The sequence below is a fragment of the Schistocerca piceifrons genome, chromosome 3 (genome assembly GCF_021461385.2).
Source record: "Schistocerca piceifrons isolate TAMUIC-IGC-003096 chromosome 3, iqSchPice1.1, whole genome shotgun sequence".
In the NCBI taxonomy this organism is placed as follows: Eukaryota; Metazoa; Arthropoda; class Insecta; order Orthoptera; family Acrididae; genus Schistocerca; species Schistocerca piceifrons.
The window spans coordinates 591,915,998-591,988,086 of NC_060140.1; positions in this window are offsets into that span (position 1 = coordinate 591,915,998).

Sequence of the window (72,089 nt, forward strand, 5' to 3'; positions counted from 1 at the left end):
AAGGCTGCAATAACCGTAGGGTGCAGCAAAATTCAGGAACCCTGCTGAGGATCGTTGATTGTTGTAGGAACGGAACATAAGTGATTTTCACATGTTGTACGTAAATATGCAAAGAGATCCATTACTGTTCATTTATTCTGTCGTCGATAAATCAATGGTAACAACGAGAACCGTAAGGTACCTAGGAGTAACCATCTGGAACAACTTAAGGCGAAGTGATCACAGAAAACAAGCAGTAAGAAAAACAAATGACAGGCTGTCATTCATTGGAAAATTCATAAGGAAGCGTGGTTCCTCCACGAAAGAAGTCGCTTCCTGAGTACCGCTCATCAGGCTGGATATATATATATATATATATATATATATATATATATATATATATATATATATATATATATATATCACAAGATGGTTATGGAAGCGCTCAACAAAATCAACAGTGGCAGACGGTACAACGTGGAAGTTGTTTGTCACTAGAGGTCTGCAGTTGAATTTCCGAGAGCGTAGTTATTACTAATCCTTCGGGCAGCACATTACTTCGTCCCTCGTATGTCCCGAGGGATGACCTCGACGGAGCGCTGATACGGAGGTTTTTGAACAGTCCATTTCATTCAACATTCTTGATTGAAACAAGAAACGAGGAAAGCGTTGTCATATTGTGAGACTAAATCCATTTTATTAGAGAATTAGGCTATAAATTAAAATAAATAAACCTTTCTTCAGATATTCTGTGTGTTCAAAAGATGAGAGTAGGACGGAAATAACTTACAAGAGAACAACGTACTCATCACCGATTTCATCCAAATGCAAAGTATACCCAGGACTTCGACAGACATGAAAGTGACAGAAGCCAAGCGCGTGGAAGAAATGGAATTTTTCGCGCGTCGTTCGAGGCACGATATATTTGCGTTGTCGTCCTGTGCAGACGGCGGTCGGCGCAGCAACAACAGTAGTGGGTGGTTATCGGAGGTTGGGGGGGGGGGGGGGGGGGACATTCTCTATGCGAAATATTTCTTTATTTAGAATTTTTTCGTAACTTACGCAGCTAATAAAGTGAAATAATTCTGGAAATAATACATCTATTAATATTTTCATAAAAGGCATGAAAAAGAAATATCAGCCAAAATTTGGGTTTGGAAATAAATTTCCAGGAAGACATTGTAAGGCGTGTAAGAGGGATCCGTATATAAACTTAGATACTTCTATTGTTATTATTACGGTTGATGATTTACACGTACTGGGATGATATTCATTGTAAAAGTAGGGGATGCAGTATTTCTTTTTCTTTCCTCTTTTTGACATCTTTCCCACGATATAACGCCGAATTTTTGCAATTACGTAGTGGCCTTAAAGTTTCTGTAGTAGAAGAAACTTAGTTTACATCCACAAAAGTTTGTTTCATCCCACAGTGCACTGGAATTTTTTTCCGTGCAATCTTCACGGGATGTGATTTGTTTTACTCGCTCGATGAGATAAGAGCAGTTTCGGTTTGTACATTTGCGTCTACAGCCAGTTGTGTGCTCTGTGACCCACAGTGAAGGTCATGCCAGAGTACGTCCACCGGTACCATTTCTTAGGGGTTCTTCACGTTCCACTCACGTATGGAGCGCGAGAAAAATGATTTTTACATGTCTCTGTGCGTGCTGTAATTAATCAAATCTTCTCCTCACGGCAGGTATGGCAATGTTTTAGTCACATTCTTTACCTGGCGGTAAAAACAGACATATTAAGACCGTACTAATGGGAGCATTAGGGTGGGCTACATTAAGGCAATACTTCCTCATCTTGATAAATGTCTTCGTGTAGTTGTAATTCGTTTGTCCTCCCCACGAGTCAATCAACAAAAGAAATTAGATCTTCTTCCTTTGCCCACATCAGTCGAAACAAAATTTGTGCGAGGTTGCTCTAAATTTTCCAGATTTTGTTGAATTATTGACGACGTTCCTATACTTTGTCATGTACTCATGCATCACATCTTTCTTCGGCTTCTTTTCCATACCTTTTATGAAAATAATTATAAACACAACAAACGGAGCATTATTCAAATATGTTCGCGATGTGTGAACGTAAAAATTGAAAATAAAAATATGTGCCTGATGGAGACTACTCCACGACCCTCGGATTACCATTTGGTACTCTTTCCGCTGCGTCAATCACTGCCTAGCAACTACGCTAACATAAATGGCCCATGTCTAGTCCGTTCCGCTCGAAAACCGCTATTTTTTTTCTAAACGCTTAGCCATCTGGAGCTCCACTTCTGTCACAATAGTTTGTGGACTAGACCTGTATAAACCATAAAATTTCACCGAAATCAGTGATGACGAGCAGGCGCAGTCACATTTTGAGACCTATTCCCTTTTTACAGCAATTCTGGGAGAGGTTAATTTTAAGACAACGCCTTCCAAGCTGTAATTAAGTGGTCGTCACTAAGATGGCGGTGACCGTCAGGGAAGATCCTAGGTCTGAAGAAGGATGCCAAGAGCGCAAGGATATATTCCTGGGAGGTAGATGGCGGTTAGGAAGTGCCAGGTAATGACAGTCTAATAGATCTGCAAAGTCCCCTCAGAACTCGCTCGTAAGAGAGACATAGCTTTTTGTTGGAGCGACTGTTTAGTGAGAACAGAAATGGTGCCTATCCTTTTACTCTGCTGTTTTATTGCTGGGATTGAGTTTTCAATGCGATACAGCAGGGTCACTCAGCCTCACTGCCCTATAGCTGTCAACGCGTAGCTTCCGTGTCGATCACAGAGGAACTCGTGGGCGACCACCAGCAGCCGTCAGCACAGCACGGCGAGACACTACGGTCTATAGGCTAGGTAACACACATATGAAATAGAATCACAGTTGTGGATACGAAAGACCGCCAGCTGTACAAGAGAATGACCACAATGAAACTTTGTGCCTGACCGGGTCTGGGAGCTGGATTTCCGCTTTACTCGAGCGGTCACCTTAACAATTTTCGCTATCCGTGTACGACTCACGGCCAGTTCCAAACTTCTCATATGTCCCCGTTCCTGCGTCAGAGACTGCACTCGTACAGGGGAGGACATTTAACTGAAAGTCGCTGCCTGGTATCGGCGAATGAACACAATATTACAGTGCCTGTGTTGTTAAGAAGAACGATGCATTGTACCTTTGGACACGCACTGCAATATCGTACCGTGCTCCACTGCTGCTCTTCATAGCATTTCTCTTCCTCGCTCGCCTCAACCTTAAAGGGCTTCATTAACTAAATCCTTGTAACTCTTAATTTAATTGATAACGATGCTAAACGTTACTGTACTTTTTCTTCCCCGATTTCGGATTAGGTTTTCATTCAAAACGATCGAAAATTCGATTTTTTAAATTGCATTTTGTGTCCAGAATGTTGGGACGGAAAGGTTTTTTAATCAGTGCGTTACAAAAGTTTCTACAGCTCATTGTTCGAAGCAATGTGACAGCCGCCGTAGGACACTCAGAGACGCACGGCTCAGGTAGAAAACCTGTAGCGCCGTGACTCACGTTCACAAAATGATCTACAGGGTGATTCAAAAAGAATACCACAACTTTAAAAATGTGTATTTAATGAAAGAAACATAATATAACCTTCTGTTATACATCATTACAAAGAGTATTTAAAAAGGTTTTTTTCACTCAAAAACAAGTTCAGAGATGTTCAATATGGCCCCCTCCAGACACACGAGCAATATCAACCCGATACTCCAACTCGTTCCACACTCTCTGTAGCATATCAGGTGTAACAGTTTGGATAGCTGCTGTTGTTTCTCGTTTCAAATCATCAATGGTGGCTGGGAGAGGTGGCCGAAACACCATATCCTTAACATACCCCCATAGGAAAAAATCGCAGGGGGTAAGATCAGGGCTTCTTGGAGGCCAGTGATGAAGTGCTCTGTCACGGGCTGCCTGGCGGCCGATCCATCGCCTTGGGTAGTTGACGATAAGGTTTCATAACTAACCTTTTTCGTAGGACTCTCCATACAGTTGATTGTGGAATTTGCAGCTCTCTGCTAGCTCTGCGAGTCGATTTTCCTGGGCTGCGAACAAATGCTTGCTGGATGCGTGCTACATTTTCATCACTCGTTCTCGGCCGTCCAGAACTTTTCCCTTTGCACAAACACCCATTCTCTGTAAACTGTTTATACCATCATTTAATACACCACCTATCAGGAGCTTTAACACCATACTTCGTTCGAAATGCACGCTGAACAACTGTCGTCGATTCACTTCTGCCGTACTCAATAACACAAAAAGCTTTGTGTTGAGCGGTCGCCATCTTAGCATCAACTGACGCTGACGCCTAGTCAACAGCGCCTCAAGCGAACAAATGTACAACTAAATGAAACTTCATAGCTCCCTTAATTCGCCGACAGATAGTGCTTAGCTCTGCCTTTTGTCGTTACAAAGTTTTAAATTCCTAAAGTTGTGGTATTCTTTTTGAATCACCCTGTATATTGCAGCACGCATGCAAACATATTAGAGGAAAATGCTGACGAGCAACGTGTTCGTGGTAGCGGACGCTGCACATCCAGCTTAGCCATGTTGGCTTTTCTCGCAAAGATAAACGAGGGAATTGCTCCCCAGCAATAGTTCGAGTTAGAGGAAGTATTGATATAACGGCCCTGGAAATGCAGACTAAACGTAAGTAACAAAAATACATTTTTTGGTCACTTTTGGTCATAATTGGTCAGATAATAATTTTTGATCTGTCATATTGGATTAGTCATTTTGAATTTTGAAAATCCGTCTTTAGATTTGTGTTCAGTGACATGAAAAATATATAAGAGCATGTAGTTCTTACGCAAATTGAAATAATAATACACATAAAACTTTTTCTTCATCTTTAAACAGGTTTTTATCGAGAAACGATTTTTCAAAACTGTGTGCACCACAAGATAAAAACAGTTCAACCAGTTAACTTCAACGTTCGACGCCCGAGAAGTAAACACTTTCTTGGCAGCTTACCCCTATAATATGTGAAATATGGTTATATTAATTATTTTTTGGTGAAGCCATAAGTAGTGAAACAAACCCCCAGAAATCGAACTGAAATTTCTAGTTAGCGCCATATAGTTTAATTTAAGATTATTTTATTGTGGTCAGATGTAAACTCCCAGAAATTTAATATACACTGCTGGCCACTGTAAATGCAACACCCTGAAGGAAGCATCCGAATCAAGTGAAAATTACACCATGGGTTTGCAGCGATGAGATATGCAACTGATTAGAATTTTAGTGCAGACGCACATCACGCGCGCCTTTGGCGCCACCTCATAGCACCATTTAAGGCTTGGCGATTTCGACGACTGTACGTTCGGCACGTGTGTTTACCTTGTGGTTGTTTCACAAGACGATCAGTTATGCCTCGTAGACAACAGCGAACATCTTTTGATCAAGTATCCGAGTTCGACAGAGGAAGGATAGTGGCTTACCGAGATTGTGGATTATCATACAGAGAAATCGCTAGTCGTGTTGGACGAAACCAAACAACTGTAATGCGGATATGTGACCGTTGGATGCAGGAGGGTACGACGGACAGACGTGGTCGATCGCATTCACCTCGGTGCACCACTGCACGTACTGATAGGCAAATTGTGCGCATGGCAGTGACGGATCGCTCAATGACATCCCGAACCATAGCACAGCACATTGCGTCCGTAACGCATCATCCAGTGTCTGCGCGTACCATTCGACGCCGTTTACAGCAGAGTGGTCTGTCCGCAAGACGTCCATTGCTTCGTCTACCATTGACGCAGAACCACAGACGTCTCCGTCGCCAATGGTGTGATGACAGACGGATGTGGACGGCAGAATGGAATGACGTTGCCTTTAGTGACGAGGCACGCTTCTGTCTGCAGCACCACGATGGTCGGATTCGAGTGTGGAGACACCGTGGAGAGAGGATGCTGGACAGCTGCATTATGCACCGCCACACTGGTCTAGCACCGGGTATTATGGTATGGGGTGGTATTCGATATTACTCTCGCGCGCCTCTAGTACGCATTGCCGGTACTTTAAACAGCCGGCGCTACATATCCGAGGTGCTGGAGCCAGTTGTCCTTCGTTACCTTCAGGGCTCGGCCACAGCCATATTTCAACAGGATAATGCGCGACCACACGTGGCACGCATTGTCCAAAGGTTCTTCGTCAATAACCAGATTGAATGGCTTCCCTGGCCGGCTCGCTCTCCGGATCTTTCGCCGATAGAAAACATGTGGTCCATGGTTGCTCAACGAGTGACCCAGATTACATCCTCAGCTGCCACACCAGATGATCTTTGGCAACGTGTGGAAGCTGCTTGGGCTGCTGTACCCCAGGAACACATCCAACGTCTCTTTGACTCAATGCCGAGACGTGTGGCAGCGGTGATCTCCAACAATGGCGGCTACTCTGGCTACTGATTCTGGCAGGAACCACATGTCACAGACGTCTGTAACCGTAATCGATTGATACTTGGTCAACATGTTATCTACAAAATAAATTTTGTTGTGCTACCTCTTGTCTTTCTTGGTGTTGCATTTACGGTGGCCAGCAGTGTAGTATAGACTGATGTTGAGCGGTGTTACCGCTGAAGTTACGTGCTAGAGAAACCAAAATTGCAATTTAACCACAGCTACTCAAATGAGATAAGAAGCTAGGGATCTTTGCTGATGGACAAACTTGTGGTTGGTACATAGCTTTAATGGCAATTAAAGAACAAATTTCGTTATGGCAGAATTACAGAATCAGAATAACAATATAAAAATTTAATTCGAACCTTTGTCCTCTTAAGAAAATAAACTGACTTTATCCGTCTGCCCCTTCTTCTCTTTTTCTTAAAAGAGATACAAATGGAATTAGCAAAGATCAAGTCTTTAAATTTCGGACACTTAGAAAAACTATGTGATTAGATCATGAATTAATATAACAAACAGTATTTCAATGATAATAATTAGATCTGATTGCAAAAGGATCACAGACAGTCACCACCATAAGCACAGTATGAAGTTCATTGCTTACGTAACCAAATTTTCTCAACACTAATGATTCACCTTGAGTTACGTACGAAAAGGTCTCTTCCGTCCCGGCGGACAGGCCGGATATTTAACTAAAGGATGGAAGCGAGGCTTATACACGGTGGTACTCGGAACAAACGAGTAGAAAGCAACCGCCAAGCAATTTCGAAGATGATCAGGCTGCAAGCCAGGGCAGAAAACAAGCGGAACGCACACACGATCTCAGCCTTCCCGCCAAGGAGACAAAGTCCGTCTGCCCCACATACCAGACCATTTCTGCAACAGCAAATAATTCAGGCGACAGACAAATTCAACTCATGATTCAGTTTTTCCAAGAACATGCAAGGCGTACTAACTGCTTGACTATCTGTAAGGTAACTGAAAACCAAACTGAGACATTTACCGAATACAAGAACAATTAAAATTACACTGACTAAACAAAAGCTCTGCCCTTCATATCAAATGGAAGTCTAAAATCAAAACTCGGCGAAAAGCACACTAATTAACATACTACATCAAATTAACACTGCACGTAACCTTTAAAACAAGCTGTAAAACTGTACTCCCTTTTGCATTTGCCGAAATAATTAGACTTCGAAGCCTTAGACTTCGTAAGTTCCGTATAACACTCTCTTATTCAAACCCATCCTTACTGATCTCCAGTAGATACAACATACCACCGTATGTTTCACAAATCTTCACAGATTAACAGCAGAATATGAATCATACGTAACTTCATGTATCCGGTTACGCGATGAGAAGATGTCCAGCATGAGATGACGGACCCGCCAACGTTTCGCACGCAAACGCGTCGACTAATCACCACCGTACACCCGGCGCGCTGCAAAGCGGCAAGGACGGCGAGGCCCAAGCACAGCGAATCGAGACGAGGGCCTGCCTTCAAAACATGTTGCCTCGTCGAACGCCGACCGGAGAAAGACCCTGGCCACACGTCAAACCGGAAATCCAAAGGCGGAACAGTCAGAGATACAAGACCAGACGAGTGTCGATATCAGCGACGCAAGTGGAGCACAACTAGCGTCAGGCCCAGATGTTATCCATTTTTGAATTCAGATAACTCCTGAGGGGCTACACTGCACGCAGTCTGCATACTTCAGACTCGCAGGTCCTTGATCAAACCTAACTGCAAAGTATGATGAAACATAATTCCCAAACAGATCCTTTTATTTGTCTTACATTGTCTCAGGAAAATTACCAAACTTAGCGTATTTTTTGCTATTGTGAATGACAATCTGTCCTTAATTTTCGTTTCCTGTTGGTTCGCCAATCTTGAATGCAGAATGCATCGCGATCAAAGAGTCGAATTTTGCCGCTTTCCATTGTTCTGACTGTGGTACTGCCCTTTCTGTTCAACTACATTCGATGGATAGATTGGATTAATCAATATTCGCAGTGACTGCTTGATTCACACCTGCAGGTAGGATCGTGTCAGATGCTTCAAGGCCACACTGTATGGCACAATCTTCACTGGGTTTCATTTGCTAATAGATGCGAAGGAAAAGCGAAGCATAGCATCATGGAACCAGAAGTAACCTCCACCGAACACTGTAAGTTGTATTGCGGAGTACAGATACAGATGGGTTCTTGAGTCTATGAGGAACTGCTGTGTAATACTTTGCACCAAACATGAGTGATTTCAAAGTGTGTTACAACTGTGCGTCTCAGGAAAAAAAAAAAAAAAGATGCTACCCCTACACACCAAAAATTTGATATACAGTGAGTAGTGAAAGTTGGTTCACGTGAATACTGACACTGATGTCAATGAGCATGGATTAAGTACAAAATTTCTCTGGACGTGCAACAAAAATATGTTTTTTTTTCTTTTTTTTTGTTGGAGAGAATAACGTGATCAGTGCCATTTTCATGTCGACCACAGCCTCCGGTTGAAATTAATCGCTTGTCGTGGGACGCAGGATTTGTATGGAGGGATTAAAACGCACGAATCAGTTGCCATTCACCGCACTAATGAGTTCTGCGAGCAGTGTGTGAGCTGCCATTGGCGCTCCGGCGCTGGACAAAGCTAAGCCGTCCAGGACGGGCGTGTTCCAGAAATGAATGCACTCATCGGCCGCACAACTGCCGCCGTGTGATAGCCGCACAAAGTGGCGTTTTGTCTTTTAAAAACCAGTTTCTAGTGGAAATCCATACCTAACTGGTATTATTACACGGAAAACGTGTTGCTGCATTTAATCAGAATTAATATCGCAGCTCTGAATTTGTGCAGTGTGTGTATCCAGTTGCGAACGAAGTTTTTATTTTAAGTTCGTCTCTATTCCGCACTCACATCGATGAACTAACGGACTTTTGAACTTTTGCGTTAAAATTATTTTGCCTTCCGCTTTTCAACTAAATAAAAAAGAATTTCCTTGTTCAGAGTAAAGCAATAAATAATGTTTGATCACTGCATGTAACCATGTGCGGTATATATCTTACATAGTTGTAGGTATCGTCTAATAGCCACAACACTGACAAACACTTTCCTGCATACTCAAGATTGGTATACTAACGCCGACATCACTTTCACGGATTTTTGTAGTGGACAGTTTTATACCTGGACGATAGCGTACCTAGGCACACATGATACTTCCCGGTCGATCTTCCAATCTACTTACCGATGTTAGTGTCAGATGAAGGAGTGCTTGCATGTATTGTATTGTACGTTAGCCGGGGTCCTAGAAACGACGGAGATGCTCCGTCCCCGCCGCAGCCGCAGTGGTCCACAACCCCACGACGACTACTGCAGTCCACTTCACCCCTCCGCCACCCCACACCGAACCATTCTTTCACAGCTATTGTGCGGTTCGGCTCCCAGTGAACCCATCAGGGAACGTCTCACACCAGACAAGTGTGACCCCTCTGTTTGCGTGGTAGAGTAATGGTGGTGTACACGCACGTGGAGAAACAGTTTGCGCAGCAATCGCCGACATAGTGTAGCTGAGGCGGAATAAGGGGAACGAGCCCGCATTCGCCGAGGCAGATGGGGAACCGCCTAAAAACCATCCACAGACTGGCCGGCTCACTTGACCTAGACACAGGTCCGCCGGGCGGATTCGTGCCGGGGACCAGGCACTCCTTCCCAATCCGGAAAGCGGTGCGTTAGACTGCACGGGTAACAGGGCGGGCAAGGGTTGCTTACCGGTAGCTTCCGGCATTTTCTGCTGTTTTTGAAGTTGTATGAGACATGAAGTCGTGTTTTGTGCAGTGCTTATAAGTATTATGAGTTCTACGTAATTAAGTGCTTTTTAATGTATTGAGGCTATTTGGAGGATACTGCTAATTCTTCACTTACAGAGTCTCATAGCAAGCAAAATTAGTTACTCAACATGTGGACTGTTAAGCCATACTTCGTCACCACGCTCCATCTTGGACCTTGGAACGGAGTAAGGCCTTATACCACGCAACGACTTAATTTTTTTAATGTCTTAACAATTTTCCTGTCTTGAAAACAGCGTTAGTTGTCAGCAGCTTACATTTGAAAATTGTAACTTATTTCAATACATACACTCGTGATCCCATTTAAGTTGTTGATTTTCTGTTTCAGATGAATGGTTTCGGTCTTACATTCTTGGTGTCATCAAGGAATGCAAGACCTGAAGACTACTTCTTAGAAGATCGACACAGGACATCTTAAAATAAAAATAAACCATTTGAACGTGATCATGACTGTATGTATTGAAATGAGTTATAATATTATAAAGCTCGCTGTTTTTCATATAACAATGTTCCAAAAAATTTTTTGTTTCAAAATGTTTTTAATTTGTAACTATTTTGATAATATTTACACTTAATTTAATTTCTCTTACTGCACATTGATGTGCAGTGGAGTAATAATGTAACACGTAGATTATAAAATACTCTATTGACACTGTTTTCTCGCGTACAGTACTTTTAGGCACGAATGTGTGTTGGTATGTACAAGACCATGTTGTGCCTAGGAACATTTTATCAGATTTGGGAAAAGCTTTCTATTCTAGGGTAATTATTGTATTTTCAGCAAAAGACTGCAGCACATAATGTGAATGCTTTCATTTCAAAATGCAATAAGAAAATATATATTTAATTTCTATAACAGGGCTGGTTAGAGGTGGAACTCCAAAAAAGCGTTCCGTACTACAAAACTCTGTCCCATTATATGATATTTTTTCTCAGTTTGAACTAACACAGTCGTTTCTGTATTTTAGTCCATCTGTCGAACTGGCGTGCTGAACGCGGAAATAGTGCAGTGGCCACTACCAGTAATGTGTAACGTGAAATAAAAAGATGGTTCAAATGGCTCTAAGCACTATGGGACATAACATCTGAGGTCATCAGTGCCCTAGACTTAGAACTACTGAAATCTAACTAACCTAAGGACATCACACACATCCATGCCCGAGGCAGGATTCGAACCTGCAACCGTAGCAGCCGCGTGGTTGCAGACTGAAGCGCCTAGAACCGCTCGGTCACAGCGGCCGGTGTGAAATAAAAAAACGACTCGTTCCTCACCATTGCGATTAACAGTATAAATAATCTCTGAAGCATGAAATTAACCAACCGAAATGTAGGAAATCTTCGTTTAAATATTTAACTGTCTTGCTCTCACAAGTCACTCGCCGTTTTCTAAACTGCTAGACTGTGTGTAGAGATGAACTTACATTGCAGCTGGCGACACATTTGGAAGGAACATGGGCGATTTATTTATTTATTTTATTATTTTAAAATTGAGTTTGCTGCTTATTGAAAGACCGCTCTCCCAGCCCGCTCAGTGCCCAAACATGTGATTTCGGCTAGGCATAATTCTCGGGGCAGGGACTACTAACTGATGGATGCTTTATAGAGTGTCGGCCGCAAACCTTGAAACGCGAAGGAAAGAGTCGCAGGGAAGGTAGCGGATGGAGTCGATGGGAAGACTTAGATGAGGAGAGTCGTATCTGGGACATGGAAAAGAGGAGTCGGTCGAAAGATGCGTAGGCCAGAATGTGGCTGTGCAGTCAAGTTATAAACTCACTGTGCTTCAACTCTGCTCAAAAATTCAGAGAAAATTATGGTAAGTATCGCTTACAGCTCTGGCATATTAGAGAAACCAAGAGTGCTGCACTTCAGTTTCAAAATGGCTCATTCATCAGCATTTACTCACTTCTATAAAATATTTTGGTGATGGTTCCAGAAAAAAAATATCTGTGATCAGCGTAGTCAGGCTACTGCGCCTATCTCACAGAACTGGATCCGATATTTGACGCAATTCTGCCGTTTCCAGTAACTTTGCCAACTCAGAGCGTTGATTAGCAATACGTGTAGCGAAATACGTCTTTGTGACGTTCTTCTCATCATAATTGTTTTCCACAGTATTAATATTCCTATATCTTTGATTATAAACCATAGTGTTTATTAAATCTTGAGTCCATTGTCATAACCAGTTCCTTTAAATATTACTATTATGCAAATTCCCCAACTTCACATCCTTTGCTTGAGAAAATCAGTTAAAGCTCAATAAATCTATTACAAACTTTAAATTTAGTACCTAATTCTCAGTTAATTTCAGATTCTGACAGACGTCACATTTCTCTCTCATATGTGGTGTTTTGCTCTATGATCACTCGAAACTTTAGCCAGAATGCTCCCCTCTAGACACGTGGCGTCTCCCCCGGTGACCCATACGTACCGCTAAAGATACAATAAATGCCACCAGGTTTTTTAACCAGATGTTCTGTTTTTTTTTTTTCGTTATAACTTACTCACCTACCATACCCACAGATCCAACGACTCGCGTTCCTTCTGTAAGTAAATATTTAAACGTCAAACTTATTGCTATTACATTCCTGCAACAATCGCTGAGGTGAATTGCAACTTTCGTTTGTGAACAGGCTAGACATGAACCGCCTCCTATCTTTTCTCACCACTTTTCTCTCTCTCTCTCACTCTCTCTCTCTCTCTCTCTCTCTCTGTCTCTCTCTCTCGCAGCAGCTCAGTATGTAAAAAACAATATAATTGTATTTAAAGAGGCCAATAGAAATGATTGAGAAATATACCTTCGTCTATGTATCATTTAAAGAAACAGTTGCCTTCCTTATCAGCAACGATGCAAAACACTTGCAATTTTCAGTGGAATTAAACTTACAAAGAGACTGGGTTGGTGACGCCACAATTTTTCCACCATCCACCTGCCAATTCGTTCAAATTAGCACGCTTTAGAAAAGTCTAGCCTTTGCAATCTAAATTTACTACACGAAGTCTAATCCACGTTATTCCACGTAATGCATAATTAATAATTGCATCCCATTTAATACAAATACGATCTTCCGTCACCAGACTTACCTGTCCGCTAACAACGGTTCGGTATCTGATTACCGGCACACCAGGTAACAAAATCAATCATAACAGACATTTCGCAGTAGAAATTGTAATGCATCGTTAATATTTGGTTAAATTGATTACTGTAGTTGTCACTGTGACTCATCTCGACGCTAACATAATTCAGATTCGAAAGAATATTACAACAGTTTTCTCACTTTGGCTCTTACTCTCTCTTTTATATTGAGGAGTTCCATTGCCTACACCGAGACAAGGCCTGATCAATAGGACCACTTTTTTTTTGGTCATCAGTCTACTGACTGGTTTGATGCGGCCCGCCACGAATTCCTTTCCTGTGCTAATCTCTTCATCTCAGAGTAGCACTTGCAACCTACGTCCTCAATTATTTGCTTGACGTATTCCAATCTCTGGCTTGCTCTACAGTTTTTGCCCTTTACAGCTCCCTCTAGTACCATGGAAGTCATTCCCCCATGTCTTAGCAGATGTGCTATCATCCCGTCCCTTCTCCTTATCAGTGTTTTCCACATATTCCTTTCCTCTCCGATTCTGCGTAGAACCTCCTCATTCCTTACCTTATCAGTCCACCTAATTTTCAACATTCGTCTATAGCACCACATCTCAAATGCTTCGATTCTCTTCTGTTCCGGTTTTTCCACAGTCCATGTTTCACTACCATACAATGCTGTACTCCAGACGTACATCCTCAGAAATTTCTTCCTCAAATTAAGGCCGGTATTAGTAGACTTCTCTTGGCCAGAAATGCCTTTTTTGCCATAGCGAGTTTGCTTTTGATGTCCTCCTTGCTCCGTCCGTCATTGGTTATTTTACTGCCTAGGTAGCAGAATTCCTTAACTTCATTGACTTCGTGACCATCAATCCTGATGTTAATTTTATCGCTGTTCTCATTTCTACTACTTTTCATTACCTTCGTCTTTCTCCGATTTACTCTCAAACCATACTGTGTACTCATTAGACTGTTCATTCCATCCAGCAGATCATTTAATTCTTAGGACCACTACAAATTGTAAAATATTAATTTTGGATTTCTCATTGTTATAATGATTATTTATTTCTTTTCGTGGGAAAAAAACATGGAATATGAGGAACATTTAATAACAAATTCGTAAAGTAGCAATCAGAAAAGTCCTTGGACCCGAGTTCGAACTCCGTCACCTCTTACACTTTTAATAACAATTATCATCAATGTCGATCGAGGAGTTCCGGCATATGAAATTACACTTGTTCTGCCAACGGCTTTGTCAAAGAGAACGGACATTCAGTGGAGTATGGCCAAACATTAATTTTTGCCTAAGCAACGCTCTTTTGGGACTCCATTATAGAAGAATCCACTGAAATACGTATCGCGGAAAAGCTAATGAATCGGGACAGCGGCTACCAGCTGGACAATCGTGGAATCCCGTTATCTCCGAGATTTGCTAGAGACGAAGACTTCTGAATAGACCGAAGACAGCTGATCCTTGCAGTTTCAACAACGAGAGTGCTGCCGCCTCTAGGCGCGCAGTCCGGAACCGCGTGACTGCTACGGTCGCAGGTTCGAATCCTGCCTCGGGCATGGATGTGTGTGATGTCCTTAGGTTAGCTAGGTTTAAGTAGTTCTAAGGTCTAGGGGACTGATGACCACAGATGTTAAGTCCCATAGTGCTCAGAGCCATTTGAACCATTTTTTGAATCGCTGCCGCCTGACGGTGTGGTCCTTCTGTCACCAGTCACGGTGACATGCACGCACCACAATACTATCAGCGCGCTGTGTAAGGCGGAGCGGAGAACGTCTTCGTCAGTCTTCGAAGGCTCACCTGATGATGGTGACTGGCGGGTGACCCGTTTAACTATCGTCGAATGAAGTTTACGACGACCGTCTGCAGTCCAGAAATCTCTTCGAACACTTAATTCGCCGTGAAAACTTTAAACTTCACATCATCCACACGATTCCGAAGAGTGCAAGAGCCGCAACTGCGAGTATCATCGCACAATCAGCTTAACAGCTCATGCATATAAGTTGCTAACACGAATAATATGTGGAAGAATGGAAAACGAGAATGTGGTAGATGATGAACAGTGTGCCTCCAGGAAAGGGAAAGGTACCAGAGAGTCCATTCTGACGTTACGGTCGTTAATGAAAACAACACTAAAAAAATCAAGACACGTTTATAGAATGTGTCGACCTGGAAAAAGTTTTGGACGTTTCAAATGGTGGAAGGCGTTGGATATTCTGAGAAAAATAGGGATAAGCTACACAGAAAGACGAGTGATATACGGCATGCACAGGAACCGAAAGGAAAGAATAAGAACGGATGAGCAAGAAAGAAATGCCCGGATTAGAATGGGTGTAGGATAGGGAAGTAGTCTTTCATCCCTACTGTTCACTCTATACAGCAATTAAGCAATGAGGGAAACAAAAGACAGGTCCATGAGAGATTAAAATTCAACGTGGTATGATATCAACGATAAGATTCTCTGACGATATTCCTATCCTCAGTGACAGTGAAGAAAAATTACACGATTTGCTGAATGGAATGAACAACCTAATGTGTATAGAATATGGACTGAGAATAAATCGAAGAGAGACGAAAGTAATGAGAAGTAGCAGAGATGGTACAGCGAGAAACTTAACATCAGGATTGGTGATTATGAGGAAGATGAAGTTACGGATTTCTGCTACCTAGACAGCAAAATAACCAATGACGGACGAAGCAAGCAGTTTATAAGAAGCAGAATACCACTGGAAAAAACGTCATTCCTGGCCAAGGAAGTCTACTCGTATCGCCTGCTGCTGTGGTAGAGCGGTTCTAGGCGCTTCAGTCCGGAATCGCGCTGCTGCTCCGTCGCAGGTTCGAATCCTGCCTCTGGCATGGATGTGTGTGCTGTCCTTAGGTTAGTTGGGTTTAAGTAGTTCTAAGTCTTGGGGATTAATGACCTCTGATGTTCCATTTGAACCATTCTACTCGTATCAAACGTAAGCCTTAATGTGACGAGGAGATCTCTGGGAATGTATGTTTGGAGCACAGCTATGCAAGGCAGTAAAACACGGACTGTGGGAAAACGGAAACAGAAGTGAACCGAAGCATTTGAAATGTGGTTCTACAGACGAATGTTGAAAATTAGGTGGACTGATAACTAAGGAATGAGGAGGTTCTGCGCAGAATCGGAAAGGAGTACATGGAACACACTGACAAGAAGAAGGGACAGAATAGTATGACGTCTGTTAAGACATTAGGGAATAATACTCAATGTATCAGAGCAAGCTGACGAGGGTATAAACTGTAGAGGAAGACGGAGTTGGAATATATCGAGAAATAACTGAGATTGTAAGTGCTACTCTGAGATGAAGAGGGTGGCTCAGGAGAGAAATTAGTGGTGGGCCGCATCAAACCAGAGAGAATACTGATGACACAAAAAAAGTCCTAATGCATTAGTTGCATTCACTAAAAAATGTACTGTCGTATTTCCTTGAGCATAAAATGTGTGATATAAGTATCTACTTAATGCAAATTCCTCGTACAAATGTTTTACGTCTGTGACGTCTATACTTTGTAGCACTATCTGACAGCGGAGCAGCAGGTTCGCCAACTGTTGAAGTATAAGTGTAACTATTCTTCTCTCTCCGATGGGTTGCGCTGCAGTGAACCATGTAGCACATAACTTAACGCACCTAAAAAAAAGTCATACTTGACGGAAGGGGCCGTGCGATATCAATGCCGATGGTTGTCAGTGGGCTTGTTGGTATGATGGGGCGTGGTTCTGTACGAGAGCATCTGCTCATGGTTTTTTGCTTTTGACATGAAGGACATGTTTCAACAGCTGTTGAATACGTCTCTTCATGTTTGAACACTAGCAGTACATGTTGATCTTGCTAAAACATTTGGATGCACCATGGTGACCCCACACGTTATGAGTATTCCCGATTATTGCATTCTCGGATGAAGTTTGTTGACAAATGTACCATACATTGTAACTTGGATCATTCGTGTAAAATAGAAAACTTTCCAATGTGTAGTGTCATTTTTCTGTACCTCTTGCAGTTAGCGTCAGAAATGCAGTTTTGTCATATGATGACAGAAATATGTCAGAAATGTTTTACCTTGCACCAAAGTGGGTCAGCATTCTGTAGTTCTGCAATGTTTTTGCACATATGTAGGTAGTATTGTCTGTAATTGTAATCTCTCATATGCAGATTGCACAACAACATCTGTGTATTTCGGTAGTCCCTGCGGAACCATGATAGAGCATCAGACAGATGTTATCCTTACTGGAAATATGGATGATCTGATAACAGTATTCCTGTAGAGATAAGGACCAGCACGCAGATGAAGTAACTTGCAAGACAGCAAAAAGTTTAAAGCTTGGTCATCACAATAAACTTTGATTTTCTTCCCCTAAAAGTAATACTTGAACTTTCAAATGCCCATATTATTGCTAACGTTTCGAGTTCTGTGGCTGAGTATGCATGTTCACATTCTGATAGTGTTCGGTTTGCTAAACTACTAAAACATATGTTCTGATTTCCATCTTCATTCCTCATTTGAAAGGTATAAGTTCCGAAAACAGAAATTGGTGCATCAGTGGACAGACAAAAATCCTAGTTCATGTGAGGGTAGTGCAGCATGTTTGAGTTAACCAAGGCGACCATTATGACATCAAAATATTTTTAAAAATTTGTTGGTTCATCATCCATGGTTCATTTTCCTTCGGCAGATTCGAAAAGATATTACTATTTAAAAGTTGATTTGGTACGACTCTTCGAAAATACGAGCACAAACCAAAATACACTTTAAACCCTCTTTTAGTGTTGGGTTGTGGAAAGTGTTCAATGGCACTGATTTTGTCAGTGTCAGCAACGATCCCTTCAAAAGATATTCTGTGTCCAGGAAAATTCATTTTATCCCTCACGAACAGAGTTTTTTTAACTTTCCAGTTACTCCTGGTTCAGAGTATTTCTGAAGCATCTTCCATATTAACTACACGCATTCCTCCCAGGTATGGCTATCAATATGTCGTTAAAATAAAATGTAACACTATCAAATGGTTCAGGCCCAAGTATTATATGTAGTGCAGTTATGAATACACTTAAACTGACATTGAGACGAAAAGGTAGCAAATAAATCGCTTTCTGGACATGTTCAAACAGTCACAATAATTTCATTAATTGCTCTTGTGTCCAGAACCAAGTGAACAGTTGCATCAAGCTTCACAGCTGCTAACAAGGGGCTACTGTAGGGTGTGAGAAGGGTTCAATGACTCTCCATTACTCTCTTTGTTTAATTTAAGCACCCATGGCTGCTCTTTTGGTCCAAAGGAAAAAACACATGGGGGCAGACCTCCATGTCATATTGGTACATTTTAATGGCACTAAGTTTACTAACATATATGTGAACACAGTTCAACAAAAGGTCTCTCATTTCTGCTTGTTGCACTGTATCAATAAACGTGTTTTCAGCAGTCTCACATTTTACTTAACTTTCTATATCTTTACTAGACTGCAGCGTATAGGTGTGTCTGTAGTGCATCGTGTTTTTGTCCAAAATAACTTACTCTCAAATTCTGGCATATTTACGATGCTCCAACTACATTTTTTATCAATTGTACAACTATTTCTTGATCATCGATGTTCAAAGTGTATTTCCCCACAGAGAAGTCGATAATTTTCCTCGTCTCCTGCGAGAAGTCTTTGCCCCAAATGCATTCGATGACCAACGTACTCGTGAATAGAAACAGACATTTTACTACTCCAGCTCCTAATTTCACATCCACTTCAGCCTGCATCTTGACACATCGTGACTTCATACCAATATCCCTGGTCATCCTACAGTTTTACCCTGAGTGGGATGATACTTTACTGATCTCAAGTATTTTATTATACAAAATATACGATAAAACACTTATTATAGCACCTGTGTCTAATGCGACTGTTGTCGGTATTCGACCCACTAATGCATGAACGTTGGCCTGTACAATACCTTTCTTAAAGTTACGGCAGTTTGAATGATGTGATTCATTCCTCTCAGATGGCCACACCATCATAACGTTGGAAGTTTACTCTATGGTTTTGGTTGCTCCCATCTTATCCCTCGGTTTCCTGATTTTGTTATACTTAATGTTGCGAGAGGTGGTTCCTTCGTAAGTTCACACAGAATTTTGAGTAATTGTCAGTTATTTTCAGGTTGTTATGTCCTTTTCGTATTAAGAGGACTATCGTAATGGAGGATAACAGTAATCGTCTGGATTTCTGTCAAATCTTCTCTTAGTAACGCAATGCGGACTTAACTCATCGTGTCATGTGTAACATAGCCAAGCTGTCATTCGTTGCGCCACCGGATTGACGTTTTCGTCTTTCGACGTACTGCGGCATCAAAACTAAGTGAAGAGATTCGTGCCACAATTGTTGCTGTAATTTTTGTCACTATCACTGTTTTTGTTCGACGTGAACACTCGTAGTTGTTTTAGTCAAACAAGTATTCACGGTTTAAAACTGAATGCAAATAGGGCACTGCCCGCACTCTGTAAAACTTACATTTCGGTGACACGATAGGGTTCTTCAATTTGTTGTCAAATGTTTTACCGTGTAGTGTAGTACCAATGTTTTCACTGTGCGGAGTTGCAGTAGATGATGGCACTTGTTTTATATCGGACTGTTCTGGTTGCACATTACTGTTTTATATTGTGTCATTACGACTGTCAGGAGTTTGTTAATTGCTGAATACACACTCTGACAGGTTCACATTGGGCTCACTGACCTTTCCCAAAGCGTCATTCTAAAGTGTAAGCTGAACAGCTGTGCTATGTTTGTTGGTCTGAACACTGTTTTATTATTACTGTGAATTGATCTTGCATCGTGATTTATCGTTGACACCTCATCAAAACTACTTACGAATAGTTGGCATTACAGCACGGAAAGCTGCTAATCACTTTTAGTACACATTTCATTACGTAAAGTAGACATCATCTTTAGCACACATCTCATTATGTAATTTATGTATTTCATTCCTAGTACGTCGCATTTCAGCTGATATCTGCTTTGTCATTACCGCTATACCGCGTAACACTTCATTGTCTTGTGGCGATAGATTGCTAGTAGCTGTACTAAATATCTTGCTCTGCAGTTCAGTTGCCATTGTAATTGACTACATGATTTTACTACTTCACACGAAATGTCGGAAATCACGTGTGGGAACTTGTACACACAAAATTATATCTACATACAACTGAAGAAGTCTGCGAAACTATGACGTTCTAGAATGTAGCGCCAACAAAATGCAACAGTCAAGCATCAGTGCACCATTATGAAGGTTCGTGTAATGATTTCAGCCATTTTGTTCAGCCAAGCTACAGTTTATTTGTTCGTATAAATTGTAAGTCTAAATACTATTAACAATAAAACAAAAAAAAAATTATGTGTAAATACTCAATGCTGGGAAAAGAAGAGGAGTAAGAACATTGTATGCATAACCAAAATAATGGATAAGGTCTTACTTACATGCTATTTTACAATGACAAACAGACTCGAAAAAATTTCTGATTTTATATTTATTTTTCAGTATCCAGTTCCTCTTTTTTGTTTTTCTATAATCATTTAATAATTACCTTTATATTCTTTCTAAGTATCTGAGGCACCAGTTTCCTGAATGGTTTGAATAGGTCCTCCACGAATTCCTGTCCTATGCCAATCTCTTCATCTCAGAGTAGCACTTGCAACCTATGTCGTCAATTATTTTCTGTATGTATTCCAATCTCTGTTTTCCTCTGAAATTTCAGCCTTTACAGCTCCCTGATGTCCTAACAATTTTAATAACATCTTGTCCTTTCTTCTTACATCTTGTCCATTCTTCTTGTGGTGGGCTGCTCTCATTCCTTTCCTCGTTGGTTCTCTGGAGAACCCCTTCATTCTTTCCTTTATCAGTTCATCTAATTTTCAACTTTTTTAGGGGCCAAAGTCTACCTCCCTGTCCTACACCCTTTTTAATCCGAGCTCTTCGTTCTTTGTTTTCCACTCTTATTATTCTCTCTTGCCTCTTGTCCATGTTGTATCTTATCCAGGTTTCCTATAGCTTACCCCTATTTTCTTCAGAATTTCGAACGAGCTTGCATCATTTTACATTTCCGAACGCTTTTTTCCACGTCGACAAATCCTACGAACGTGCCTTGATTTTTCATTAGTCTTGCTTCCATTATCAACCACAACTTCAGAACTGCCTCTCTGGTGCATTTAACTGTGGAATTCCCTTTCGCTGGTTTAATCTTCGTACCCTTGCCTTTAATGTCACCGAATGTTGTTTTGACCCTTCTACATGCTGACTCAGTCTTTCCGACAGTCACTTCTTTTTCGATATCTTCGCATTTTTCATGCATCCATTTCGCCTTGTCTTCCCTGCACTTTCTATTTGTTTCATTTCTAAGCGAATTGTATTTCTGCAAACCTGAATTCCCCTGAATAGTTTTATAGTTTCTTCCTTCTTCGATCAACTGGAGTATTTCTTCTGTTACCCATGGTTTCTTGGCAATTACCTACTTTGTACCTATGTTTTTCTTTCCAGCTTCTGTGACTGCTCTTTTTGGAGATGTTCACTCTACTTCCACTGAGCTGTTCGTTATAGCAGCATCTATAGCCTTAGATAAATTCAAGGGTACTTCTACATTCTCTGGTATTTGCATATGCCATTGCTTTGCGTACTGGTTCATCCTGACTTTTCTTAAACTCCAGCTTAGCCTTATGGACACAATAATCAAGCTAGGTCAACAGAATATTTTGATCTTTTTCAGCAGGTGTTGAATAATTTGTCACTGTACAATATACGAATTTCGCAAGCAGAACTCATAAGTAACGTGAAGGAAAGCAAGAACAGGGTCAATTCTCCATCTCGTATATGCAGACATGAGTTCCTCGGAAGAAAAGGTAATGAGAGCCTTAGTTTCACTTCGAGAACGTCTAAGGATAATCCTTTACGACAGGTGACCGCGAGGGTACCAGTTAGGAAACGCAAATGGTAATTGTTGTGCACAGGTCTGTAAGATTAAGAGAAATCCGTATGAGGGGAGCTATCTTCTAGTGCACGCTAGAATCAATAAAATTAAGGGGTTGTGTGCCAATCAAGACCTGAAGAAATACTTTCAAAAGTGAAAAACGAGCTTATGCTTACTGCATTAAGGTGTAGTACTTAGTGTAACCGACGCGAGGCCTCACGCTTCTTGTCACGGTCCGCGCAGCTGCCGCCGTCGGAGGTTCGAGTCTTCCCTTGAACATGGGTGTGTGTGTGTCGTCCTTAGCGTAAGTTAAAGTTAGATTAAATAGTGTGTAAGCTTAAGGACCGATGACCTTAGCAGTTTGGTTCCAAATTTTTAGTGTAACCATTAGTTAGGAATTGAATCCGAATTAACGACTACTAATAGTAAAATATTTGGTGAATTTGAGACACAAACTATATTGACTAAGGAAAGACTTTAAATGTTAATATTAGAAGTAGTTAAATACTCCAGAAGGAAGTTTTGGTAGTAAAGGGTAAATGATGCTACTCCACAAATTATATCTTTAGAGTGCACTTTACTGCTAGACATTGCTCGGCCTGGAGTACTACACTTATTAGCTGATGTATATTGTTGTTGTTGTTGTTGTTCTTGTGGTCCACAGTCCGAGGACTGATATGATGCAGCTCTCCACGATACTGTATCCTGTGCAAGTCTCTTCATCTTCGAGTAATTACCGCAATCTACATGTTTCTGAATGCTTACAGAATTCAGTTCTTGGTATCCCTCTACGATTTGCACCCCCCACACTTTCCCTGGGGGGTACTAGATTGCTGACCTGCCAATGTCTCAGAATGTGTCCTACCAACCGACCCCTTCCTCTAGTCAGGTTGTGCCACTGATGTCTTCTCTCCCCAGCTCTATACAGTTCCTCCTCATTAATTACGTGATCCACCCATCTAATGTTCAGCATTCTTCTGTAGAACCACGTTTCGAAACCTTATATTCTCTTCTTGTCCAAACAGCTTATCGTCTATATTTCACTTTCTTGAGTGAGATGATTTAAAGAGGAACACCGTTGTTTAAACTTATGTTTGTTACTTAGTCTGAACACAGTAATTTCAGGCATAAGCGATATAGTGATGGTGAGTAATTTAATTATTTAGATGAAAGAACAAAATGAGATTTATTTCTTCTTGACATTTAGAGGTAATTCTTAAGGAAAATGGAAAGCGCATTTTCTCTATGATGTTGGCGCGTCGACCGAAAGGTAATGCAACCGTGACACACACCTATTCATTCAGGTAATTATTGCGATTGACCACTTTATAAATAAACCCATTGTAATCAGCAGTAAAGCTAGATGACTAATCACTGAGTATTTTCATCCCGTACTTCTTGACTCAGCAAATAAGAGCCTAGGCGCAATGAGAGGATGCTACAGACGCCAGACTTGTTATTACTTATATTACATATAGTTACGTTACCACAAGTAGCTATGAAAATGATTTAGATACTGTACTCTGTAAAACCTTGTAAATATTGGTCTGAAGTAAAACAAGCAAGTTTTCTACGAGTAAAATTTTGTAGCCTCACTCGGTTCTGAATATTGCTCACCTTAGAGCCTTAATTTTCTTTCATGCTTAGTTTCCCTATCTGTACCCCATGAATTGAATTGACCTCACGCTCTATGTGGCCGTTGGACTCGTCATTCTACAGTCAGATAATGTCAACCTAAGCTCGCACTAAGTGGTTCTAATATAAAGATGCGTGCTGGCCAGGCCTTAATCGCAACTGACACCAGAAAATGACTGATGACTCACTCTGTTACCATGTATGGCAATGCGTTAGTTAGGAAAGTGTGATAAAGGCACTTTGATTCTGTGGGAAAGAAAATAGTACATACTATAAAACGTTAAAACATCGGAATGGCTCTGAGCACTATGGGACTTAACATCTGTGGTCATCAGTCCCCTAGAACTTAAAACTACTTAAACCTAACTAACCTAAGGACATCACACACATCCATGCCCGAGGCAGGATTCGAACCTGCGACCGTAGCAGTCGCGCGGCTCCGGACTGAGCGCCTAGAACCGCGAGACCACCGCGGCCGGCTTAAAACATCGGAGTATGACAAGCTGACCAGACGACCCGATTATGCCGGGGCTGTCCCTAATTTCTCATAAATCTCCCCAGATAATCATTCACGACACATAATTGTCTCGGTTTTTTTAACGAGAAACAAAATGCATGCAGTAATACTTCTCGTTTAATTCAATAACACAGTAGTATATACATTTTCACCATATACAGGCTTACAGCATTTGGTTTAACTCGTCTTACGCCTAAAGAAAGAATAAGAGACTGATGGAAAGGAATGCAGATATTACCTACTACCACCTCTAGCTTGTCTAACTTCCACTTTATGGCCCTCGACCAAGTAAAATCAAAACCTAAAGAGCTATAAAGGAGCATCATTATAACCATTTATCTTAACAGTACTGTAGTCATATGGAAATTAAGCGACGCTTATTGAATATTTTGTTTGGCACGTATGCACACTTGCCCTACAGTCTGCAATCAAACGAAATCATGAATTTTGATACGAATTATCTGATCAGATTAGACTGTGATGATGTGATCTCAGTTTCTAGGAAGCATTCTCTTATGACTATGAATTAGTGGCCTGACATAGTGATGAACACTAGAAAGGTTAATAGTGGTGCGGTCCGCGCTGGTACTGTTCGAAGTGTGTTGTGAACAGCAAAACAAGCTGCTGCTGGTGTGGTAAAGCTGTATGACAGAGTTAACCCGCTGTGAAGTGCGATGTCTGCTTGCACGATGCGTAAACACCCGCGCCGAAGGATGCAATTCTGGGACGCCCGGGAACTGGCATTCTGACCCGTAGCTAATGGCCGCTGTGCTGAGCTGTCAGACGAACTGTCACTGTGAATATTCGGCATGCCTGCGTTGGTAAATCAGAATGCATGTTTTGAAAACTAAAAGGACTTGCAGACAGAGACACCATATATGTGCATGTTACAGGCATTAAATGAAGTAGCGACTTTACTTCAAGGACTAGTTCACCACGGACTTTTGCAACTGTATGCTGCGTAAACAAAAAAGATATTTACGGAAATTTGAAGTGTAACAGAATTTTCTTTTCCTTAAATGAAACCGGATCCATTCCATGTGTCAAGACTGATATTATTATTGTGTGTCAAATAAAGAAAAATCTGTTATTTATAGTCTAATGAAAGGTTATTTTAATATACGTTGTGTAAGTTTTCCTCGACGTAGTAGTAATCCAATTGTACAATTGTCTCATGTGATCCGACGATGATATGATTCTGAGTGAGACAAACAAGAAAGACAAGAAACTCTGGGTGGACTATCAAGCCTACAGTTTGATGGTGACTCTCCTCACCAAAATCTGATCGTTCACCTGGGTCCGACCACATCTGACGGCACCACCTGTTACATCTGATCATCCTGCTGTAAGATTCAACTTGCAACCATAGAACAGCCAACCTGAACTGATACATTTAAATTTTGTAGAGCAACAATAAAATTATTTCTACGAAACCTTTGTAATCAACGGCGTTATGATATACACACATCAAAAAAGTTTTGCATTGTAAGGTGTCAGGCAAATCCAACACCTTCCATGAAAACCCTGACATGATAAGCAAATCCTGTAGTATGTCACATAGCTCCGAATAAATCGTGACATTAAATTAACCAAAGTAATACGAGTAACGAGTGAGCAAATGGAATACCACAGACTAACACAAGAATGCCTGAACGCATGTCATACCTTCCCACCGTGACGCAGTTCCGAGGGGTGAAACGATAACAGAAGCTGAGAGCAGAACCGTGTTAAGCTGGAAGGCCCTACGATACAGGACGGACACCCACGTCACCAGCTAACCGCTAGGACCACCCCCCAGCCCATGTTAAAAGCTAGAGCATTCCAGAAGAACAGTATAGATCTTACGATAACACAAAAAGGGCCATCCCAGCCGGCAGTTTTAGCGTGAGACTTTTTCGCGTCTCTGTTACGTCGGGAACACCACCCCAGCCCATATTAAAAGATAGAGCCCTCCATAAGAACAGTATAGGTCTTAAGATAACACTAAAAGGACCACACCAGCAGCAAGTTTTAGCGTGAGACTTTTTCGCGTCTCTGTTACGTTGCAAACTTAAAAAAAAAAAGCCCCACCACGAAAAGAATAACGTTTCTCATTGGATAGACAGAATTTTAACATAGAGACCCCGGTTGGTCACATGAAAACACAGCCAGATAGTTTTTTTTAAACCAACTTCGGTAAATAGTAGTAAGGAGAAGTGCTTCCGAGACGGCGAGGTGAGCGGAGCTGTGCTGCCCGCAGCTCCCTGACGAACACCGACAAGGTAATGAAAGCACGCGATGCCGCATAACAGCGCATAAAGCTTCACTCAGAACTGCTGAAGTCTCATCTGTTACACCCCCTTTTTGCGTAATACTAGTGTCGATCGTCAATTAAAGCTCATGGTGTTCACATTTGCCGGTTAAAGTAAAATTCTGAAACGCGATGATTTTTCTGTTATGTAATTATTGAGAAGCCACATCAGCCACTGTAATTTACGACAAGTTAGATAAGTAATTAAAGATGATTGAGGGTCACTGTGGACCATTTTGACGGTTTTCTATTTTGTGAAACTTAATTTAAACCTAGATTATAGATGTGATATGGCATAGGTCATCCTTCGATATATTGTAGAACTTGGAAACCCATTCAGGGAATATTCGTTCACATTTTTGTTGAACGCAGTTGGTTTTTACCATCCTGTATTAAAATATTTCCTTTTATCAGTAATGCAATTTATAAACAATGTTTTGTGAGTAGAATAAAATATGCAGTGGTAAACTTTACTCCTTTTTCGACGTTATTTTACCAGCTAACTAAAAATAGGAAAGCCTTGAACCTCTTCCACTAAATTTAGTTAGTATTAAGATTCTTTTACAGGGAGTGCAGTGGAGCTGACGCTGAAATCATTAAGTATTTGGTTATATCATCGCTAGTCTCACTGAACTCTTCTGAACTCTACATGTCATGTGTGGTCTGGCGTCTCCTTACCAGCGACAGGTCCCAGGTTCAAACTAGTCAATTCCCTAAAAAACACGCTTAGAACGTCGTTGCGCGAAAGTGGTAGGGAGACACGATATAGAACAAACAGGCACCACGCAGAATCTTAGAGTATCACCCCGGTTCCCAGAACTCTTGAAGATAAATGTTCATTGTGGATATTGTATCACAGACACAGTACCTTTGACTGTTCACAGATGTCACTAAACCCGCCCAAAGATGTAAACAACCACGTATGAGCAGCGCCTATTAGACGGAGGGCGGCCGACAGCCGCTTAGTTGCAGTCATTCCACCAGAAAGGAGGAACACGGCTCGTGTTGTCTGTGGTTCAACCATGCCTAGACGGTCAATACCGCGGTTCGATCGCGTCCACATTGTTAATTTGTGCCAGGAAGGGCTCCCAGCAAGGGAAGTGTCCAGGCGTCTCGGAGTGAACCAAAGTGATGTTATTCGGACATGGGGGAGATACAGAGAGAGAGGAACTGTCGATGACATGCCCCGATCAGGCCGCCCAAGGGCTAGTACTGCAGTAGATGACCGCTACCAACGGATTGTGGCTCGGAGGAACCCTGACATCAACGTCACCATGTTGAATAATGCTTCTCGTGCAGCGACAGGACATAGTGTTACGACTCAAAATGTGCGCAATAGGCTACATGATGCGTAACTTCACTCCCGACGTCTATGGCGATGTCCATCTTTGCAACCAGGACACCATGGAGCGCAGAACAGATAAGCCAACAACATGCCGAATGGACCGCTCAGGACTGGCATCACGTTCTCTTCACCGATGAGTGTCGCATATGCCTTCAACCATACAATCGTCGGAGACGTGTTGGAGGCAACGCGGTCAGGCTGAACGCCTTAGACACACTGTCCAGCGAGTGCAGCAAGGTGGAGGTTTCCTGGTGTTTTGCGATGGCATTATGTGAGGCCGACGTGGTCGTGGAAGGCGACGTAACGGATGTTCGATACGTGAATGCCATCCTCCGACCGATAGTGCAACCATATCGGCAGCATATTGTGGAGGCATTCGTCTTCATGGACGACAGTTCGCGTCCCCATCGTGCATATCTTGTGAATGACTTCGTTCGCGATAACGACATCGATCGACTAGAGGGTCCAGCATTTTCTCCAAACATGAGCCTCTCGAACATGCCTGGTATAGATTGAAAAGGGATGTTATGGACGACGTGTCCACCATCCACTCTGAGGGATCCATGCCGAATCTCCGTTGAGGAGTGGGACAATCTGGAACAACAGTGCCTTGATGAACTTGTGGATAGTATGCCACGAATCCAGACGTGCATCAATGCAGGAGGACTTGATACTGGGTATTAGCGGTGTGTTTAGCAATCTGGACCACCACCCCTAAAGGTATCACAGTGTTTGCAAAAACAGACATAATGACTTATGGGATAACAGCAATCAGTGAATTTATAATGTTACTTAAAATCCGTCTTGATTGTAAATTTTTTTATTATTCATATGACCGGTTTCGGTTCATTCAGAACTATCTTCAGATCTGATATTTCAGTTACAGGAGTAACCCGTCCTAATCCAGCAACTTTCACATGATACGTCACATTAAGAGTGGCAAAAAAAAAGTTGCATGGTGCGAGATTCGACCCGGCGACCTTCGGATTACAAACCAGAGCGCTTACCGCTGCGCCACGACGCTGTGGAAGATTATTAATCGTAGAGAGTATTTCACCGCAACAGTTTCTTTTAACTGTCGATTTTCTCGACAACGGCTGAGAAGTGCATCTTGGTGCTTTGCCACATTACACCTCTGGCCATGAGCTTTTATTATGCGCAGTATGAATCGAATCTGAATTTCACAATTGGCGGCCTCCCCTTGTTAGTGCGGCTACACGTAATGGTTTTCTGCTAAACAGTTGCTCCCTAACCAGCGGTCCATATTAGCAAATCTGTGGCGTCTTTATCTGATGTTGCCCACACCTTAGTTGACTGGGTGGGCTATGCAAGATTCTGCTTAAAAGGAATAGCTCGATAAAATCATAGGGGCCAGCGGCGCACTTCGGGTTTCATGTTAAGCAGCTAACTCGGTGCAAATAATAACCTGAACCTGTGGTTCCCCAGTCAAACAGTGGCAAAAATTCACATTAATTAAGTAAAAATACGTATAAAACGAAAGACAAATGAGTGATTAATAAAGAAGGTTCAAATCTAATGGGTGCAATTGATGTATATGACAGAGAATTACGTTGAACAATGTTTATTCACGAAAGTAAAGCTCAAATAAGCGGAAAGTGGTTCCTTGATAATCAAGTATAATACAGACAGAAGTAATCTAATTAACAATAAAGTTGCAATGAGAGAATTATGAGAATGGTGGCAGAATCCCCATGCTAAACAGTCATCCAAGATATTTTAAAATTAAATCGATTTCGTGAACACAATACACAAAATATTCACCAGCTAAAAATAGTCAAATCGACACGATTATTTACAAATTAACACACATGACCTGAGAAGGAACTCACACACTGTCAATTCACTATTCCAGAAATGTTAGATTACAACTATAACTAAATAAAGGAATGTTATAAACATTTGGTCACACACAAATCATGCACAATACATGTAAATAAATGTTTGTTCATAAATAAATAAGCCAGTATTCTTACGAAAGTCCACATATGTTAAATAACGACAGAATGTGTAAGAAAATCTGAAAAGGGAAATGCAAAGGCTCAATCTAGATATAGTAGGGGTCAGTGAAGTGAAGTGGAAGGAAGACACGGATTTCTGGTCAGATGAGTATCGGGTAATATCAACAGCAGCAGAAAATGGTATAACAGGTGTAGGATTCGTTATGAATAGGAAGGTAGGCCAGAGGTTGTGTTACTGTGAACAGTTCAGTGACCGGGTTGTTCTAATCAGAATCGACAGTAGACCAACACCGACAACGATAGTTCAGGTATACGTGCCGACGTCACAAGCTGAAGATCAACAGATAGAGAAAGTGTATGAGGATATTGAAAGGGTAATGCAGTATGTAAAGGGGGACGAAAATCTAATATTCATGGGCGACTGGAATGCAGTTGTAGGGGAAGGAGTAGAAGAAAAGGTTACAGGAGAATATGGGCTTGGGACAAGGAATGAAAGAGGAGAAAGACTAATTGAGTTCTGTAACAAGTTTCAGCTAGTAATAGGGAATACCCTGTTCAAGAATCACAAGAGGAGGAGGTATACTTGGAAAAGGCCGGGAGGTACGGGAAGATTTCAATTAGATTACATCATGGTCAGACAGAGATTCCGAAATCAGATACTGGATTGTAAGGCGTACCCAGGAGCAGATATAGACTCAGATCACAATATAGTAGTGATGAAGAGTAGGCTGAAGTTCAAGGCATTAGTCAGGAAGAACCAATACGCAAAGAAGTGGGATACGGAAGTACTAAGGAATGATGAGATACGTTTGAAGTTCTCTAACGCTATAGATACAGCAATAAGGAATAGCGCCGTAGGCAGTACAGTTGAAGAGGAATGGACATCTCTAAAAAGGGCCATCACAGAAGTTGGGAAGGAAAACATAGGTACAAAGAAGATAGCTGCGAAGAAACCATGGGTAACAGAAGAAATACTTCAGTTGATTGATGAAAGGGGGAAGTACAAACATGTTGCGGGAAAATTAGGAATACAGAAATACATGTCGCTGAGGAACGACATAAATAGGAACTGCAGGGAAGCTAAGACGAAATGGCTCCAAGAAAAATGTGAAGACATCGAAAAAGATATGATTGTCGGAAGGCCCGACTCAGCATACAGGAAAGTCAAAACAACCTTTGGTGACATTAAAAGCAACGGTGGTAACATTAAGAGTGCAACGGGAATTCCACTGTTAAATGCAGAGGAGAGAGCAGATAAGTGGCAAGAATACATTGAAAGCCTCTATGAGGGTGAAGATTTGTCTGATGTGATAGAAGAAGAAGCAGGAGTCGATTTAGGAGAGATAGGGGATCCAGTATTAGACTCGGAATTTAAAAGAGCTTTGGAGGACTTACGGTCAAATACGGCAGAAGGGATAGATAACATTCCATCAGAATTTCTAAAATCATTGGGGGAAGTGGCAACAAAACGACTATTCACGTTGGTGTGTAGAATATATGAGTCTGGCGATATACCATCTGACTTTCGGAAAAGCGTCATCCACACAATTCCGAAGACGGCAATAGCTGACAAGTGCCAGAATTATCGCACAATCAGCTTAACAGCTCATGTATCGAAACTGCTTACAAGAATAATATACAGAAGCATGGAAAAGAAAATTGAGAATGCGCTAGGTGACGATCAGTTCGGCTTTAGGAAAAGTAAAGGGACGAGAGAGGCAATTCTGACGTTACGGCTAATAATGGAAGCAAGGCTAAAGAAAAATCAAGACTCTTTCATAGGATTTGTCGACCTGGAAAAAGCGTTCGACAATATAAAATGGTGCAAGCTGTTCGAGATTCTGAATAAAGTAGGGGTAAGCTATAGTGAGAGACGGGTCATATACAATATGTACAACAACCAAGAGGGAATAATAAGAGTGGACGATCAAGAACGAAGTGCTCGTATTAAGAAGGGTGTAAGACATGGCTGTAGCCTTTCGCCCCTACTCTTCAATCTGTACATCGAGGGAGCAATGATGGAAATAAAAGAAAGGTTCAGGAGTGGAATTAAAATACAAGGTGAAAGGATATCAATGATTCGATTCGCTGATGACATTGCTATCCTGAGTGAAAGTGAAGAAGAATTAAATGATTTGCTGAACGGAATGAACAGTCTAATGAGTACACAGTATGGTTTGAGAGTAAATCGGAGAAAGACGAAGGTAATGAGAAGTAGTAGAAATGAGAACAGCGAGAAACTTAACATCAGGGTTGATGGTCACGAAATCAATGAAGTTAAGGAATTCTGCTACCTAGGCAGTAAAATAACCAATGACGGACGGAGCAAGGAGGACATCAAAAGCAGACTCACTAGGGCAAAAAAGGCATTTCTGGCCAAGAGAAGTCTACTAATATCAAATGGCTCTGAGCACTATGGGACTTAACATCTGTGGTCATCAGTCCCCTAAAACTTAGAACTACTTAAACCTAACCAACCTAAGGACATCACACACATCCATGCCCGAGGCAGGATTCGAACCTGCGACCGTAGCAGTCGCGCTACTAATATCAAATACCGGCCTTAATTTGATGAAGAAATTTCTGAGGATGTACGTCTGGAGTACACCATTGTATGGTAGTGAAACATGGACTGTGGGAAAACCGGAACAGAAAAGAATCGAAGCATTTGAGATGTGGTGCTATAGACGAATGTCGAAAATTAGGTGGACTGATAAGGTAAGAATGAGGAGGTTCTACGCAGAATCGGAGAGGAAAGGAATATGTGGAAAACACTGATAAGGAGAAGGGACAGGATGATAGGACATCTGCTAAGACATGAGGGAATGACTTCCATGGTACTAGAGGGAGCTGTAGAGGGCAAAATCTGTAGAGGAAGACAGAGATTGGAATACGTCAAGCAAATAATTGAGGACATAGGTTGCAAGTGCTAGTCTGAGATGAAGAGGTTAGCACAGGAAAGGAATTCGTAGCGGGCCGCATCAAACCAGTCAGTAGACTGATGACAAAAAAAAAGTGTAAGTATTGTTTAAACAAATATTTAGGCCAGCTTGAAATAAGCATCGTTTGAATCTGTTTCCAAAGGTGGTGCCAGCTATCACATGCGATTGACCACTTCTTAAATTATCATGATTGTGTACTAGCAATTGTAGTTAATAATTACATAAATATCTGTCAAAAATAGTAAAATATTCATGAATTAACTACAAAATTACATCAAGATATGGCCTATTCATACCGCATTCATTTACTGTGGTACTGTGTAGAATACGAATTTGTGACAGATGTATAATGAAAAGACATAAAAAATATAATAAATCAGGAAATAAATTAGATATAGATATATATGTTTCAGGAATGACGACAACAACAATGCAATGCTATCATCTGAGACATTGTTTGTTGAAATCACATGAAGGCTCAAAAAGTAGTTAATCCAGAGGTTCATTGTGAACATTTTCACAATGAACCTCTGGATTAACTACTTTTTGAGCCTTCATATACTGAGATGGTATCTTGTCTTTCGGACATGTCCGAAAGTACAGATACCATCGGTGATCACGCAGCTCGTTAGAATGAAATTACAATGAAATGAACACGCTTAGCTGCTTACAGGCGTTGACATACGTCAACGGAGACAGATGAAAATGTGTGCCCCGCCCAGGACTCGAACCCGGGATCTCCTGCTTACATGGCGGGGACACTACGAATGTAGTGTGGGACAATACGTTGAGAATGTGGGTTTCGCAGGAGGCGTGCCAGAGATAAATCCCTGCAGTCGCGCTATCCTCTGTGTCCTCGGTGGCTATTCAGGATAGAGCGTCTGCCATGTAAGCAGGAGATCCCGAGTTCGAGACCCGGTCGGGGCACACATTTTCATCTGTCCCCGTTGACGTATGTCAACGCCTATAAGCAGGTAAGGGTGTTCGTTTCATTGTAATTTCATTCTAACGAGCTGCATGGTCACATGTCCGAAAGAACAGATACGATCTTAGTATATATATAGTTAAGGCTCACCGGCCACTTGACCATCTTCTTCTTCTATGCGAATGCACAAACAGTGCTCGAACTCTCACAGGAATCGGCAACGCGCCGCGAGTAATGAGTATAATGGGCGGAGGCACTACGAATGTAGTGCGGGACAATACGTTGAGAATGTGGGTTTCGCAGGAGGCGTGTCAGAGATAAATCCCTGCAGTCGCGCTATACTCTGTGTCCTTGGTGGCTCAGATGGATAGAGCGTTTACCACGTAAGCGGGAGATCCCGGGATCGAGTCCCGGTCGGGGCACACGTTTTCATCTGTCGCCGTTGACGTATGTCAACGCCTGTAAGCAGCTAAGGGTGTTCATTTCATTGTAATTTCAGTGAAAATGTTAGTCACTATAAAATACTGACTTCTGTATATTTAAAGCTATTGAAAGCATTATTGCGTAACTAGATGCATCTCATATTTCTGAAATGGCTCTGAGCACTATGGGACTTAACATCAATGGTCATCAGTCCCCTCATATTTCTGAGATCACAGATGTACTCAGTTTTGCCTTATTATGTAACTGTGATTTCTTGTCGAATTTCCAAGAGACGTTAAGAAGTCATCTTTCAGCTTATCTGATGGTCCACCATTGCTGGTGCGTACGGCATCCTTCTAAGAGACCGATCGCTGTCCGAATTCCCAGCTTTGTAGTCTACCCATTTCTTGTGAAGCCGTTGTTCCCGCATCTTTGCTGACCAGCAACGGTCGCTCCGGCTAAACTGGCCGCAGCGCCTTGACGACCTTGTGGCTTCCGCCAGCGATCAGCCTCACGGGCACATTCACCCCATCTCGTACTAATTCCAGACGACCCAATAATTCGTCTACATATGTGTACTATTACATTGCTAAGTTTAACTATTCTGCTCATACTACACAGGCTTCTTCCTGTGTAGGCCGCTTGGGGTAGCCGCTTGGTCTCAGGTGCGTTTCCACTGTTCGCGCAGCGGTCCCCGTCGCAGGTTCTAATCCTACCTTGCGCATGGGTGTGTGTGTCGTCCTTAGCGTAAGTTATTTTAAGTTAGATTAAGCAGTGTGTAAGCCTAGGGACCGATGTCCTCAGCAGTCTGGTCCCACAGGGACTTACTACAAATTTTCCTGTGTTCTTAGTATCTCTTTTCTCTGATTGTGTAGGCGGGTGGAATAGTTTCTTTTGCTTCTTTTCCTCATCAGGCCTTTATGATATTAAGCACTATTTTACGTGCTCGGCTACGTAGCATTTTATTCCTTTTACATACAGAAGTGGAAGGAAGTGATAGGATTAGTAGTCATAATTTGGAAAAACTTCGTAAATATTATTTTACCACGATACAAAACGCAGATCAGTAGAGGTAACACAGAACGTCAACAATAACCGTTATTATGCAGCACCAACGCTATACGAAGGTTGGCCGCTACCCGAAACAGGTGAATGTTGTCTCAAAGTCATACATCATCGTCTTTCGACATTGGTCGATTCCCTCCCCCCCCCCCCCCCCTCCTCCTCCCGGAACCCCTACTACAGCCATTCACTGCGCAGAGTGTCAACTTACGTTTGCACGTGTACTGAGTACTCTCCGGCGGCTCCATTGGTTAGGTAGAGGGGGAAGAGTCATGCCAGGGCACGAGTCGCAGCCTCAAGGCTCTTTGCGGTCACACTGGGTGTCGGAATGTTATTTATTAAACGTATCACAAAAAAAGTGTTTACAGTCTCAAATTCGAAGCTAATATACACGATTCCCTCTGTCACTAACAGGCATTCCGTTGGATTGCCAGAGGAAGCACTCAGAGGGTATTCTTGAATTACATGGCGAACAGTCTGATTTGCAGCTCCATGGTCAAAACTTGGGGAAGCTATTTTCTTCCACTTGCATAGAGAGTTGGCACACATTCCATATCTTGAATGGCAATTCCAAAGCGAGTTTACTCAGCCTTATATGCACGGGTTCTTCAGTTGTTTCGTAGTAGCGTTGATCTGCCATGTGTATTTCGAACAGTCGTTAAAAATAAAGCCTTTGTCAAACAACATTCTTACGGAATGAAATTTTCACTCTGCAGCAGAGTGTACGCTGGTTTTGGAGCTTCCTGACAGATTAAAACTGTGTGCCGGACCGAGACTCGAACTCGAGACCTTTGCCTTTCGCGGGCAAGTGCTCTACCAATTGAGCTACCCAAGCATAACTCACGACCCGTCCTCACAATCTGGCCGAAGTAAGGTTGTGAGGACGGGTCGTGAATCTGGTGGAAGTAAGATTGTGAGTAGGGGTCGTGAGTTGTACTTGGGTAGCTCAATTGGTAGAGCACTTGCCCACTAAAGGCGAAGGTTCCGAGTTCGAGTCTCGGTCCAGCACACAGTTTTAATTAGTCAGGAAGTTTCAACATTCATACGGTTTCCCGGAGTGAATATCGAGAGCGGAGCCTACCTTTGCTAATGGATAGAACGTGTGCCTGATCAGAGAGGTGATAATTTTTACGTAGTTTTTTACACTCCCATACAACTGCATTTTCCTGCCGCAGAGGTGGAGGTGGCACGTGGCTAAGCACGGGCAATCGGAAAGGATGTGTAGGTCTGATTGTACCAGTTATAAGATGCATCGTATGCCTAAGCTGTGTCTCAACAAGTACGAGTACTATTCACGCAAGCTGGGGGCAACATTCCGAAACAGGCTAAACCAACCGAAAAACTGAGATCTCTGTCGATGTGGACGATCTTCATGATGTGCCAAAGGGATCCTGGAGATTCTCGAGTTTCGAGTTTGGCAGCTGATGATAAAAGATGTTGTGTGTAACTGAGCGTTCTGTCAATCATGACGCCTAGATAGTTCGGGTGTATGCTACGTCTGCGTAGCCTTCCTTCATAGCAGATCTTCGAGCGCTTTCTTGGCCAACTTGTTGCTTAGGTGATACGATGAGATTTCTGTTCCAGCGATATTTGGCTGCAAACTCCATTTGTGAAAATATTCACCAAAAGTTAAAAAATTTCTAGTCAAAACAGACTCGGCGACTTCAAGATCTCATTGCAGTGTCCAGTTGATAGCGTGTCCAAACTTTCTTGATGTGGCTTCGGGGATATCTGATACGTAAAAGATGGACAGAGGACGATCCCAGACAAATCCTCGTGGCAAATCATTGGTTAGTTTCGCCTGCACCGCCTCATCTTCTGTCCCATATGTACTTCGAAACATCGCCTACTGAACAGTTCACTGAAGAAACTGCATATTTTTAGAAGATTCAGTATGACACGTTGCCTTCAGAGAGTATCATACGCATCCATTAGGTCAATGAATACGGCTAATGACTTCTCTCGATTCTAAAAAGCAGCTTATATGAAGACTATTAGACGACTTCTTGAAGTGTGCAGCTGGGGTTTGGTCTGAATCCTGCCTATTTAACCAGTATATTTTCAAAGATACTATGGCGTATGGAATGTAGTCGAATTAAATTGGGTGATGCTAAGGGAATTAGATTAGCAAATGAGACACTGACAGTAGTAAAGGAGTTTTGCTATTTGGAGAGCAAAATAACTCATGATGGTCGAAGTAGAGAGGATATAAAATGTAGACTAGCAATGGCAAGGAAAAGCATTTCTGAAGAAGAGAAATTTGTTAACATCGAGTATAGGTTTAAGTTTCAGGAAGTCGTTTCTGAAAGTATATGTATGGAGTGTAGCCATGTATGGAAGTGAAACATGGACGATACCTAGTTTGGTCAAGAAGAGAATAGAAGCTTTCGAAATGTGGTGCTACAGAAGAATGCTGAAGATTAGATGGGTAGATCACATAACTAATGAGGAGGTACTGAATAGGATTGGGGAGAGGAGGAGTTTGTGGCACAACTTGACTAGAAGAAGAGATCGGTTGGTAGGACATGTTCTGAGGCATCAAGGGATCACCAATTTAGTATTGGAGGGCAGCGTGGAGGGTAAAAATCGCAGAGGGAGACCAAGACATGAATACACTAAGCAGATTCAGAGGGATGTAGGCTGCAGTACGTACTGGGAGATGAAGAAGCTTGCACAGGATAGAGTAGCGTGGAGAACTGCATCAAACCAGTCTCAGGACTGCAGACCACAGCAACAACATGACGTTCTACCGTACACCATTCTATCCACGAACTTATATAATGTGATTCAGGTGTCCCTTCCCCTGTCGTTTTATGCAACTCGTAATGTTATATCTGGACTTCAAAAAACTCCAGACAATTTCACACGCTGTCGCTCACTGCGCGCAGACTAAAAAATAAAATAAAATAAAAAAAGCAGGGCCTTTTTGTAGGAAATTTAACGTAGTTAAATTTCGTAGTGGGATAAGTTTCTGCTAGACACCGTAGTCGTTTAGTTATTCAAGAAAAACTTACGTAAGTGACCTTCAGACAAACCTGCATCCCCAGAATTATCCCTCACAAGTCAGGATTGCAGTATGTTGCTCATGGCATTCCCTTCTATCAGGGCACAAAAATTTGCGACTGCACGAATTATTTCCTACTTTCTACGTTTTTTAGATCTCATTGACTACTCTTATTAAGCACTTAAAATTGTGAAAATTATGTATGTGTATGGTGATGCTAGCAGATTCGTGATTTTTAACAGCATAAAACAAACAATTACCTCGTTGTATTCTTCTGGTCCTGTGACTACGAAACTACTGTGCTTGTAAGGGCTAATGTCAACGTAATTAAATTTAGCATAACGTTAACAAAGTCGTTTTTCTTTCATTATCATCACTTGTTCGTTTAAATTAATAATGTTAGCAAAGTAGCCGACTATACTGGTGCTGTAGTAGCCCATGCAGTAGAGCCGAAGAAATGTCGAATACCGGGAACAGTTCATGTAGTCGGAAATTTCTGTACTGTTGGTTGGTTGGTTTTGGGGTTTGATGGGGGCTAATCATCGAGGTCATCAGTCCCCTGTTCCAAACAGGCATACTTGTAAAAGGCCCGTAGAGTAAAAGCGTAACCTCTGCACCCAGAGGGAGGGAACACCAAGGGGTACGGAGCTAAAATGAACACCGCAATAACACAAAATAGAAGACACTTAAAAGGAGCAGAGCAAATAGTGACGAGGTAAAACCGACTACAGTGGTTGATGGATCAGGTAAAAGGTCAACCACTCAACTACAAACGATGAACCTCCAGCTGGAAAGCGTCGATAGAGGTACCAACACAGCTTGTTGCCATAAAAGACACTATTTTGGTATCAACGTCACAATTAAAAGTCGCTGGAGTGGGTGTAACCTGAGAAATCATGCGAGAGCTCCCACACTTGAGAGAGAGATAAAACCCAGCTGCACGGATAAAACTTAAAACTGAGTCAGCTTTAGAGGCATCGTCATCTAGAATTAAGGGAAGTGCAGCTGGTAAACTAAAGGACTGCCGCAAGGGGGATAAAAGGGGGCAGTCCACCAGAAGATGGACAACTGTCAGCCCTGCATCACAGTGGCACTTGGGCGGGTTCTCATGCCGAAGGAGATGGCTGTGGGTCAACTGCGTATGTCAATTTGGGGACAGCAAAGAACAACTGAGTCCCTACATGTGCTCCTCAAGGATGAGATCCATACGGCCGTGGACGACTTTACCATGCGGAGCTTATTTGGCGTGTTCAAGATAGACCATTCAGAGCTCCAGACATCGTGGACCTTGCGATGTAGTGCTGACCAGAGGTCTCTTTCCACGAGACCAAGCTCCAGGTGTGGCGAGGTGGTGGCCTGCTTGGTCAACCGATCGACACGTTCGTTTCCTGGAATGCCGATGTGGCCTGGGGTCCACACAAACGTCGCTGGACGACCACACTCGGCGAGAGCAAAAACAACACCTTCAAGACCGCGCACCAAAGGGTCCCGAGAAAAAGTCTGGTCGAGTGCTTGCTGCATATGACAAATGACTCCCCAGGGCAGGAGGAAAGGTGAGCGAGTGCAAGATAAAGAACAACCAGCTCTGCAGTAAAAACACTGCTCCCACAAGGCAGGGAATGCTGCTCAACGTAGTCGCCGTGGATGAAACCAAACTCAGTGCGTCCATCGACCACAGAGCCATCGGTGTAGACTGCATCACGAAACGAGGCAAGAAGAGCCATGAATTGTTGATGAAGACTGGCAGGTGGAACGGAGGACTTGGAGTCGCAGGGCAAATCCAAGCAAAGCCGCAAGCGAGGGAGGGACCAAGGAGGGATAGAAGAAGAGGGCCAGAAGGATGGAGGAAGGGGAAAGGACTCGAGTGACGAGAGAAGGGAACGAACGCGGACCGCGATCGGGAGACCCGACCTAGGTCGCCGTCGTGGGGCGCGGAGTGCAGAAGATGGAAAAAGGAGCCTGCAGTTTGGGTGGTCGGGCGAGGCATGGACGCAGGCGATGTATGACGCAAGCAACTGGAATTGTAGGGGAGTGATTCCAGCATCTGCACGAAGGCTAGTCACTGGACTAGTGCGGAAGGCACCTGTCGCCAGTCTGACGCCACAATGGAGAATCGTGTTGAGGATCTGCAACGTTGAAGATGCTGCTGAGTCATACACCACGCCCCCGTATTCGAGGCGGGACTGGACTAAGGCCTTATAGAGCTGTGGGAGGGTTGTTCGTGCAGCCCCCCAAACTGTGTGGCTGAGGCAGTGAAGGATGTTGAGGTGCCGCCAGCACCGCTGTTTAAGCTCACGAAGATGAGGTGTCCAAGTGAGCTGAGCATCAAACAGCAAGCCAAGAAAGCAATGTGTCTCCTCAATACGAAGGATTTCATTGGCTCTGGATGGAGGTGGACTGTTCGACGACGACAGAAATGCATCACTCTGGTCTTAGAGGGGTAGCTCCTTACAGCACCCGTTCAATGACATTGATGCTTGGGGAACTGTAATAAAGACAAAAGTCATCGGCATATAGAGAGGAACAGACTGATGAGCCCACCGCAGGTGCAAGGCCATTAATCGCCACCAGAAAGAGGGGAACACTGAGAATTGAACCCTGCGGAACACCGTTCTCCTGAATATGAGCAGAACTAAAATAAGTGCCAATTCTAACCCGAAAGGAGCGATCGGAGAGAAAATTCCGTAGAAAAATCGGAAGTGGACCCCGTAAGCATTGTAGCAAGGATATGATGGCGCCAGGTGGTATCGTATTCCTTCCGAAGATTAAAGAAAACAGCAACTAGATGTTCTCGCCGAGTAAAAGCTGTACGAACAGCCGACTCTAGCGAGACTAAATTGTTGATCGCTGAGCGGCTCCGACGGAAGGCCCCCTGTTGCTGGGCCAGGAGGCCCCAAGCTTCGAGGTTCCACATGAGCCGCTGACTCACCATCCATTCCAGGAGTTTGCACATAACGTTGGTAAGGCTGATAGGGCGATAGCTATCAACCACCAGCAGATCTGCAGCAGGTTTCAGCACCAGGATGGTAACGCTATCCTGCCAACGAGTTGGGAAAACGCCCTCCATCCAGATGCGGTTAAACAGTGCGAGTAATTCACCCTGACAGTGCGCTGAGAGATGGCGAAGAAACTGGTTGTAGATTCGGTCTGGACCTTGAAAGGTATCAGGGCAAGCTGCAAGGGCATTTTCGAACTCCCATTCACTAAAGGGGGTGTTGTATCGTTCCCAACGGGGCGTGCGAAACAACTGTGTACGCTCAACCTGCTCTTTAATGGCGCGGAATTCTGCGCTGTAGCCTGCTGTCGTGGAACTATGAGCAAAGTAACCTGCCAGATATTTGGCGATGGCGATTGGGTCAGTACAAAGTGTACCCTGAAGAGAAAGGCAAGGGACAGACACATGAGGGCGAAAGCCAAAAATGCGCCAAACCTGCGATCATATCTATGATGGGGAGGTGCGAAAACCTATGGTGGCTACATATCGTTCCCAGCAGTCCTGTTTGCTCTGCCGGATTAACTGCCGAGCCTAGGCCCGCAGCCGTTTAAAGGCAACCAGATTCTCTAGGGAAGGATGACGCCAGTGTCGTTGCAGGGCTCGCCAGCGGTCCCAGATAGCTTCTGCAATCTCTGGTGTCCACCAAGGGAATGACTTACACCTTAGGGTACTTGAAGAACAGGGGACAGTTGCCTTGGCAGCAGAAAGAATGGCCATAGTGACCTCATCCACTGCTAAATCAATGTCTCCAGGAAGCGGAGCAATGGCCATAGTAGCTGAGGTTTAGGCTGCCCAATCAGCTCCATGGAGAGACCATCGTGGCAGCTGGTTAGGGGGTTGGGATTGAAGAGGAGAAACCAGGATAGGAAAGTGGTTGCTACCACAGCAGCTGGTCAGGGGGTTGGGATTGAAGAAGAGAAACCAGGATAGGAAAGTGGTTGCTACCACAGAGGTCGTCGTGGACCCTCCAACTGAGGTATGGAAGAAGACCTGGGCTACTAAGAGAGAGGTCAATGGCCGAGTATGTGCCATATTTGGGAACACCAGTGTTAATGAGGAAAATGTCCTGCTGTGCCAAGAGAGCCTCAACTTTCCTACCCCGGCCTGAGATCTGGGCCCCACCCCATAAAGGGTGGTGGGCATTAAAGTCCCCCAAAAGGAGGAATGGTGGGGGGAGCTGGGCAAGCAAGGCAGCTAGGTCAGCAAGAGGGACAACCTCATCCAGGGGAAGGTAGAGGGAACAGATGGTAAGCTCCATTCCTGCCCAGATTCTAACAGCCACAGCCTCGAGAGCCATGTGAAGTGGCACTGGGGCACTAGGAACAGTGGCAAGAACATAAACACAGACACCGCCAGACACCCTGTCATATTTTATACAGTTCTTATAGTAACCCCAGAAGCCACAGAGGGAGGGGGTCCGATGAACAGGCAACCAGGTTTCCTGTACGGCCAGACAAGTGGCAGGGAAGCAGCACAAAAGCTGTTTCAACTCAGCAAGGTGGTGGAAAAAACCATGTCAGTTCCATTGAAGGATAATGGTATCCGACTGTGAAGACATGAAAGAACCTGGGGAGGGGGGGGATAGGCCATGCATTAGAAGCTCTCGCCACCACCAATTGCGAAGTAGCCTGACCAACTTCCATAGGAGCTGCAGGTCGAGCAACATCTAACTCCTGAGTGGACGCTAGATGCTCCGCATCATCTTCAGGTGCAGTGGTGAACTCCTTTTCTGTCCCTATGTCCTTCTCCTTTTGCTTTTTCCTTCTTTTTGGTAGGGTCCTGTTTGTCCTTCGGTTTATTAGGCTGGGTGGGCTTTTCCTACCCAGTCTCATGGACTGAGGAAGACCTGGAAGCCCTACGGCCCTCAGGTGGTGGCTTTTTCAGCCACTGGCTGACATCTGGAGGGGCAGTAACCGTTGAAGTTAGGGCACCAAGAGATCCCTTCCGCGCAAGGGGAGCTGGAGGAGGTGAGCACTTCTCCTGCTCAGAAGTGGGGACCGAAGTCCCCAAAGAAGGACAGTTGTTGAAAACAGGGGAGCAATGGAAGAGGGTGTTCCACCAACTACCAGGGGGGGCAGGAATAGACGACCAGGCTGCAGGGCCCACAAAAAGCGGCTGAGGTTGGGGGCTCATCGCCAGGGATGGTGACATCAAAGCTGTTGCAGGATACGTCGATGAAATGCGCACAGGGTGAAGTTGGTCGAACTTGCGTGTAGCCTCTGTGTAAGTGAGCCTGTCCAAGGGCTTATACTCCATAGTCTTCCGTTCTTTTTGATAAACTGCGGAGTCTGATGAGCAAGTTGAATGTTTCCGTCCGCAGTTGACACAAACAGGGGGCGGCGAACATGGTACATTGGGGTGGGAGGCACGTTCACAATCCCGACAGGTAGGCTTGGCGTCACATCTCGATGACATATGCCTAAACCTCCAGCACTTAAAGCAGCGCATGGGAGGGGGGGACGTAAGGCTTAACATCAAATCGACATATCATCACCTTGACCTTCTCGGGCAGGGTGTCACCCTCAAAAGCCAACATGAAGACGCCAGTGGCGACCCTACTATCTTTAGGTCCCCTGAAGACACATCGTACGAAGTAGACACTGCGGCATTCCATATTTGCACGGAGCTCGTCGTCAGACTGCAAGAACAGGTCACGATGAAAAATAAGTCCCTGAACCATGTTGAGGCTCTTATGAAGCGTAATGGAGACTGCAACATCACCGAGCTTGTCGCAAGCAAGCAATGCCCGTGACTGTGCTGGGGATGCTGTCTGTATGAGGACTGCTCCAGACCTCATTTTAGACATGCCCTCAGCTTTTCCAAACTTGTCCTCTAAATTTTCCACAAAATACTGAGGCTTTGTGGTCAAAAATGAGTCCCCATCTGTTCGGCCGCAAACCAGAAATCGAGGAGAATTCGTTTCACCAGGTAATTAAGACCGCCGTTCCTCCCCTGGTGTGGGCAGGGAAGGGAAAGATTGGGGGTCATACTGTAAAGCATTGAACTTTCCTTTCTTAGAGACTCGTGCTTGCGCACTATTCGTATTTCTTTTCGTGGTGGTCCCACGAGCAGCTAGGGAAAGTAATGTCCACCCAGACAGAGACCCACTTGCCTGGATAAGCCTAATACAACTGGGGGCGGCAGGTTCCCCAGAGGTCGCCCACTAGCAACTGTTCTACCTCAACAGCCATGCGTCTCCTCGGCGCGCAACACACCTTGAGAATGAGTTTTTTTTTTTTTTTTTATAGAGGTTTATACCATCCTCGCGACCCAGGCAGTTAAGCCTAGATCCCCGGGCTCTGTACCGTACAACATTCCACCGTCGCGTCTTACGGTGGTCGTTGAAGCACACTCAGGCCTTACGGTATTGAGGACTGGTGGCACTTCCCAGTCCCCAGCTCAGGGACCCCGGGGTCGCCAAGCCCGTACCCAGCAACTAGTTGCTGAGCCCCCTGAGTGTTTCTGTACTGTGGTAGGAGGGAGCGCCACGAATAACATATCGGAAATCACAAGTCGTGAGCAATGTGTGTGGGGGTGGAGATGCGTTAGGAGGTACTTCTGTACGTTTTTCTTGAATAACTCGGAAACCATGGCCTCCATCGAAAGCGGATCCCAGTAAAAATTTGATTATATTAAATTTTTTTATAAAATAGTCCCGTTCAGCGAGGGAGAGAATATGAAAAGCCCGAATATTGCAGGTTTCATAAAACGACAGTGGTATGGGTAGCTGAATCACCTACGTCGCTGGGTCGATGGTCGATAACTTTCTGGCTTACCACTTGGTTTACTGTTTTAGTAAGGTGGTATGTTGCTAACATGCAAATGCGGGGAAGGCATGTCCATGTGGCGTGATGTAAGCTCTTCAGTTAGTGAGGCATGAATGAAACTTCCCACTGTGTGCCATGGTGCACTGATCACGCTCAAGGAACTTGTTTGTAAACGCTGCTTTTATTTCTCAACCTCATCATGGAGCAAGATCTCCTCACGTTCCTCTACAATACTATCTCTGAATATGTTGGGCTGCTTTTAAGACGTGGTGTTGTCATAATTCATGAAATGTCGATTTCAGAGTAGCTAAAACACACGAGCACATTCTGCAATTGCGCTTAAAAAAATGTGGAGATCTGTTTGCAGTATCTGTGGAGCTATCTATGGCTTTGAAGACGTAGAGACAAAGCACGAGCTACTATTAGTGGCAGGTTATCGAAGGAAACCGGCCGTGTTCATGTGAGAGGAATCTTCTCAGCATGTGCCTTCATTGATTTACGAAAGCCACACAGAAGCTAAATCTGGACGACTGTACGTAGACTAGAACCTCCGTCCTACAGTACACGAATCCATAGTGCATTAACCACCGCACCATTTCGCAGTGTAATGTGCTTTTGTCGGCTTTGTAAAACGTATTTATTGCGAAAGCACGGCGTATGCCGTTCCGTAGTTACGTCTTAGCATCTGTCAACTGTTTGCATTCTTTCCTTATAGATATCTAAATACGTTTACGCCTCCTAGTTTCGGGCAGTTTAAGCTAATATACAAAAAGTAGGTAGCTACTTGACATTATAAGAAGTCAATGATAAAGTCGATTTGTTGTATATAATTTTGTTGAATACCACTCAGTCAAAAATTTCAGAGACTGAATCTGTTCGTGGCCTACACGCGACGTCAACACAGTAAGGTGACTGCTCTAACTGACAGCTGCAAACCAAGGATGTGCATTCAACCAGTAATATGTCAACAGGCAGTATTAAGCAGAGGATGTACTATCGTAGTGTGTCAACACTGTTAAGTCATAAACAGCAATGGAGAACCATCTGTAAATCAAGTTCTGAAAATGAGAAAGAGGAAAGTGTGTGCAAGGTTAGCCCCCCACATTTTGACTCACGAAAGACGTATGGACGCACGCCGCGAATTGACGGAAATGCAAGACGCAGACATTTAATTTCTGGTGACAATCATCACCGTTTACGTGGCTAGTCTTATCAGTATAGACCCACTACAAAACGGCAAAGTACAGAAATTCAAAAGAAGAGTCAACGCTTTGAAGACGTAATCGACTTTCAAGCTAGTTTAAAGCGCGAGTTGAACAATATTCCAAAGAAGGACTTTTCTCACAGTTTCACATGGTTCGCTCTGTGCATCATGCTCTACTGTGGAGGGGTGGGGGGGAGTGAGATTATCTAGAACACCTGAAGCATTAAAAGCAGCATTTTAACTTTTATTTGTGTTTATTATTAACACTGTCTCGAAACTTTTTGGTCTGACTGAGTGCGCTCAGTTGTTTCAGTTTTTTATCTTTACGAACTAAAAAGTAATTATAATCCTTCAAGAACGTCGCGGATAAAAGGAAATTTTCAAAGATATCGTTCAGTTACACATTCCCTGCGATTTAACGTCGACTGGAAAGTCAAAGAGAGAAGAAACAAAGCTTCAGACTCCCCAGCGTGCAGTATCCGTTAGGACAGAGGGCAAAGTCCGCTGCAAGGTTGGCAGAAGTACTCCCATTACCAGAGATGGCTGTTTTCCGGGCAGAGGCGGCACCAGCGGAGTTTATTGCACCCGACGCGCGGGTCGCGGCCGCAGTTGTTTTCTGACACTGTGCCGCAGCGTGTTCTCTCAGCCAGGAAGCCGCCATACACTTTCTCTCCTCGCACAGACACAGTAGAGGCCCGTTTCACAGGCCTCAACTCTTATTTGCCACCACTTAGCGCACGTAGCAGGTGAGTTTCATGCTGGGTGGTCACAATGCATTTGCACCAAGCGCGACACATGACACACAGTACTCGCTGTCTCCATTTCCATTCGTTTCCTCATTTCCTCAGTGAACCGGGTGGTTAGAATTACAGTGCAGCTACCCACGGAGGTTCTGTATATGTTGTAACTATAGTACGTTAGTGAGGCCTGGTAGATAAGCTAATGAGTTAATGCGGAACCAATTTACACTCTAAAGAAGTAAGTTCCAATTCTGGGCACCAAGTAACAATCTAGGACTGTGCACTGGTCTTATGACGGTAAGACATCCACGCTGTCATTTGACAAGCCGTAACGTGAGTGAACACTATGGCTATCAAGATGAGAGCCCGTATGGTCATAGCGAAACTGTTTTATGTGAGCGGTAGCAGTTACGAGTACAGTGCTACACTGAGAGAGTATCACCGACCGAAAAGTCTCAGGAAAGGTCCATTCTCATTTAATGGTTTAAAGAAAATAAAATTGTAAAACACGGGCGAGCTTAGAATTGCCCCTGAAAAGCTATTGACGAGGTAACTGTAGCTTTAACTGACGTCAGTGAGTTCCTCGGGTAGTCCTAGTACTCGTGTAGCGTCACTAGAATTGTCCGTCCCATGATCAACAGTACGGAAGGATTTATGGTGCAGCTGCAGCAACATTCTGAATATGCTCTTAGGTTTTTGGCTCAGGTCGAATTTGATGACCGCACAATATTCTATGGAGTGACGAGACTCACTTTAGAATGCAGAATTTGCGATATACCTAAACCGCGTGTTGTGCACGAAGAGCCATTGCACTCGTCGTATGAGGCTGTTTGTTGTGGATTTACAAGCACCTTTATTCTCGGTCCGTTATTCTTTAAAAATACGCACAGAGGGACTGTCAGGTGTACCGTGACCTCTGCATCTCATCGAGACCTCGTTGTATGTAATTTCCGCTTTGGTAGAGCGCAGCTGTGTGGGAACTGCTGTATTCATGCAACATTGCGAAGCACCTTACGTCGTTCGACAAAGATATGTTTAACAAGGCCTTCCACGAACGTATTATCTACAGATATTTTGCACATACTCTGGTGCAACATCACCTGGTCAGAATTCACGCGACTTTTGACTCTCGGAATATTTACATGGACCCGTTTACCAGAGAAGCGTTCGGTCAGCACTTGAGCTGAAAGCCAGTATACAGGTACAAGTCGCTCAGATTCTACCACAATGCGGCGAGCAACTGTTGATCACGTTGTTTTAGGGATGCAGCATCTCGTCGATGTCTCCGATGCTCACATTGAACAAATTGTGTAAGAGGCGGTTAATAATAAAATCAATATTATGCTTTTCTCACTTTTTAACCCTTTCTGCGCAGGACCAGTTCTTAATCCATTACGTATGGAAATAGTTCTATACGTCATTCTTGCATTCACAGAGCCAGATTTGCACCTGGTGACCAAAATTGAAACTAATATTTTTTGCGGCCTAAATCGGTACCGCATTAATGCATTAGAATATCTACCAAGTTTCTCATCCGGCAATTTCAGCCAACAATGGACCTCTGTCATTATATGCATTTTAACTATAACAACAGGATATTTATTTTGTTTATTTGGTATGGATACACAGGGTAAGCTTCTAACAAAATTTTAAGACTCGGCAAACTGTGGAGAAAGTGCTTAAACCATACGTTAATAGAGGGCGCACCAACAGTACTACTATCTGGAGTTTCAAGTGTCATGCGTCATTCCCTTAGTTCGTGCACTGTTTGTGCTGTAGCTAGGGTGAATGTACGCTTGTGTTAGTATAGATGCATCATCTTTGCATAATTCCAACATTGCTGCTGCTGATGATGACATTTGTTTGTCGGGCGCTCAACATCGTGCTCATCAGCGCCCGTACGAGCTCCAATCTATCTATTTCCAGTCTCGCCACTACCTGAACGATGATGAGATGATGATGAGATGGTGACAACACAAACACCCAGTTCCCGGCAGGAGAAAAAATCTCAGACCCGGCCGGGAATCGAACCCGGAACCCCGAGATTCCAACACTGCATTCTCATAAAATACCAGCAATTGTATTTTATTATTTATTTAGTTTCCTGCCACAGTTGAGTAAACACTGCACATTGGTTCCTAGTTTTAAACGAGTCCGTCCATATTGAAAGCTCTGCATGGTTTTAGTGGCTACAAAATGAATGGAATAGTCGCTGTTAAGGAGTAAGTGTGCAACCGTAACGGGAATCTAAACAAATAAAAGTCTTTGAATGCAAAAAAATTAATTTTGGTCTCAAAAACAATAGAAAAAGGTTGGAAAAGTGAACAGACAGAAAATCTTGTATTTGGAAAATATTACGAAAAGCCATTTCTCCCTCAACAGCACAGGATCTCTACAGTAAAGTTTGCAACATTCGATCAGAAGAATGGAGTCTTGTAAGGACCAGAAGTCAATACCAAATGTTTCTGACTGAATTTAATTTTTTTCCTTGTACAAAATTTAAAAAAATATGAGAAATACTTTTCTTTGACTATAATTATGCCCGTTATAACATTACTACTGTGTTATTGCTTTACTCGTATTATCACAGACAAAACGTGGAACGTCAGGATTATTCGCACCTGACACAAAACTTTTTTTTATTTTTTTATGGAAATAAGTTATCAATAAGCAGAGATACATCGTGTTTTGACTTTCTTGACAAATGTGAGATTTCCACTCTTCAGATGTATACGTAAGGTACGAGCGAATGCTACCATTCTATGATGTCTCAATTTGTAATTTGATATGGTAACAAACTGCGTAAAGCTGCGTCCAGTTTGTTCCGTATCATTTACCAAAATGTTTATAGTTTGTGACGAATTGGTCTTAATTTTGTTTGTTTCATGTATTTATATCGTTTAAATACACCAAGTGCGGCCAAAACTTTTGTACTGAGGTAGGAAATGCACTGTTCCGCGTCTGCGATGGCTTTGCGCAAAAGAGCGGCGGCTAAACGATCGCTGAGCGCGACCATGGCTTCTAAGCAGGTCGAACTTTTTCCATCGAAAGCCTTCAGCAAACATATAAGCTTTACCATCTCAGTCAATGGAGTGTTTGCACTTCTATTACATTGGCAAAAAAACGATAGTACCGTCACTGATTTTCTTGTTCGAATCACGAGTGCTATCACTGGATTGTTGTTAGACAAAAAGGGCAATCGACTACTGATTCCAAAGCAACTGATCTGTGGATGTAGGGGTCCGATCATATATTTCACACACTATCACAAATGCTCTATCTTCGACGTCGTTTTGAGACCATGGTTATATAAGCAATCGTAACAATCGTTATTTGAACTCACAGGAAAAAAACTTCGTCACTCAGCTTATTGAACCCTCTGAAATAAATATTATAAGTAGGTTTTACAGTCACCATGCTCATTCAGAAAATTTACTTTACTATTTCTGAAGTGAATTAATAGTCAATTCTACGAGGTGTACTCGAAAGTAAGGTCCAATTAGGCACTAAATCGAAACGAATGTGAAAATCCGATGTAACTTCGCACAGATGTGTTTCCCATCGCTCTTTTGAGTTCAGAGCGCCAAGTGATCACCCAGAAATGCCTAAAACAACAGTGCCTCCCGCCAAGTATATGAATCTGGTGAGGGATTTCGTCTGACGCTATGCAACCCACATAATATAAACGTCATGCATTTCTTCCCCGAAGACAATTTTCAGCCGCATTCTGCAGGGCATTTAAAACGATCCTGCAGCGTTGTCGCTGGGAAGTGTTTGATCACCCACAATACAGCCCTCAATTGGCTCCCTCCGTTGTTTCTTTCTGCTCACATGAACCGCTGTATACGAAGACAACCTTTTGGCACGAACAACGAAAGGCAGACCAGCGTAGAGAATTGGCGAAACCACAGGTGGCTGATTTCTGTGACTAAGGTACTGGGAAGTTTGAACAACGCCGCGAAGAATGTCTAAGTCGGAGCGGCGGCTATTTGGAGAGGTAGCTGGAAGGTGTGGCTAAATGTTATGAATAAAAGATTTTTGATTACACCCCGAGGATGGAATTCGTAGTACAACACCGACGCTATTCCACCAACTACGTAATATTAGGCCTATCCTTTGTGGACGTGCGCAGGTCTTAGTGTGGGGAATTGCTGCTTTGTTTGAGTTCGGCCATTCTTTTTATTTTCCTCAAGTTAGCATGATGCCAACATTATTCGTCACCATCAATCATGAAGGGTAAGAACGGTCGGCGCTGCTCACGATTCATTTGATAGTGACCAAGCAGAGATGCACGTAGAGCCACCCGCTGTTTTGAGTTTTGGCTTAGAGCATGCGGTACCCATACATCCGGTTTCTGAACCTTCCCCACTGGATAAAAATGTCGCACGATAGTCGAATGATCACATTTCATGATATTCGCCACTTCTCGAGTGCAATTGCAACATAACCAGCCTACCGATGGTACTGATAGAATTCGACCGGGTAAGATGTTTACAGAATCTTATCTTGTTTATCTTGTCGTACTGCTTCTGCAAGTTACCATCTGTAGTACTGGTTTACAAAATTCGTGTGTTCCACGAAATTACAGGCCCCTGCGAGTTATTGCTGGGATATTAATAATTTTTGGAGGGTGGGTTTCACCTACCGGTAAAAATTTGAAGGCAACGGATAACGCAATCTTTATAACCTCTACAGAAGGCACCTATTCAGTGCTTAATAGGGAGCACAGAGCTTTTATTTATTTTTATTTGTTGACACAGCATACTACTGAGGAAGGGACTAATTTGTGGGGGTTTGCAAGTCATTTCTAAGGGATATTTTGTCAATCCTATTTTAATTTTCTAGGGAGGTTTGCATACTTTAGGTTTCACCTATTTGTAAGTTGTTTACGATAAATGGAGGAAATAATCAGTAGAGGATCTAGATTAATTGATACCTACTGCAGTTGAACAATTAGCCGTGCATCTATTGGAATAGTTACTGACAAATGGTCTGTCTAGTCAACAGGATTTACTTTCCCCACGTAACTATGGAAACGGAGAGTGGAGCGCAGACATGGCTTCAGTGGAATTTTATGCAGGCACACAATTATACCTAAACCCATGCCTTCTACTGATATTACAGAACAAGTTCGGCAAAAAACACTACAAGTGAATTCGGTCAGGGTGGAACAGTATCTGCCTAAATATTTCAAATTTCATTAAAACTTGCGCCGAAGAGGGGTAGCAAGTGCTCCATTTGACTATGACTGCCTAGTTTGATTTAATCCTGTGTTCCGAAACAACACCACGTTACTAACCTGGGGACGCAAGAATATTTGCTATCGTATGGCGGAAAAAATTTACAAGTCTCCATCCCATCATTAGGCATTAAAATCTGAACTTTTCTTAGATACAAGAGTTGAAGATGCATATTTTATGTAACACACTTTATTATAATCAAATCAAATAGTTATAGGGGGGGGGGCACAAGAAACATTTATTAATTATCACCTTGTTACCAGATCACACACGTGGCCAAGTTGGGGTAGCCAACAGAAATGCAAAAATTCTGACACACAAGATTATTTCTTCCCTATCTTACACTCACGCACTACCGTATAATTATTTCCTCGTACCTTATATCTATTTATGTGGCCCACCTTTGTATTAGCGACCGTTTCGCGCCAAAGTGAATACGAGTACATTTCGTGATTCGGAGTGCTTATTCTCCGCACAAATTTACTATTTCGGAATTGATCTATATGAAACTGTAGTGAAGCTACTGTACATTTTTGGAACGAAACTGCACTTAACTAAGGCGGCTCCAACAGACCGCGTGGCGGAAAACCAAGTACACAAAGAAAGCATATCAGATATAAAAAACTCAGCCAAAATACTACTATGAAAGAAACAGTACATTAAAATACATTAAATGAGTTAACTTCTGTTACGCTCAGAGCAATAATGCGACTGTGAGCTTAAGGCCCATAGTCCGCACCTAACCAAGGCACAAACGCAAAGTTCTTACTGAAATGTAATCGAATTAGGAATATAAACTCCCTTATGCTGGTTTCGCGGTAATCCCACGCTTGATTTCAACATCTGGACTTTGTATAATATTGTCATAAAATCGAGAGCTAAGTCTTCAAAGTCTGCACAGCGCTACTACCCAGGAACCAGTGTCCTGCGGGCCACATCGCCTAACCGTTGCACGTACAAAAGCATGGGTGGAGGGAGTGTTTTGCCAACCTGACAGAGCCTATATTTGTGCCTTAGCGACTGCTCTGACCTGACTTGCACTCTTTGTCTTCGCCAAACTTGTTCGTGCTTAGAGGTTGGTACTACCCTACCACTCAATTCATGCAATGCTACAACCTCTGACTAAAGCTTTCCGCTACTTCACATAATTTCTCATTCACACAGCTCAGGTCGCACAAGGGAAAGGACTCAGGGAAAGGTGATACACACGAAATAAAATAAATAAACAAACAAACGCCGTTTGGTCCATTCTCTCCTGCTTGTTAGCAACTGATTTATTTCTGCAGAGCAAAAACCCTGTCGCTATTGATTATCCTGCACCGGAAATTTAATGGTTCAAATGGCTCTGAGCACTATGCGACTTAACTTCTGAGGTCATCAGTCGCCTAGAACTCAGAACTAATTAAACCTAACTAAGGACATCACACACATCCATGCCCGAGGCAGGATTCGAACCTGCGACCGTAGCGGTCGCTCGGCTACAGACTGTAGCGCCCAGAGCCGCACGGCCACTCTGGCCGGCGGAAATTTAATGAAAAGGATATGGAACGGTACGAAAAGTTCCGTTTCACAATGAGAGGGAACATTCTCAACTGGTTCGTTGAAACGATCTTCACCAAACCCCAAAGGTCTTCTTGAACCTGGAGAGTCACTCATATCAAAACTATTCTCTTTAAAACGAGAAAAAAATTTTCTTACCGTCCTCTATGCAGTACTATTATCCCCATAAACGACGCAAATGTTTCTGGTTGCCTCGACTGCTGTCACACTCTACAGATCATAAACAGAAGAATATATATCGGGCATGTTCCGATTTCTCCATTGGCACTCCATTTTCTAGCGTCCACATCCCCCCTCAGTATCCGCAAATAACAAAATTGCTGTGTCGTCCGAACAAGACACTACCAGGGCAAAAGCACCACAGGCGCAAAGATGCGAGCTGGTGTCAGTGCCATAGAGACTCGCCACTTTCGCATATTCCACCAGCGCCATGGGCGGCACTGTGTACGAAGATATCGACTTCGCTTCGACCAATTTCCGGCCGAGTACAGTCCGCGAATGACCGGAAGACATCGGACAGAAGCCTATTCGGAAGATAGAAAACAGGTCTCGCCCACTTGGTTATAGGTTATCGTCCGGTACAGGCTTAGACAGGGAAAGTCGTTTATTTACCTCTTAGAAATTAACACACAGTTTGCATTTGCTATGTACTGTGAAGCAGTGTGCGATTTGTGCTTTTACCAGTGGGGGGATGTCTTAGGGGGTTAATAAAATTATATACGTTACTAGCTTTGACCGTGGCGTTACCCATGGTTAAACAGTTATTTATAAATAGATGTTAATGCCGAAACTCACTATTCACACGTATGCACTATCAGAAAAGCCATCCCTTGTTATATCTTTAAAAGTACAATATAGGTGAAGCTTATTTACAAAATCATCGACATACAGGTATACGAGGGGAATTCAAAAATTAAAGGCACATTTGTCAAAAGCTGTACTTATTCTGATGATAGAAAACTGAAACATGCGCTATTTTTCTACGTAACCTCTCTGGACTTCAATGCAGTTTTCCGACGTTTTTTTTATTTCATCAGAAAATACGTTCATCAGTTGCATCTGTAACCAATTTCGCACCGCAGCAATGACGTCTTCATCACTTTCAAATCTTCTTCCCTGTAGTGCTTCCGTTAAGGGTCCAAACATGTGAAAATCGCTTGGAGCCAGGTCTGGACTGTATGGTGGCTGTTCCAGCACCTCGAATCTCAACTCCTTTATTGCGTCGGCTGTCCGTTTGGCAGAATGTGGGCGAGCGTTATCTTGCTGAAGGATGACACCTCTTCACAGTTTTCCACGCCGTTTGGATCTGATTGCTGGTTTTAGTTTGGTATGCAACACATCACATCCACCATGCAATGCAGACGTGGCTCAGAAAGCCTCGTTTACGCTGGGGCGACGTCTTGCAACGTTGTGGCATGCTACGGAAATGTGGCGTGTGTCGTCTTGTCATTTAGTTCTAAATGTTTTGAAATGCTTACCTACTACATAACAATTTTTCAAAATTAATAACCGACCATAATAATAGTATTAATAGTAAGACTGTATTAAAAACTTTCAGTGCTCAGCTCCACAAATTTAAATTATATGTAAAGTTTTACTCCAGTGCATGGGAAATAAACATCCCAGGTTGGGATGCATAAACTAAAACCAGAGGAGGGGATGGTCTGATGCAGAGGGGGGGGGGGGGGGAATTCCCCCCATCCCCCCCTACAAACCGCACACTGCTGTGAAGCTGGCCCATCATTTGCACTTAGCCATTGGGGGCCATTTTGTGTTATATTACATGCAGTGTTGCAGACTTTATGTTTCAACAAGTCACAAAGATAAGTAAACCGTTTTAAGTCATTTGTGTGACTTTGTTACTACTTGGTTGGAGTGTTGTAGAACCTTCGTTCTCCTATCCTGTTACCTGACCCTGGGGCAAAGCTGCGCAGGGAGAAATTGTCTTATAGCGGTGTACTGCACCAGAAGCCTTTTCACGAACTCGGCCTACCGAAACAACAGCGGTAACCCGGCCTCCACAGCAACAGCGGCGAGGCCTTTACGAAGCTGCCGACGAGTGTTTACGAAAAAGAAATGACAATATGTAAAATCATATAGCAACAGTGACCTATAAATAACAAATGACAATAGATAGATAAACACATAGCAGCTGGAATACCAACATACAAAACAAAAATCCTAAGAAGATATGCAGCAACCTAATACACGTGTTGTGTCTGTATTTTCAGACACGTCTGAAAGAACAGACTACACACATATAACTACACGTACCTTGACGGCAAATAATGTTACCTTCAGTGTGGATGTAATCTTTGTCGACCGCTTGTGGGAATCAGGTGAGGCTGCGAGTGATGAGGATAATGGACAGGTAACACTATGTATTTAGTGTGAGGCATATGGGAATTTGGGATGGATGGGAAGCGTTCTCGAATAACCGAAGTGGTTTAGGTGACCTCTTGTGATGAGTGGGAAATCTGGATTCTCGAGTCCGAGTCCGGCACATTTGCTATTAGATTTATTTCAGTGTCCGATTGCGGGTATGTCTGTTTTTCTCTTTCGTCACTTACAGAGATGCTGTAGAAAAAGAAAATTATCAGTGTTTTGTAAATACCTGAAAATGAATTAAAATATTCACTATACACAGTGTTCCAGAAATGGAATGATTTCAAATATGTATTCTAATATTTAGACAATAAAAATGTTTTTGTGTACGGAAATTCTTAGTTTCTGAGTTATGGTCATCAAATGCTCTCAGCTTCGTGATGCCAACTGAGGAGATACCTAAGAGAGAGGTACTGGCTCTTAGGTCCGAGACGCTACCAGCGGCCGGGAGAGCAGGGTTCTGACACCATACCCCTGCACACCCCAACCGCACAGCCCTGTTGGTACGGAATGAATCGGCAGCCGGTCCGTGCTCAATGGCCTCACAGACGGGGCTTAAGAGTTAGTTATATGCAAACAAACCAGGGACACCAAACTAGATTAGCAGAGATCAGTTTTGTCCCTTACTGAATCGTATCCTTTATTACTATAGGTCCTGGTAAGCCACGTAATTATTATCAATCATTACAGAATTTCACCAGCGCAGTAGTCATAAAAGTCTCGCGACACTGTATACGGTAATGATTACTGACAGTAGCGAGCTGGGAGAAACGCTGAGCCACGGTCTGCTTCCGCCTTTCTCTACCGCCCCACTGCGACTGTTCGCGACTTGCGCTGACTGCGCGGCGGAGTTCTCCTCGCGGCAAACTTGGCCGCCTTCGGCAGGCCATCTCGTTAAGGCCTTACGTATCGACCTGAGGCTGCAAGCGCAATCTCCCAATTTGCCCCTCCCCGCGACGCCCCATAACGCGGCTTTTTGGCGGCGCTGCCTCCGCCGCGCAGCTGGAGTAATAAAGTTAAGGGGAGGCAGGGGGAGGGTGGGTGGGGGGCGGAGGCGACTGCGGGACGCGTGGCGGCATACAGCGACCGCGGCTCCAGATCAAAGGCCGCCTCGTTAGCAAACTGCGCCGCTGCAGCCGACCGCCGCCAGGCGAGTGTCTTTCACCTGCCGCGCGCGCGGTCCTGCGCCGAATCTCGCTGCCAGAATAGTTGAACATACTAACACTCACCGAATGTGTAATTCAGCAGCGAAGTTTAGGCTTTAAAGGTAGCCCATGCAAATTAAAAATTTGTGCTGCACTGGTCTCGAAACTGGACCATTCCTTTCAGATGCAGTACTCTGCCACCCAATCCACGCGGTACTGCTGCAGGAAAGAGTCTGATGAAGAGGCAATCGCGTCATATCCCAGACGAACTGAAACAGCCTTGGGTGGGAGCATGTACAACAGCTTTGGCTCGAGTTAAAAACAATAGTTGACCAAGCACTCGCCAGGTATGTGGTAGTTAGGTTTCTCCATGATGAACAATCACTATAAAGAACTTTCTGATGAAACAGTGGCTTGTGTAAAAGAAAGCAGTGGGCCAGTTGCGGAATTATGAGGGCAATGCATGAAGTCTTCAACTATTTCCCGATAAATAAATGGCTGCTATGAGCACTATGTGACTCAACATCTGAGGTCATCAGTCCCCTAGAACTTAGAACTACTTAAACCTGACTAACCTAAGGACATCACACACATCCATGCCCGAGGCAGGCTTCGAACCGGCGACCGTAGCGGTCGCACGGTTCCAGACTGAAGCGCCTATAACAGGTCGGCCACACCGACCGGCTCCCGAAATATAACGCAAAGAAATTTTGTGCATATGCAAAGGCCGTCAGCAGCATCAAAGTTAGTGTCCAGATATTCGTGGATGACACAGTAACTAAAATTGAGAGTAACAAAGGGAAAGTACACTCTGAAGTGACATTAATGTGACCACGTGTCAAAAGCTCTTCTATCGTCCCCTCAGAAAAATTATCAATGACTGTGCTGGCAAACTTCTACGTTATTTGATTTTCAAACAGCTGAGCAAAACTCAACCCACTCAAACAGTTTTCTCTTTACTTATTCTGATCATCACTAAACTGACACACAATATTTTTAGCGCAACGCAGTCTGACTTTCAAAAATCCCTACAAAAGAATGGCCCTAACTAACAATAACCTATACCTTTCATGAATCACTTACCTCACAAAAAACTTCGTTACTCGAATTACTGCAATACAGCGAGCGCCAATACTGCCAGCTAAATTAAAGATTCTAACTGCTGAAGGCACTAGCTACTGATAGGCATAGTTAGCAAATGAAATATTTTGATAGAGAACAAACAATGTATTAACCTTAATAGTGTTCAAAAGTCATTATATATATATATATATATATATATCAGTTCATGACATCCAGTCTTACAAATTTACTCTTTCTGATGGACACACATCCAGATCATCCGCTCTCAATACTCCGCCATCTCAGTCCACACGTCCAACACTGCTGGCGACTCACCTCCAACTGGGCAACGTTACGCCCTGTTCACATCCAACTGCCCAACACTACATAGCGAATATTCCAACAATGCCAACCAGCCACAGCCTTCACACAGCACAGTTAGTGATTTTCGTATAGAGCGCTACGTGGCGTTACCAACATAAAAACCTAGACAGCCTACTCACAAACTACACTCCTGGAAATGGAAAAAACAACACATTGACACCGGTGTGTCAGACCCACCATACTTGCTCCGGACACTGCGAGAGGGCTGTACAAGCAATGATCACACGCACGGCACAGCAGACACACCAGGAACCGCGGTGTTGGCCGTCGAATGGCGCTAGCTGCGCAGCATTTGTGCACCGCCGCCGTCAGTGTCAGCCAATTTGCCGTGGCATACGGAGCTCCATCGCAGTCTTTAACACTGGTAGCATGCCGCGACAGCGTGGACGTGAACCGTATGTGCAGTTGACGGACTTTGAGCGAGGGCGTATAGTGGGCATGCGGGAGGCCGGGTGGACGTACCGCCGAATTGGTCAACACGTGGGGCGTGAGGTCTCCACAGTACATCGATGTTGTCGCCAGTGGTCGGCGGAAGGTGCACGTGCCCGTCGACCTGGGACCGGACCGCAGCGACGCACGGATGCACGCCAAGACCGTAGGATCCTACGCAGTGCCGTAGGGGACCGCACCGCCACTTCCCAGCAAATTAGGGACACTGTTGCTCCTGGGGTATCGGCGAGGACCATTCGCAACCGTCTCCATGAAGCTGGGCTACGGTCACGCACACCGTTAGGCCGTCTTCCGCTCACGCCCCAACATCGTGCAGCCCGCCTCCAGTGGTGTCGCGACAGGCGTGAATGGAGGGACGAATGGAGACGTATCGTCTTCAGCGATGAGAGTCGCTTCTGCCTTGGTGCCAATGATGGTCGTATGCGTGTTTGGCGCCGTGCAGGTGAGCGCCACAATCAGGACTGCATACGACCGAGGCACACAGGGCCAACACCCGGCATCATGGTGTGGGGAGGGATCTCCTACACTGGCTGTACACCACTGGTGATCGTCGAGGGGACACTGAATAGTGCACGGTACATCGAAACCGTCATCGAACCCATCGTTCTACCATTCCTAGACCGGCAAGGGAACTTGCTGTTCCAACAGGACAATGCACGTCCACATGTATCCCATGCCACCCAACGTGCTCTAGAAGGTGTAAGTCAACTACCCTGGCCAGCAAGATCTCCGGATCTGTCCCCCATTGAGCATGTTTGGGACTGGATGAAGCGTCGTCTCACGCGGTCTGCACGTCCAGCACGAACGCTGGTCCAACTGAGGCGCCAGGTGAAAATGGCATGGCAAGCCGTTCCACAGGACTACATCCAGCATCTCTACGATCGTCTCCATGGGAGAATAGCAGCCTGCATTGCTGCAAAAGGTGGATATACACTGTACTAGTGCCGACATTGTGCATGCTCTGTTGCCTGTGTCTATGTGCCTGTGGTTCTGTCAGTGTGATCATGTGATGTATCTGACCCCAGGAATGTGTCAATAAAGTTTCCCCTTCCTGGGACAATGAATTCACGGTGTTCTTATTTCAATTTCCAGGAGTGTATTTATCGAAATATACCGCAAAGAAATTTGATGCATATGCAAAGGCCGTCAGCAGCATCAAAGTTAATGTCCAGATATTCATGCATGACACAGTAACTAAAATTGAGTGTAACAAACGGAAAGTACACACTCAAATGGCTCTGAGCACTATGGAACTTAACTTCTGAGGTCAGCAGGCCCCTAGAACTTAGAACTACTTAAACCAATCTAACCTAAGGACATAACACACATCCATGCCCGAGGCAAGATTCGAACCAGCGACCGTAGGAGTCACGCGGTTCCAGACTGTGGCGCCTAAAACCGCTCGGCCACTCCGACCGGCAGTACACTCTGAAGTCACATAAATGTGACCACGTGTCAAAAGCTTGAAAACCCACGTTTTGGAGGGCGAGACGCGCAGGAAGAGGGAGTAGCGCGGTTCCAGACTATGACGCCTAGAACCACTCGGCCACTCCGGCCGGCAGTACCCTCTGAAGTCACATAAATGTGACCACGTGACAAAAGCTTGAAAACCCACCTTTTGGAGGGCGAGACATGCAGGAAGAGGGAGTCGCTCGGTTCCAGACTGTGGCGCCTAGAACCACTCGGCCACTCCTGCCGGCAGTACACACTGAAGTCACATAAATGTGACCACGTGTCAAAAGCTTGAAAACCCACCTTTTGGAGGGCGAGACATGCAGGAAGAGGGAGTCGCACGTTTCAAGACTGTGGCGCCTAGAGCCGCTCGGCCACTCCGGCCGGCAGTACACTCTGAAGTGACATAAATGTGACCACATGTCAAAAGCTTGAAAACCCACATTTGTAGGGCGAGAGATGCAGGAAGAGGGATTCGCGCGGTTCCAGACTGTGGCGCCTAGAACCACTCGGCCACTCAGTACGGCAGTACACTCTGAAGTTACATAAATGTGACCACTTGTCAAAAGCTTGAAAACCCACGTTTTGGAGGGCGAGACAGGCAGGAAGAGGGACTCGCGGGGTTCCAGACTGTGGCGCCTAGAACCACTTGGCCACTCCGGCCAGCAGTACACTCTGAAGTCACATAAATGTGACCACGTGTAAAAGCTTGAAAACCCACCTTTTGGAGGGCGACACCTGCAGGAAGAACAAGTCGCGCGGTTCCAGACTGTGGCGCCTAGAACCACTCGGCCACTCTGGCCGGCAGTACACTCTGAAGTCACATAAATGTGCACACGTGTCAAAAGCTTGAAAACCCACCTTTTGGAGGGCGAGACATGCAGGAAGAGGGAGTCGCGCGGTTCCAGACTCTGGCGCCTAGAACCGCTCGGCCACTCTGGCCGGCAGTACACTCTGAAGTCACATAAATGTGACCACGTGTCAAAAGCTTGGAAAATCACCTTTCGGAGGGCGAGACATGCAGGAAGATAGAGTCGCGAAGTTCCAGACTGTGGCGCCTTGAACCACTCGGCCACTCTGGCCGGCAGTACACTCTGAAGTCACATAAATGTGACCAGGAGTCAAAAGCTTGAGAACCTACCTTTTGCAGCGCGAGTCATGCAGGAAGAGGGAGTCGCGCGGTTCCAGACTGTGGCGCCTAGAACCACTCGGCCACTCCGGCCGGCAGTACGCTCTGAAGTCACATAAATGTGACCACGTGACAAAAGGTTGAAAACCCACCTTTTGGAGGCGAGACATGCAGGGAGAGGGAGTCGCTCTGTTCCAGACTGTGGCGCCTAGAACCACGCGGCCACTCCAGCCGGCAGTACACTCTGAAGTCACATAAATGTGACCACGTGTCAAAAGCTTGAACACCCACTTTTGGAGGACGAGACATGCAGGAAGAGGGAGTCGCGCGTTTCAAGACTGTGGCGCCTAGAGCCGCTCGGCCACTCAGTCCGGCAGTACACTCTGAAGTCACATACATGTGACCTCGTGTCAAAAGCTTGAAAACACACCTTTTGGAGGGCGAGACATGTAAGAAGACAGAGTCGCGCGATTCCAGACTGTGGCGCCTACAACCACTCGGCCACTCCGGCCGGCAGTACACTCTGAAGTCACATAAATGTGACCACGTGTCAAAAGCTTGAAAACCCACCTTTTGGAGGGCGAGACATGTAGGAAAAGAGAGTCGCGCGATTCCAGACTGTGGGGCCTAAAACCACTAGGCCACTCCGGCCGGCAGTACACTCTGAAGTCACATAAATGTGACCACGTGTCAAAAGCTTGAAAACCCACCTTATGGAGGGCGAGACAGGCGGGAAGAGCGACTCGCGCGGTTCCAGACTGTGGCGCCTTGAACCACTCGGCCACCCAAGCCGGCAGTACACTCTGAAGTCACATAAATGTGACCACGTGTCAAAGCTTGAAACGCACATTTTGGGGGGCGAGAGATGTAGGAAGAGAGAGTCGCGCGATTCCAGACTGTGGCGCCTAGAACCACTCGGCCACTCCGGCCGGCAGTACACACTGAAGTCACGTAAATGTGACCACATGTCAAAAGCTTAGAAACCCAGCTTTTGGAGGGCGGGACAGGGAGGAAGAGGGACACGCGCGGTTCCAGACTGTGGCGCCTAGAACCACTCGGCCACTCCGGCCGGCAGTACACTCTGTAATCACATAAATGTGACCACGTGTCAAAAGCTTGAAAACCCACCTTTTGGAGCTCGACACCTGCAGGAGAGGGATGTCGCGCGGTTCCAGACTGTGGCGCCTAGAACCACTCGGCCACTCTGGCTGGCAGTACACTCTTAAGTCACATAAATGTGCCCACGTGTGAAAAACTTGAAAACCCACCTTTTGGAGGGCGAGACATGCAGGAAGAGGGAGTCGCGCGGTTCCAGACTGTGGCGCCTAGATCCACTCGTCCACTCCGAATGGCAGTACACTCTGAAGTCACATACATGTGACCACGTGTCAAAAGCTTGAAAACCCACCTTTTGGAGTGCGAGACATGTAGGAAGAGGGAGTCGCGCGATTCAAGACTGTGGCGCCTAGAACCACTCGGCCACTCCGGCCGGCAGTACACTCTGAAGTTACATAAATGTGACCACGTGTCTAAAGCTTGAAAACCCACCTTTTGGAGGGCGAAACAGGCAGGAAGAGGGAGTCGCGCAGTTCCAGACTGTGGCGCCTAGAACCACTCGGCCTGTCCGGCCGGCAGTACACTCTGAAGTCACATAAATGTGCCCACGTGTCAAAAGCTTGAAAACCCACCTTTTGGACGGCGAGACATGCAGGAAGAGGGAGTCGCGCGATTCCAGACTGTGGCGCCTAGAACCACTCGGCCACTCCGGCCGGCAGTACACTCTGAGGTGACATAAATGTGACCACATATCAAAAGCTTGAAAACCCACATTTGGAGGGCGAGAGATGCAGGACGAGGGATTCGCGCGGTTCCAGACTGTGGCGCCTAGAACCACTCGGCCACTCTTGCCGGCAGTACACTTTGAAGTCACGTAAATGTGCCCACGTGTGGAAAGCTTGAAAACCCACCTTTTGGAGGGCGAGACATGCAGGAAGAGGGAGTCGCGCGGTTCCAGACTCTGGCGCCTAGAACCACGCGGCCACGCTGGCCGGCAGTACACTCTGAAGTCACATAATTATGACCAGGTGCCAAAAACTTGAAAACCTACCTTTTGCAGGGCGAGACATGCAGGAAGAGGGAGTCGCGCGGTTCCGGACTGTGGCGCCTAGAACCACTCGGCCACCCCGGCCGGCAGTACACTCTGAAGACACATAAAAGTGACCACGTGTCAAAAGCTTGAAAACCCACCTTTTGGAGGGAGAGAAACGCAAGATAAGGGAGTCGCGCGGTTTCAGATTGTGGCCCTGAACCACTCGGCCACTCTGGCTGGCAGTGCACTCTGAAGTGACATAAATGTGACCATGTGTCAAAAGCTTGAAAACTCACCTTTTGGAGGGCGAGACATGCAGGATGAGGAATTCGCCCGGTCCCAGACTGTGGCGCCTAGAACCACTCGGCCACTCCGGACGGCAGTACACTCTGAAGACACATAAATGTGACCACGTGTCTAAAGCTTGAAAACCCACCTTTTGGAGGGCGAAACAGGCAGGAAGAGGTAGTCGCGCGGTTCCAGACTGTGGCGTCTAGAACCAATCGGCCACTCCGGCCGGCAGTACACTCTGAAGTGACATAAATGTGACCATGTGTCAAAAGCTTGAAAACTCACCTTTTGGAGGGCGAGACATGCAGGAAGAGGAATTCGCCCGGTCCCAGACTGTGGCGCCTAGAACCACTCGGCCACTCCGGACGGCAGTACACTCTGAAGTCACATAAATGTGACCACGTGTCTAAAGCTTGAAAACCCACCTTTTGGAGGGCGAGACAGGCAGGAAGAGGGACTCGCGCGGTTCCAGACTGTGGCGCCTGGAACCACTCGGCCACTCCGGCCGGTAGTACACTCTGAAGTGACATAAATGTGACCATGTGTCAAAAGCTTGAAAACTCACCTTTTGGAGGGCGAGACATGCAGGATGAGGAATTCGCCCGGTCCCAGACTGTGGCGCCTAGAACCACTCGGCCACTCCGGACGGCAGTACACTCTGAAGTCACGTAAATGTGACCACGTGTCAAAAGCTTGAAAACCCACCTTTTGGAGGGCGAGACAGGCAGGAAGAGGGACTCGCGCGGTTCCAGACTGTGGCGCCTAGAACCACTCGGCCACTCCGGCCGGTAGTACACTCTGAAGTGACATAAATGTGACCATGTGTCAAAAGCTTGAAAACCCACCTTTTGGAGGGCGAAACAGGCAGGAAGAGGAATTCGCCCGGTCCCAGACTGTGGCGCATAGAACCACTCGGCCACTCCGGCCGGCAGTACACTCTGAAGACACATAAATGTGACCACGTGTCTAAAGCTTGAAAACCCACCTTTTGGAGGGCGAAACAGGCAGGAAGAGGTAGTCGCGCGGTTCCAGACTGTGGCGTCTAGAACCAATCGGCCACTCCGGCCGGCAGTACACTCTGAAGTGACATAAATGTGACCATGTGTCAAAGGCTTGAAAACTCACCTTTTGGAGGGCGAGACATGCAGGAAGAGGAATTCGCCCGGTCCCAGACTGTGGCGCCTAGAACCACTCGGCCACACCGGACGGCAGTACACTCTGAAGTCACATAAATGTGACCACGTGTCTAAAGCTTGAAAACCCACCTTTTGGAGGGCGAAACAGGCAGGAAGAGGTAGTCGCGCGGTTCCAGACTGTGGCGTCTAGAACCAATCGGCCACTCCGGCCGGCAGTACACTCTGAAGTGACATAAACGTGACCATGTGTCAAAAGCTTGAAAACTCACCTTTTGGAGGGCGAGACATGCAGGAAGAGGAATTCGCCCGGTCCCAGACTGTGGCGCCTAGAACCACTCGGCCACTCCGGACGGCAGTACACTCTGAAGTCACGTAAATGTGACCACGTGTCAAAAGCTTGAAAACCCACCTTTTGGAGGGCGAGACAGGCAGGAAGAGGGACTCGCGCGGTTCCAGACTGTGGCGCCTAGAACCACTCGGCCACTCCGGCCGGTAGTACACTCTGAAGTGACATAAATGTGACCATGTGTCAAAAGCTTGAAAACTCACCTTTTGGAGGGCGAGACATGCAGGATGAGGAATTCGCCCGGTCCCAGACTGTGGCGCCTAGAACCACTCGGCCACTCCGGACGGCAGTACACTCTGAAGACACATAAATGTGACCACGTGTCTAAAGCTTGAAAACCCACCTTTTGGAGGGCGAAACAGGCAGGAAGAGGTAGTCGCGCGGTTCCAGACTGTGGCGTCTAGAACCAATCGGCCACTCCGGCCGGCAGTACACTCTGAAGTGACATAAATGTGACAATGTGTCAAAAGCTTGAAAACTCACCTTTTGGAGGGCGAGACATGCAGGAAGAGGAATTCGCCCGGTCCCAGACTGTGGCGCCTAGAACCACTCGGCAACTCCGGCCGGCAGTACACTCTTAAGTCACATAAATGTGACCATGTGTCGAAAGCTTGAAAACCCCCTTTTTGGAGGGCGAGACAGGCAGGAAGAGGGAGTCGCGCGGTTCCAGACTGTGGCGCCTAGAACCAATGGGCCGCTCAGGCCGGCAGTACACTCTGTAGTCACATAAATGTGACCTTGTGTCAAAAGCTTTAAAACCCACCTTTTGGAGGGCGAGACAGGCAGGAAGAGGGAGTCGCGCGGTTCCAGACTGTGGCGCCTAGAACTAATCGGTTACTCCGGCCGGCAGTACTCTTTGAAGTCACATAAATGTGACCACGTGTCAAAAGCTAGAAAACCAACCTTTTGGAGGGCGAGAGATGCAGGACGAGGGATTCGCGCGGTTCCAGACTGTGGCGCCTAGAACCACTCGGCCACTCCGGCCAGCAGTACACTCTGAAGTCACATAAATGTGACCACGTGTAAAAGCTTGAAAACCCACCTTTTGGAGGGCGACACCTGCAGGAAGAACAAGTCGCGCGGTTCCAGACTGTGGCGCCTAGAACCACTCGGCCACTCCAGCCGGCATTACACTCTGAAGTCAAATAAATGTGACCACGTGTCAAAAGCTTGAAAACCCACCTTTTGGAGGGCGAGACATGCAGGAAGAGGGAGTCGCGCGTTTCAAGACTGTGGCGCCTAGAGCCGCTCGGCCACTCCGTCCGGCAGTACACTCTGAAGTCACACACATGTGACCTCGTGTCAAAAGCTTGAAAACGCACCTTTTGGAGGGCGAGACATGTAAAAAGACAGAGTCGCGCGATTCCAGACTGTGGCGCCTACAAACACTCGGCCACTCCGGCCGGCAGTACACTCTGAAGTGACATAAATGTGACCATGTGTCAAAAGCTTGAAAACTCACCTTTTGGAGGGCGAGACATGCAGGAAGAGGGAGTCGCGGGATTCCAGACTGTGGCGCCTAGAACAACTCGGCCACTCCGGCCGGCAGTACACTCTGAAGTCACATAAATGTGACCACATGTCAAAAGCTTGAAAACCCACATTTGGAGGGCGAGAGATGCAGGACGAGGGATTCGCGCGGTTCCAGACTGTGGCGCCTAGAACCACTTGGCCACTCCGGCCAGCAGTACACTCTGAAGTCACATAAATGTGACCACGTGTAAAAGCTTGAAAACCCAACTTTTTGGAGGGCGACAACTGCAGGAAGAACAAGTCGCGCGGTTCCAGACTGTGGCGCCTAGAACCACTCGGCCACTCCAGCCGGCATTACACTCTGAAGTCACATAAATGTGACCACGTGTCAAAAGCTTGAAAACCCACCTTTTGGAGGGCGAGACATGCAGGAAGAGGGAGTCGCGCGTTTCAAGACTGTGGCGCCTAGAGCCACTCGGCCACTCCGTCCGGCAGTACACTCTGAAGTCACACACATGTGACCTCGTGTCAAAAGCTTGAAAACGCACCTTTTGGAGGGCGAGACATGTAAAAAGACAGAGTCGCGCGATTCCAGACTGTGGCGCCTACAAACACTCGGCCACTCCGGCCGGCAGTACACTCTGAAGTGACATAAATGTGACCACGTGTCAAAAGCTTGAAAACCCACCTTTTGGAGGGCGAGACATGCAGGAAGAGGGAGTCGCGGGATTCCAGACTGTGGCGCCTAGAACAACTCGGCCACTCCGGCCGGCAGTACACTCTGAAGTCACATAAATGTGACCACATGTCAAAAGCTTGAAAACCCACATTTGGAGGGCGAGAGATGCAGGACGAGGGATTCGCGCGGTTCCTGACTGTGGCGCCTAGAACCACTCGGCCACTCCGGCCAGCAGTACACTCTGAAGTCACATAAATGTGACCACGTGTAAAAGCTTGAAAACCCACCTTTTGGAGGGCGACACCTGCAGGAAGAACAAGTCGCGCGGTTCCAGACTGTGGCGCCTAGAACCACTCGGCCACTCCAGCCAGCATTACACTCTGAAGTCACATAAATGTGACCACGTGTCAAAAGCTTGAAAACCCACCTTTTGGAGGGCGAGACATGCAGGAAGAGGGAGTCGCGCGTTTCAAGACTGTGGCGCCTAGAGCCGCTCGGCCACTCCGGCCGGCAGTACACTCTGAAGTCACACAAATGTGACCACGTGTCAAAAGCTTGAAAACCCACCTTTTGGAGGGCGAGACATGTAGGAAAAGAGAGTCGCGCGATTCCAGACTGTGGCGCCTAAAACACTCGGCCACTCCGGCCGGCAGTACACTCTGAAGTGACATAAATGTGACCATGTGTCAAAAGCTTGAAAACTCACCTTTTGGAGGGCGAGACATGCAGGAAGAGGAATTCGCCCGGTCCCAGACTGTGGCGCCTAGAACCACTCGGCAACTCCGGCCGGCATTACACTCTTAAGTCACATAAATGTGACCATGTGTCAAACCTTGAAAACCCACCTTTTGGTGGGCGAGACATGCAGGAAGAGGGAGTTGCGCGATTCCAGACTGTGGCGCCTAGAACCACTCGGCCACTCCGGCCGGCAGTACACTCTGAAGTGACGTAAATGTGACCACATATCAAAAGCTTGAAAACCCACATTTGGAGGGCGAGAGATGCAGGACGAGGGATTTGCGCGGTTCCAGACTGTAGCGCCTAGAACCACTCGGCCACTCTGGCCGGCAGTACACTTAGAAGTCACATAAATGTTCCCACGTGTGGAAAGCTTGAAAACCCACCTTTTGGAGGGCGAGACATGCAGGAAGAGGGAGTCGCGCGTTTCCAGACTCTGGCGCCTAGAACCACTCGGTCACTCTGGCCGGCAGTACACTCTGAAGTCACATAAATGTGCCCACGTGTGAAAAGCTTGAAAACCCACCTTTTGGAGGGCGAGACATGCAGGAAGCGGGAGTCGCCCGTTCCTAGATGTTGCCCCTAGAACCACTCGGCCACTCCGGCCGGCAGTACACTCTGAAGTCACATAAATATGACCAGGTGCCAAAAACTTGAAAACCTACCTTTTGCAGGGCGAGACATGCAGGAAGAGGGAGTCGCGCGGTTCCGGACTGTGGCGCCTAGAACCACTCGGACACTCCGGACGGCAGTACACTCTGAACTCACATACATGTGACCACGTGTCAAAAGCTTGAAAACAAACCTTTTGGAGGGCGAGACATATAGGAGGAGGAAGCCGCGCGATTCCGGATTGTGGCGCCTAGAACCACTCGGCCACTCCGGCCGGCAGTACACTCTGAAGTCATATAAATGTGACCACGTGTCTAAAGCTTGAAAACCCACTTTTTGGAGGGCGAAACAGGGGGGGAGGGGGAGTAGAGCGGTTCGATTCTGTGGCGCCTAGAACCACTCGGCCACTCCCGCCGGCAGTACACTCTGAAGTCACATAAATGTGACCATGTGTCAAAAGCTTGAAAAGCCACCTTTTGGAGGGAGAGAAACGCAGGATAAGGGAGTCGCGGGGTTTCAGATTGTGGCGCCTAGAACCACTCGGCCACTCCGGCCGGCAGTACACTTTAATGTGACATAAATGTGACCACGTGTCAAAAGCTTGAAAACCCACCTTTTGGAGGGCGAGACATGTAGGAAAAGAGAGTCGCGCGTTTCCAGACTGTGGCGCCTAAAACCACTCGGCCACTCTGGCCGGCAGTACACTCTGAAGTGACATAATTGTGACCATGTGTCAAAAGCTTGAAAACTCACCTTTTGGAGGGCGAGACATGCAGGATGAGGAATTCGCCCGGTCCCAGACTGTGGCGCCTAGAACCACTCGGCCACTCCGGACGGCAGTACACTCTGAAGTCACGTAAATGTGACCACGTGTCAAAAGCTTGAAAACCCACCTTTTGGAGGGCGAGACAGGCAGGAAGAGGGACTCGCGCGGTTCCAGACTGTGGCGCCTAGAACCACTCGGCCACTCCGGCCGGTAGTGCACTCTGAAGTGACATAAATGTGACCATGTGTCAAAAGCTTGAAAACCCACCTTTTGGAGGGCGAAACAGGCAGGAAGAGGAATTCGCCCGGTCCCAGACTGTGGCGCCTAGAACCACTCGGCCACTCCGGCCGGCAGTACACTCTGAAGACACATAAATGTGACCACGTGTCTAAAGCTTGAAAACCCACCTTTTGGAGGGCGAAACAGGCAGGAAGAGGTAGTCGCGCGGTTCCAGACTGTGGCGTCTAGAACCAATCGGCCACTCCGGCCGGCAGTACACTCTGAAGTGACATAAATGTGACCATGTGTCAAAGGCTTGAAAACTCACCTTTTGGAGGGCGAGACATGCAGGAAGAGGAATTCGCCCGGTCCCAGACTGTGGCGCCTAGAACCACTCGGCCACTCCGGACGGCAGTACACTCTGAAGTCACATAAATGTGACCACGTGTCTAAAGCTTGAAAACCCACCTTTTATAGGGCGAAACAGGCAGGAAGAGGTAGTCGCGCGGTTCCAGACTGTGGCGTCTAGAACCAATCGGCCACTCCGGCCGGCAGTACACTCTGAAGTGACATAAACGTGACCATGTGTCAAAAGCTTGAAAACTCACATTTTGGAGGGCGAGACATGCAGGAAGAGGAATTCGCCCGGTCCCAGACTGTGGCGCCTAGAACCACTCGGCCACTCCGGACGGCAGTACACTCTGAAGTCACGTAAATGTGACCACGTGTCAAAAGCTTGAAAACCCACCTTTTGGAGGGCGAGACAGGCAGGAAGAGGGACTCGCGCGGTTCCAGACTGTGGCGCCTAGAACCACTCGGCCACTCCGGCCGGTAGTACACTCTGAAGTGACATAAATGTGACCATGTGTCAAAAGCTTGAAAACTCACCTTTTGGAGGGCGAGACATGCAGGATGAGGAATTCGCCCGGTCCCAGACTGTGGCGCCTAGAACCACTCGGCCACTCCGGACGGCAGTACACTCTGAAGACACATAAATGTGACCACGTGTCTAAAGCTTGAAAACCCACCTTTTGGAGGGCGAAACAGGCAGGAAGAGGTAGTCGCGCGGTTCCAGACTGTGGCGTCTAGAACCAATCGGCCACTCCGGCCGGCAGTACACTCTGAAGTGACATAAATGTGACAATGTGTCAAAAGCTTGAAAACTCACCTTTTGGAGGGCGAGACATGCAGGAAGAGGAATTCGCCCGGTCCCAGACTGTGGCGCCTAGAACCACTCGGCAACTCCGGCCGGCAGTACACTCTTAAGTCACATAAATGTGACCATGTGTCGAAAGCTTGAAAACCCCCTTTTTGGAGGGCGAGACAGGCAGGAAGAGGGAGTCGCGCGGTTCCAGACTGTGGCGCCTAGAACCAATGGGCCGCTCAGGCCGGCAGTACACTCTGTAGTCACATAAATGTGACCTTGTGTCAAAAGCTTTAAAACCCACCTTTTGGAGGGCGAGACAGGCAATAAGAGGGAGTCGCGCGGTTCCAGACTGTGGCGCCTAGAACTAATCGGTTACTCCGGCCGGCAGTACTCTTTGAAGTCACATAAATGTGACCACGTGTCAAAAGCTAGAAAACCAACCTTTTGGAGGGCGAGAGATGCAGGACGAGGGATTCGCGCGGTTCCAGACTGTGGCGCCTAGAACCACTCGGCCACTCCGGCCAGCAGTACACTCTGAAGTCACATAAATGTGACCACGTGTAAAAGCTTGAAAACCCACCTTTTGGAGGGCGACACCTGCAGGAAGAACAAGTCGCGCGGTTCCAGACTGTGGCGCCTAGAACCACTCGGCCACTCCAGCCGGCATTACACTCTGAA